The sequence below is a fragment of the Medicago truncatula genome, chromosome 8 (assembly GCF_003473485.1).
Source record: "Medicago truncatula cultivar Jemalong A17 chromosome 8, MtrunA17r5.0-ANR, whole genome shotgun sequence".
In the NCBI taxonomy this organism is placed as follows: Eukaryota; Viridiplantae; Streptophyta; class Magnoliopsida; order Fabales; family Fabaceae; genus Medicago; species Medicago truncatula.
The window spans coordinates 19,735,108-19,807,196 of record NC_053049.1 but is presented as its reverse complement, the minus strand read 5'-3'; the positions used below and the strand labels follow the sequence as shown (position 1 = coordinate 19,807,196).

The window sequence follows — 72,089 nt, the reverse complement described above, 5'->3', positions numbered from 1 at the left end:
CACGATGGCATAAACGTGGCACGATCTGAGGAAACCCTAATTCAGAGATTTGCGATTCAAGGAGAATCGTGCCACGACTTACTTAAATCGTGCCACGATTTTAGGCGGAATTCTGTGCCTATTTAAGCTGAAGTCTATTCCAAAGACAAGGATTACGATTTGGAGAGAGCAAAGTGTGATTTTGAGACTACAAGACGGCGAGAAGGGCGATTTCTTCACTCTTTTACAAGTTCATGTATGTATTGATTCCTCTAATGATTAAGTTATTTGTAAACACCATTATGAGTAGCTAAATCCATTAGAGGTTAGGTCTGAGATGATTCTTTGTATCCCTAATTGAACCATGTTGCTGTGAAACTCTATTATTTGTGAATGATAATCTAGTTTTTATTTAATTCAATTGTTCTTAATGCTTTTTATATCCTGATCAAATATAAATATGATTTAGTGAGAACGAATGACTACTGACCATAGCTTTCGACTTAGACCTAATTGAATTGTTCTAATAAACATGGTTAGTCTAGGAATGGATAATCGTTTGTTAGTTATATTAGGTTAACGTGCTTAAACCTTCAAAGGTTATTAGTCCACCTAAGGAATTAGGGGCTGTAACCCTAGAAGAGGGTCCTAACTCAAGGGATTGATTATGACTATTTTGTTAACTATCGTAAGACTAGTGTGTTGGAACAAAATGTGTTTCACAATGAACCTTATTAAGTTTTGATGATAACAAGGTATTAAAAATTATCAATTGGTTATTACTAATAATTGTTCAAGTGTACAGGACCAAAGGCTACTCAAGTTATTTCAATAGGTCTTGGAAGAACAATGGAATGTAAAAGAAATTCTGAGCATCTGAAGAAAACTGCTCCTGAAGCTGAAGTGCTTCTGAAGTAATGACGTCATCAGAAGCAGAAGGTCTTCAGAAGCAAAACTTTTCATCAGAAGCAATATCTTCACCAGAAGCTACGTTTGATCCTTTAATCAAACTGAAGATTCAAAGTAGCTGATTCTCAATTCAGTCTTATCCAAGAAGAACGAAGAATTGAAAGGGAGGTATCAACGGATATATGGATAGCACTGAGCACTTGTCTCTCGTTAATAGAGTTGACAAAGTACAAGTGTACAACCACTACCTCCACTACTCTGTTTTCTGTCTACGCTACAAGACAAAACAACAGCCATGCCTGCAGAATTTGTACACTCAAGATGGGAATGAATTTGAAGCTTATTCTTCAAAGGACTACACCCAAATCAGGCAAAGGATCACTGGTGGATAATCAAAGGATTTCAAACGACTCTTAGACGTGCTGATTATCTCAACGTCTCTTTCACGCCTCTATATAAAGGAGTGAAGACTTGAAGATTAAATAGAGAGATACATAAGTTCAAAAGCGCCAAAACTCTGTCAATTTGATTCTACAAAGCACACTGAATTTCTGCACTGATTTGATACATCTTAGAAATTCAAAGTCTAGAGTCTTTTCTGTATTGTATTGTGAACACCACTGATTGTATATCAAGTGTTCAATTCAAACTCAATTCTCTGTATTTTTGTTTGATTAGAAGTCTCTTGCCTGCGTGCTTGAGCATTAGAAGTCTCTTGCTTAGTGCTTGAGCATTGGAAGACTCTTGCGTGTGTGCTTGAGCATTTTTGTGAAGTCTCATACTTAGAAAGTATTGAGCAGTTGTAATCTTTGTGATTATAGTGAAATCTCCTTGGAAGTGCAAGGGGGACTGGACTACTTCCGTGTTGTGGAAGGAACCAGGATAACTGCTTGTGTCTTTGTCTTTCTTTTCTCTGCTCTGTTCTTTTCCGCTGCAATTTGACTCTGATCATTTCATCAGAAGCAATCAAACTGCTTCTGAAGTTTTATCAGAAGAAGTATTTTTTAAGAGAAAAAGAAAACACAATTCAACCCCCCCCCCTTCTTGTGTTTTTCACCTTCAATTGGTATCAGAGCTTGCTCTGTTATCACAGCACTTAACCGTGTTACAGTTCAAGATCAATTAGAAAAACATGTCTGGAGATGAGGAATCAGTTACTACAAAATACACAAGTGTCAAGCATGACTATGATACTGCTGACAAGAAAACAGACTTTGGAAAAGCTCCAAAGTTTAATGGAGATCCAGAAGAGTTTTCATGGTGGAAAACTAATATGTACAGCTTTATCATGGGATTGGATGAAGAGTTATGGGACATACTGGAAGATGGAGTTGATGATCTGGATTTGGATGAAGAAGGAGCTGCTATAGACAGAAGAATACATACTCCTGCTTAGAAGAAGCTTTATAAGAAACACCACAAGATAAGAGGAATCATTGTGGCTTCTATACCTCGCACCGAATACATGAAGATGAGTGACAAATCTACTGCGAAAGCTATGTTTGCTTCTCTATGTGCAAACTTTGAAGGCAGCAAGAAAGTAAAAGAGGCTAAAGCTTTGATGCTAGTTCATCAGTATGAACTTTTCAGAATGAAGGATGATGAGAGTATAGAAGAAATGTACTCAAGATTTCAAACTTTAGTTTCTGGATTGCAAATACTGAAGAAAAGCTATGTTGCTTCTGATCATGTTAGTAAGATTTTGAGAAGCTTACCTTCAAGATGGAGACCCAAAGTAACTGCTATTGAGGAAGCTAAGGATCTAAATACTTTAAGTGTTGAAGATCTTGTTAGCTCACTCAAAGTGCATGAAATGAGTTTAAATGAGCATGAAACCTCTAAGAAGAGTAAATCCATTGCTTTACCATCTAAAGGAAAGACCTCAAAATCTTCCAAAGCCTACAAAGCCAGTGAATCTGAAGAAGAATCACCTGATGGAGATTCTGATGAAGATCAATCTGTAAAGATGGCTATGCTGTCCAACAAGCTTGAGTATCTGGCAAGGAAGCAGAAGAAATTTTTGAGCAAGAGAGGTAGTTACAAGAACTCCAAGAAAGAAGATCAGAAGGGATGCTTCAATTGTAAGAAGCCTGGTCATTTCATTGCTGATTGCCCTGATCTTCAGAAGGAGAAGTTTAAAGGCAAATCCAAGAAATCAAGCTTCAACTCCAGTAAATTCAGAAAGCAAATCAAAAAGAGCTTGATGGCGACCTGGGAAGATTTGGATAGTGAATCTGGTTCTGTTAAGAAGAAGCTGATGATGATGCTAAGGCAGCCATGGGGTTAGTGGCAACAGTATCATCAGAAGCAGTATCAGAAGCTGAATCAGATTCAGAAGATGAAAATGAGGTATATTCCAAAATCCCTAGACAAGAACTTGTTGATTCTCTAAAAGAACTTTTATCACTGTTTGAACACAGAACCAATGAGTTGACAGATTTAAAAGAAAAATATGTTGATTTGATGAAACAACAAAAGTCAACTCTATTGGAACTGAAAGCTTCTGAAGAAGAACTCAAAGGGTTTAACCTCATATCAACAACATATGAAGATAGACTCAAGAGTCTTTGTCAGAAGCTACAAGAAAAATGTGATAAAGGTTCAGGCAATAAACATGAGATTGCCTTGGATGATTTTATTATGGCTGGAATAGACAGAAGCAAAGTTGCTTCTATGATCTACAGCACATACAAGAACAAAGGCAAAGGGATTGGATATTCTGAGGAGAAATCCAAAGAATACAGTCTCAAGAGCTACTGTGATTGTATCAAGGATGGATTGAAATCCACCTTTGTGCCTGAAGGTACAAATGCTGTAACTGCTGTTCAGTCAAAACCTGAAGCTTCTGGTTCACAGGCTAAGATCACATCAAAGCCAGAAAACCTTAAGATCAAGGTGATGACAAAATCTGATCCTAAAAGTCAAAAGATTAAAATTCTGAAAAGATCAGAACCTGTTCATCAGAATCTGATTAAACCAGAATCTAAAATCCCAAAACAAAAGGATCAGAAGAACAAAGCAGCTACTGCTTCTGAGAAAACAATACCAAAAGGTGTCAAACCTAAAGTATTGAATGATCAGAAGCCACTCAGCATTCACCCTAAGGTACAAGGGAGGAAAAGTAAAACCTCCAAAACTAACCCAAAAGGACCCATGAAGATATGGGTACCTAAATCTGAATTGGCCAAAAATGCAGGTGTGCTTAAGGGCAAGAGAGAAACAAAGGTCATGGTACCTAGACAGCGGATGTTCAAGGCACATGACTGGAGAGAAAGCTTTGTTCCTTACCCTTACAATGAAAGATGGAGGAGAAGTGAAGTTTGGTGGCAACCAAACTGGAAAGATCATTGGTACAGGTACTATTGGTAATTCCTCCATCTCAATTAATAATGTGTGGCTAGTAGATGGTCTGAAGCATAACCTATTGAGCATTAGTCAATTTTGTGACAATGGGTATGATGTAACGTTCAGTAAGACCAACTGCACACTAGTCAACAAGGATGACAAATCCATTACATTCAAGGGAAAGAGAGTTGAGAATGTCTATAAAATAAATTTCTCTGATCTGGCTGATCAGAAGGTAGTTTGCCTTCTGTCAATGAATGATAAAAAATGGGTATGGCATAAAAGGTTGGGACATGCTAATTAATTGGAGATTAATTTCTAAAATTAGCAAGTTACAACTGGTCAAAGGATTGCCTAACATTGATTATCATTCAGATGCACTTTGTGGTGCATGTCAGAAAGGGAAAATTGTGAAAAGTTCTTTCAAATCTAAAGACATTGTATCAACCTCCAGACCCTTAGAATTACTCCATATTGATCTTTTTGGTCCAGTTAACACTGCATCTTTATATGGAAGTAAATATGGATTAGTCATTGTTGATGATTACAGCAGATGGACTTGGGTAAAATTCATTAAAAGTAAAGACTATGCATGTGAAGTGTTTAGCAGCTTCTGCACTCAAATACAATCTGAAAAAGAATTGAAAATTTTGAAAGTCAGAAGTGATCATGGTGGAGAATTTGAAAATGAGCCATTTGAACTTTTTTGTGAAAAACATGGGATTCTCCATGAGTTTTCTTCTCCTAGAACTCCACAACAAAATGGGGTTGTAGAGAGAAAGAACAGAACCTTACAAGAAATGGCCAGAACCATGATCCATGAAAACAACTTAGCTAAACATTTTTGGGCAGAAGCAGTCAATACTTCATGTTATATTCAAAATAGGATCTATATCAGACCTATGTTGGAAAAAACAGCATATGAACTCTTTAAAGGAAGAAGACCCAATATCTCTTACTTTCATCAGTTTGGATGTACTTGTTACATCTTAAACACTAAAGACTATCTGAAGAAATTTGATGCCAAGGCTCAAAGAGGAATCTTTTTAGGTTACTCTGAAAGGTCAAAGGCATACAGAGTGTATAATTCAGAAACACAATGTGTTGAAGAATCTATGCATGTAAAATTTGATGATAGAGAGCCTGGAAGTAAAACTTCAGAGCAAAGTGAAAGTAATGCAGGTACAACTGATTCTGAAGATGCATCAGAATCTGATCAACCTTCTGATTTTGAAAAGTATACAAAAGTTGAATCTAGTCCAGAAGCTGAAATCACTCCAGAAGCTGAGTCTAATTCAGAAGCAGAATCTAGCCCAATAGTACAGAATGAAAGTGCTTCTGAGGACTTTCAAGATAACACTCAGCAGGTTATTCAACCTAAATTCAAGCACAAATCTTCACATCCTGAGGAGCTAATCATTGGAAGCAAAGATAGTCCTAGAAGAACAAGATCACATTTTAGACAAGAAGAGTCATTAATAGGACTGCTTTCAATAATTGAGCCTAAAACTGTTGAAGAAGCTCTCTCAGATGATGGATGGATATTAGCTATGCAAGAAGAGCTAAATCAATTCCAAAGGAATGATGTGTGGGATCTGGTACCCAAACCCTTTCAGAAGAACATTATTGGAACAAAATGGGTATTCAGAAACAAGCTGAATGAACAAGGAGAAGTAACCAGAAACAAAGCCAGACTTGTTGCTCAAGGCTACAGTCAACAAGAAGGCATTGATTACACTGAAACATTTGCTCCAGTTGCAAGATTGGAAGCAATCAGGTTACTTCTATCCTACGCAATTAATTATGGCATAATATTATATCAAATGGATGTCAAAAGTGCCTTTCTTAATGGTGTCATTGAAGAAGAAGTGTACGTTAAACAACCTCCTGGGTTTGAGGATCTTAAGCATCCTGACCATGTTTATAAACTTAAGAAATCACTATATGGCTTGAAACAAGCTCCCAGAGCTTGGTATGATAGACTAAGTAATTTCTTAATTAAAAATGATTTTGAAAGAGGACAAGTTGACACAACACTCTTCAGAAGGACTCTTAAGAAAGATATTTTGATTGTGCAAATATATGTTGATGATATAATATTTGGTTCTACTAATGCATCTCTTTGCAAAGAATTTTCTAAGTTAATGCAGGATGAATTTGAAATGAGTATGATGGGAGAATTGAAATTCTTTCTTGGAATTCAAATCAACCAAAGTAAAGAAGGAGTATATGTTCATCAAACAAAATATACAAAGGAGCTTCTGAAGAAGTTCAAGCTAGAAGATTGTAAAGTGATGAACACTCCAATGCATCCAACCTGCACCTTAAGCAAAGAAGATACTGGAACAGTAGTAGACCAGAAGCTATACAGAGGTATGATTGGTTCTCTGTTATACCTCACTGCATCTAGACCTGATATTTTATTCAGTGTATGCTTGTGTGCAAGATTTCAATCAGATCCTAGAGAATCTCATTTAACTGCAGTTAAGAGAATCTTCAGGTATCTGAAAGGAACAACTAATCTTGGACTCCTGTATAGGAAATCCCTAGATTATAAGTTGATTGGATTCTGTGATGCTGATTATGCTGGTGATAGGATTGAAAGAAAATCAACCAGTGGAAATTGTCAATTCCTGGGAGAGAATCTGATATCCTGGGCAAGCAAAAGACAAGCAACTATTGCTATGTCTACAGCAGAAGCAGAATACATTTCAGCTGCAAGTTGTTGCACACAACTACTTTGGATGAAACATCAGTTGGAAGACTATCAGATTAATGCTAACAGTATTCCCATTTATTGTGATAATACTGCTGCTATTTGTTTGTCAAAGAATCCAATTCTACATTCAAGAGCCAAGCATATTGAAATCAAACACCATTTTATCAGAGACTATGTTCAAAAAGGGATTTTAGATATACAATTCATTGATACTGAACATCAATGGGCTGATATATTTACAAAACCTTTATCTGTTGAAAGATTTGATTTTATTAAGAAAAATTTGAACATGCATTTTGTGTCTGATTGAAAAATTGCTTGCCTCTGAATAAGAAGTTTGGTTATGAAGTTTATTCAGAAGCATTTGGTTCATCAGAAGCTCTTAACTGAGGTTCTGAGGAAAATGTGCTTCTGAAGATGACGTCAGCACTAAAACTTCAGAAGTGGTATTCTTTGCTTCTGAATAGCATGGTTAGTGGGAACGTTGGTAGTTACTTTATGTAACAGCTGTCACATTACCCAAAAGGTAGTTTTCTGAAGAGTCTCTGACGTGGTCTATTTGTATTGGAGTATAACAAAAAGGGCAATGATGTTTTATTTGCTTTTTAACATACTTACACGCGCCTCCAATTTGTCATTAATGATGTGTTTGTTTGTCCCTTCTGAATTGCAAACGTTTTAATAAAAACACTAAGTCAATTCACACACTTCTCACTTCACAACAAACACTTTCTATTTTCTTCTCAACCCTCTGCGAAAGTAAGCGCATTCACTCAACCTCTCAAAACACCTTAGAACCTTAAAACTACTTCAAATCAATGGCATCTTCAAGTTCTGCTGGTGGTTCGTCATCAAATATGGATATAGATACTCCAGCATATGAGATCAAAGGAAGAACTATGTCTATTGAGGAATGGGAGTTAATCATTCAAGCGGAAAATCCAGTGGATTTCGCTTCTCTAACTCACCATGGGTGCGACTTGGTAAAGTTCTACAAGAAGCAGAAGCTGATGAGTTACTTCAGTCTTCTCAATGGTCCTACTTACGAAGTGCTGGTCAGACAATTCTGGGTAAGAGCTTCAATTTTTGACAAAGTTGTTGCTAAACAAGAAGAAGCTCAGTTGATTCTGGTTGATCCTACTTTGGAAGGAAAAACCTGAGAAGAAATGGGTCTACTCGCCTTCACTGGGACTGAGATTAGATTAAACATCATGGGGATTCCTGTAACAATCAATGAGCAAGTGATTGCTCAAGCCATGAGAAGGGATGCTGCTGGGACATACGATGGAGAAGAGATTCCTAACCCCAGAACAAGCCCTTGGAAGGAAATTGTAAACAACACTGTTTACGGATCAAAGGATGCTAAGCCTTACAGCACCTTAAGCATGGAAAAGAAAATGCTGCTGAAGATCCAGAATGAGAACATCTTTCCCAAAGGTGGAGGAAATGATCAACCTTCACTTGGTCACAAAGTCTTTCTGCATCACACCATCTCTCAGGAAACAACAATGAACGTTCCCAAATATATGTTTAAATATATGATCAAGGAACTTAAGAAGAGTCAGATGGAGAACAGGAAGTACGTTCCCTATGGAAGGCTGCTCTCCATAATCTTTCAAGAAGGAGGACTCCTAAGTGCCCTGAAAGATGTGGGCATTTATGATAATCAGAAGCTGGGAGCAGTCACAGGAAAAATAATCAATGGGGCAACTCTGGTCAAGATGAGGCTGATTTCAACTTGCAAGAAACTAGATACAGATATGCATGAATCTGATGTCATATCTGATCTAGTCACTCATCACATCCCCATCTGCAAGAGAGATCCCCTGGATGTGCAAAGGGCCTACATCTTGGACTTCTACAAAAGCTACAACAAGAAGATCAGCTTGAAAGATATCCCAGAAGAGATGTATGGTGGTGATCTGCCTGTGGCCAAAGGCAGAAAATCTAAGAAGAAGCAGATCACCAAGGAAGAATACCTTGCTGAAGATGCTACTGAGAAGGGTGCTCAGAAGCATCAGAAAGCCAAGAAGGAAAAATCTGCTATGTCCACCATTCTTGAAGAAGTGGAGGATTTGGATGATGTCCCTCTTATCACAAAAAGGACAAGGAATGCTCAAGAAACAGCAGAACAGCCTGCTTCTGAACAAACGGGTTCTGAGCAAGCTGCTTCTAAAGAGCCTCTAAGTCCCAAGAAGAAAAGAGAAGCTGCTCTTCAGACCATCAAAAGGAAGAGGTCTAATTTAACAAGAAATCTGAAGACAGCTGAAGGACGAAGGGCAGAAATGTTGGAAGAATTGGAAGAAAACTGGGATGAAGACTCAAGCCCCAAGAAGGCAAAAAGGACTATAACTTCTGAGACTATAGTCATGCCCAGTTTTGAAATGTCTGAAGAATTAAAGCAGTATGCTAGGGAGTATTCTGCATCCAAGATAGCAGAAAGGAAAAGGATGAAGGAATTGTATGAGAAAGAAAGGGATGAGCGTCTCAAAGCTGCAGGGTATGTGCCTACTCCTGTCGTTGCTGCTTTAGCTTCTGAGTTAGAGCAAGAAACTATTCAGCATGGAGTAACTCTGCTTTCTCAAGCCCTGAAGAATAAGCAAGCTTCAGGAGCCACATCATCAGATCCTTCTACAAAAGCTCCAGAAGCACCTCAGTCAGAACCTCTTTCTTCAGGTAATCCATCCAAAGCTCCAACTTATACTCAGTTTCCTACTCTACCCTCTTCACCCTCTTCATCATCCACAGAATCAGATGACCAACCCCTTAACCAACACATAGACAAACTTCTAAAAACCAAACCTACCAAACTAACAGAATTTGGAACACTTGACTATGAGAGAACTCAAATAGAATTTTCCAAAAATAGGATTAAACTGTGTGAGAAATTCAATTTGCCTACTACTCATCCACTATATCCAGATATTCCAGAACCTGTTAGTATACAACAACCTGAACCTAACCAAAAACCTACCCAAACAAACTCACCAAATAACCAAACTCCACAAAAAGCCTCTGAAGTAGTTTCAGAAGCAACTACTTCAGAAACCCCCCAACAACAAGAAAACTCAACCCTTCACAACTTAGAAAAACATCTAGGTGGTGAAATGCAACCAACACCCACAAAGGCCTCTAAGACAGTCCCTGGAAAGACTGTGTTAGAAAACCAACAAACAGAAACCATCCCTGAGCAAACTGTTCCTGAGCAAACCATCCCTGAGCAAACTGTTCCTGAGCAAACTGTTCCTGAACAAGATGCTTCTGAACAAGTTGCTTCTGAACAAGTTGCTCCTGACCAGCAAACAACTTCTGACCAACATATAGCCTCTGACCAAACAACAGAACCAGAACAACAACCAGAGCCACCAATAATAGACTTAACCTCTGACCAACCTTCCACATCAAATACAACTCAATCTGAACCTTCAACCATCCCTGACAGTATCCATGAGACTGAGTATATAGAGGAACAGCTGATCAGACTTAGTGATGAGATTCAGGCACTGATTCTTCGCAGAACAGTTCCTGTACCTCCTATTCACTATTATGATCAGTGGATGGATCTGGAGAAGAGCTTTGTTGATCTGATGAGTCAGCTCAGAACAAAATGTGTGTCATCTCACTCTGCTATGCTGAAGAAGCTATTGGATGATATGCATGAAGCAGCTAAGGAGAAAGAGCTGAATTTTGTGCCTCTGCTGGACATCTCTCCTTACTATCCAGAAGAAGAGTACATCACAAGGGCTGCAAGAATTCATGCTGGGCATAAAAGGAAATTAAGGGAAAAGGATGAGCTACTTCAGAAGAAAGATGATCAGATCAAGTATCTCTTAGAACAGTTGTATAAGCAAGCCCAACCTTAGTTGCACACCCAACACTAGCTTGTTTTTTACTTTTGTTCTTAGTAGCTTTGTCTTTGTATCTTAACCTTTCTTTATATATATTATCATTGTTTCTGGATCTTGTGCTTTTTCACCTTCAATATGTTTTGCTCTGAAATACTTTTTTTTTAAAGGTTTATATGTTTATATGCTCTGCTACTCTTTCTTTTGTTTTTATTCTTTTTGTTGATGACAAAAGGGGGAGTAAATGTATAGTATTTTTAAGGCACTGAGCCCCTCTATAACCACTTCTTTTTTTTTTTTAAATACTTCAGATCTGATTTTTATGAGTATTTTATTGAAATTTAATTAATAAGAATAGAACTCAGGGGGAGCTTACAAAACTCACCTTAAAGATCTATTAGACTCAGGGGGAGCTTACAAACCTCTATCCCAGTGGTCAACTTATTAATTAGATCAACAACAATTGAACATTTTAAATACTATTGTTTGTCATCATCAAAAAGGGGGAGATTGTTGGAACAAAATGTGTTTCACAATGAACCTTATTAAGTTTTTATGATAACAAGGTATTAAAAATTGTCAATTGGTTATTACTAATAATTGTTCAAGTGTACAGGACCAAAGGCTACTCAAGTTATTTCAATAGCTCTTGGAAGAACAATGGAATGTAAAAGAAATTCTGAGCATCTGAAGAAAACTGCTCCTGAAACTGAAGTGCTTCTGAAGTAATGACGTCATCAGAAGCAGAAGGTCTTCAGAAGCAAAAGTTTTCATCAGAAGCAATATCTTCACCAGAAGCTACGTTTGATCCTTTAATCAAACTGAAGATTCAAAGTAGCTGATTCTCAATTCAGTCTTATCCAAGAAGAACGAAGAATTGAAAGGGAGGTATCAACGGATATATGGATAGCACTGAGCACTTGTCTCTCGTTAATAGAGTTGACAAAGTACAAGTGTACAACCACTACTTCCACTACTCTGTTTTCTGTCTATGCTACAAGACAAAACAACAGCCATGCCTGCAGAATTTGTACACTCAAGATGGGAATGAATTTGAAGCTTATTCTTCAAAGGACTACACCCAAATCAGGCAAAGGATCACTGGTGGATAATCAAAGGATTTCAAACGACTCTTTAGACGTGCTGATTATCTCAACGTCTCTTTCACGCCTCTATATAAAGGAGTGAAGACTTGAAGATTAAATAGAGAGATACATAAGTTCAAAAGCGCCAAAACTCTGTCAATTTGATTCTACAAAGCACACTGAATTTCTGCACTGATTTGATACATCTTAGAAATTCAAAGTCTAGAGTCTTTTCTGTATTGTATTGTGAACACCACTGATTGTATATCAAGTGTTCAATTCAAACTCAATTCTCTGTATTTTTGTTTGATTAGAAGTCTCTTGCCTGCGTGCTTGAGCATTAGAAGTCTCTTGCTTAGTGCTTGAGCATTGGAAGACTCTTGCGTGTGTGCTTGAGCATTTTTGTGAAGTCTCATACTTAGAAAGTATTGAGCAGTTGTAATCTTTGTGATTATAGTGAAATCTCCTTGGAAGTGCAAGGGGGACTGGACTACTTCCGTGTTGTGGAAGGAACCAGGATAACTGCTTGTGTCTTTGTCTTTCTTTCTCTGCTCTGTTCTTTTCCGCTGCAATCTGACTCTGATCATTTCATCAGAAGCAATCAAACTGCTTCTGAAGTTTTATCAGAAGAAGTATTTTTTAAGAGAAAAAGAAAACACAATTCAACCCCCTCCTTCTTGTGTTTTTCACCTTCATAGTGACTCTTTCACAATAATAGGTGCAGTATACCAATTAGGGGAACATAGATGATCCGAAAGACCTAAACTCATCTCTCTCTTGTTCTTTAAACCAATCTTTATTTTCTGTTATTACTTATGCAAACAAATCAATCAACTGCCTAGCGGCAAATTAAAAGAACTTTTATACATCTTAAGTTACAACGTAATTGAATTATTGAGATTAAAACCAGTCCTTGTGGAACGATATTTTTACTACTTCGATAGTATTTGGTACACTTGCCAAAATTCTATCAAGTTTTTGGCGCCGCTGCCGGGGACTGTTGATTTATTTCAACAAGGCAATTGCGTTTTAATTTAGGATTTCTGCAATTTATTTTCTGTTTTAAAAATTATTTCTTGTTTCAGTATTCATTAATTATTTTGTATTGTGCAGTGCTACTAAGGTATTTTGCTGTTTATGCGAGGTAGACGTAATTCCGAAGACCTCGAGTACGATCCTGATATCGAAAGGACTGCAAGAGCTAACCGGAAAGCTGTCCGGTTGTCAAAGTCAGTTCCACCGGGTACACGCACACATATACCAGATCCGACACTTATTGAAACTGAAACAACCACCTCTCCTAAGTTAATCACAATGGAAGAGGTTAACCCACTAGCAGCAAGGCCCAAGTTGAGAGAGTATGGGCTGGCAAATCACCGTGGCCGCCTAACTCACGTGTTCCGACCTGCTAATCCTGTTGCTTTCGACATCAAGGCATCAGTTCAGAATGGATTGAAGGAAAGACAGTTTAATGGTATTGAGACCATCAGCCCTCATGAACATCTAAGCCACTTTGCTGAAACTTGTGAGTTTTGTGTTCCTCCAGCAAATGTCACTGAGGACCAAAAGAAACTTAGGCTATTTCCGTTCACTTTAACCGGTAAAGCTAAAGACTGGTTATTGACTTTGCCTAATGGGACTATTCAAACATGGGAAGAATTAGAGCTTAAGTTTCTAGAGAAGTATTTCCCTATGTCCAAGTACTTGGATAAGAAGCAAGAAATAGCAAGCTTTCGGCAAGGTGAAGGTGAATCACTTTATGATGCTTGGGAAAGGTTCAATTTGCTACTGAAGAGATGTCCAGGCCATGAGTTTTCTGAAAAACAGTATCCCCAATTCTTCACTGAAGGGTTAACTCATAGCAACAGAATGTTTCTAGATGCCTCAGCTGGAGGTAGCCTAAGGGTAAAAACTGATGTGATTTGTGTGGAGAGGGCCATCCTAATGGTGAATGTGTACCAGAGGGAGCTAGTGAAGAAGCCAACTATGTGAACTACCAAAGGCAAAACCCTTACTCCATGAACAAACACCCTTACTTGAGTTACTCCAACAACAACACCTTAAACCCTTTGCTGCCCAATCCTCAACAACAACAACAACCAAGGAAGTCTCCAGGTCTTGAGGAAACAATGATGAATTTCATGAAAATGACTCAAAGTAACTTTGAAGAAATGGAAAAAAGTCAAGACCTTGAAAGAAAGAACAATGAAGCCTCAAGAAAAATGCTTGAAACACAACTTGGGCAATTAGCTAAGCAGTTGGCTGAACAGAACAAAGGGGGATTCTCAGGTAATACTCAAGAGAATCCTAAGAATGAAACTAATTGCAATGTTATTGAGTTAAGGAGCAAGAAGGTTTTGACACCTTTAGTTCCAAAAGTTCCCAAGAAAGTTGATGAAAATGTTGTGGAGGTAGATTAAGATGTTGAAGATGAGGAAGTAGTTGAAAAAGAGAGTGATCAAGGTGTAGTTGAAAATGAAAAGAAGAAAAAAACAGAGGGAGAAAAAAGTGAGAAGTTAATTGATGAAGACTCGATCTTGAGAAAGTCTAAAAGCCAAATTTTGAAGGATGGGGATAAACCACAAATTATCCCATCTTATGTGAAGCTTCCATACCCTCATCTAGCCAAAAAGAAGAAGAAGGAGGAAGGACAGTTTAAGAAATTCATGCAACTCTTTTCACAACTTCAGGTGAATATTCCTTTTGGTGAAGCTCTCGATCAAATGCCGGTTTATGCAAAATTCATGAAAGAAATGTTAACGGGGAGAAGAAAGCCAAAAGATGATGAGAACATCTCTCTTTCCGAGAATTGTAGTGCTATTCTCCAAACGAAACTTCCTCCTAAGCTTAAGGATCCTGGTGCTTTTACTATCCCTTGTTCCATTGGGCCGGTTGACATTGGACGTGCTTTATGTGATTTAGGGGCAAGCATCAATTTGATGCCCCTTTCAATGATGAAGAAGATTGGAGGTGGAGAGCCAAAACCTACAAGAATGACCCTCACTTTAGCTGTACAAGAAGAGCTATACAAGAAGAGCTAAATCAGTTTCAAAGAAATGATGTGTGGGATCTGATACCCAAACCTAATCAGAAGAACATTATTGGAACAAAATGGGTATTCAAAAACAAGTTGAATGAACAAGGTGAAGTAACCAGAAACAAAGCCAGAATTGTTGCACAAGGTTACTGATGACAGTCCGTCATTCGCTATTTCTAGAGTTTTTTTATATGTATTTTGATCACAAAGTGGAGTTCACAAGGCAACTTATGCAGCAAAAGAGTAGAAAACTGAAGAAAATACAAAGAAGAGAATCGTGTCACGATTTGGTAAAAAACGTGACACGATTTTAGAAGACCAAAATCAAGCTTTGACATTGAAGAAATCGTGTCACGATTGCATAATCGTGGCACGATTTGAGGAAACCCTAATTCAGAGATTTGCGATTCAAGGAGAATCGTGCCACGATTTACTTAAATCGTGCCACGATTTTAGGCGGAATTCTGTGCCTATTTAAGCTGAAGTCTATTCCAAAGACAAGGGTTATGATTTGGAGCAAAGTGCTTGAGCATAGGAAGTCTCTTGCTTTAGTGCTTGAGCAACGGAAGTCTCTTGCCTGCGTGCTTGAGCATTGTTGAAGTCTCATACTAGGTAGTATTGAGCAGTTGTTGTAACACCCCGTTTTCCCAATATACAAATTTCTTAAACAATTATCAGAGTAAAAACCATAAACGGGATATCACATAGAAACGTAATCCAAAACAGTTAAATAATGATTTAACCTTCACAAATTATCTTTAACATAGCAGCGGAAAATCATAATCATAATTCGTAAAACGATTTTGGCACGCAGGCCCAATAAGTATCTCAAAAGAGTTTATCAAAACATAAGCAGTTCACGTAAAAGAATGAAGCATGTTATAGCATATAACCCCATCCCGTTACGTATCAGAGCGACCTAGACGACACAGTGAAGGCAAGGCCAACTCACGAAGCAACTGCACACTAAGCACGATCACCTGCAAGTTACCCATACGAAGGGCAACATTTTCAAGCAGAAGGGGTGAGATTTCATAATAAAATAACATTAATCAATGTAATTGCGAATCATAATTAACATCATAAACATTCCATTATTAACTTTGCATAAATGCTAAACAGTTATCACGTAATCATATATCCAATTCATTATGAACAACGAAACATAATCAAATAACACTTATCACATAATCACATATTCATTCATTATCAACAAGGCATCTTAATCATGACAATGTGACAATGCTCCTAGACTCCTTATATGCATGTGGTACCAATCGTCATCATAAGTATTAATATACTTTAATCGTGCGGAGGACAAAGCTCCTATAAATCGTGCGGAGGACAAAGCTCCTAATTTTCGTGGTGAGGACTAAGCTCAATGATATGCTATGCATGGACTCTTAACAACAAAACACGTAATCAACGTAATCAACATGCATCCAATAATTTGGAGCTAAACTTTATCATATACTTATGCACTTAGTTAAACAACGGAAGCAGCATAAACAAGTCACATATCAAGATGATATTATTATATCAATAGCATATAAATTGCATTATTATCAAACCTTCATATCTTGCATGAATATACAATACATTAATTCATATTCAATTAATATCAATATAACCTAAACAACTCTACAGGCTGCATTAAACGTCATCACTAGGTCTCATTACCAGTTAGGGGTTCACTCTTGATCAACAAGTGCGACACAGATCGCACAGACACTCAGGAACTACAATCTGGTTGTACTCGCGAGGCGAGAGTCCTTACTCGCCATGGCGAGCACCACTCAACTCCCAAACTAAGCTTGTTCTGGGTTCCCTCTGATCCTACATTCAATCCTAATCAATACTAGGTATGTTCAGGTACTCAAGGGTATACAAGGTTCAACTAAAAAGGTCGAAACACGAAACATGACATGCTCTCTGCCTGAGCTCGCGAGGCGAGGAAGGTTGCTCGCCATGGCGAGTTGCACCAAACAACTCGCGAGGCGAAGGAAAGGGGCTCGCGTGGCGAGCGATGAAGTTCATCACTCGCGAGGCGAGGATCATCACTCGCCGTGGCGAGCGATGAACAGAAGCACGGGCAGACTAGGGTTTTTCTCAAAAATCCATCACACAACATGGTTCAAAGCCTAATTTTGATTCCAGAATTCATCCTAAACATATTCTAAGGTTAAAGGACGGTTTCTACATCAATCTAAACAAGTTTTACCGTTTGATCATCAATTTTTAGGGTTTTAACCTAATTCCAAAACTTTTCTAAATCAATCCTAACTTTGTCAATTAATCATCAGAATTACAACAATCAATGCTATTGAATTACTAGTCTCACCCTTACCTGGTTATGAAGAAAATCGCAGCACTCTACCTTGGTTCCTCTAGACTTGGCTTTTTCTCCCTTTTCCAAAAGTTTTCACGTACAATGAGTTTCTAAAATATTAGGTCTTCTCCTATTTATACCTCTTTCTAATAACTTATCTTATCTCACTTTCTCCCCCAAAACTATCTAAAATATCAAAACAGCCCTCAACTAAATATTTTATATTATTTTCAAATCTTTATTTTATTTAACAATAAAATAAATCTCATATCATAATCAAATCCTTCAATACTCATAACTTAACACGTCATCAATCAAATCATCAAAATTCATCAAAACATATCAAAATCATGCATATATTATATAATTATAATATAATTGCCTAAACTCGATTTAATAAACGATTAAACGAAAGTGGGCGTTACAACTCTCCCCCACTTAAAATATTTTCGTCCTCGAAAATTTACCTCAAGCAAACAATTCTGGATAAGACTCCAGCATCTTACTCTCAAGCTCCCACGTCAAGCTTTCACCAGTCGCTCCCGACCAAACGACTCTCACGAGAGGTATCTCCTTGCCTCTCAACGTCTTCACCTTACGATCATCAATCCTCAACGGCAAAGTCTCTACCGTAAGGTTGTCTCTAATTTGTACATCGTCGCTTTGGATTACATGAGATGGATCCGGAACATACTTTCGAAGTTGCGACACATGGAAAACGTTGTGCAAATTCGAAAGATGCGGCGGTAAACCCACTCGGTAAGCCACCGTTCCAACTCTTTCCAATATCTGATACGGACCAATGAACTTCGGGGTCAACTTCTTTGACTTCAAAGCACGTCCTACACCAGTCATAGGAGTGACTCTCAAAAACACGTGGTCTCCTTCTTGGAACTCAAGATCTTTTCTACGCTTATCATGATAACTCTTTTGTCGACTCTGCGACGCCTTCATTTTCTCTTGGATCATCTGAACTTTCTCAGTAGTTTGCTGAACAATCTCTGGTCCTAAGACCACTCTTTCTCCTGATTCAAACCAACACAACGGAGTTCTGCATCTCCGACCATACAAAGCCTCGAACGGTGCCATTCCAATACTAGAATGATAACTATTATTATAAGTGAACTCGATCAACGGAAGATGACTATCCCAAGTTCCTCCTTGCTCAAGAACACAAATTCTCAACAAATCCTCTAGCGACTGAATTGTCCTCTCCGACTGACCATCTGTCTGTGGATGATACGCCGAACTCAATCTCAACTTCGAACCCAAGGCCTCTTGCAAACTTTTCCAAAATCTAGAAGTAAATCTTGGATCTCTATCTGATACAATGCTCGAAGGAACACCATGCAACTTCACAATCTCCTTGATATAAATCTCTGCCAACTGGGCAACAGGGAAACTAATATTAATAGGTAGGAAATGAGCTGACTTCGTCAACCTATCAACAATAACCCAAATTGCATCGCTCCCTCTCGGAGTATTCGGCAAACTCGTCACAAAATCCATCGATATACTATCCCATTTCCATTCTGGCACGTCTAAAGGTACCATCATCCCAGCAGGTTTCTGATGCTCAACTTTCGACTTCTGACAAACTAAACAGGAATACACAAACTGTGCCACATCTCGTTTCAAACCAGACCACCAGAAAATCTTCTTTAGATCATGATACATCTTCGTAGCTCCCGGATGAATACTCAAGCTACTTCTATGACTCTCTTCAAGAATCATCTTCTTAATCTCTTCATTGTCTGGGATACAAATTCTTCCTCGGAATCTCAACACACCTTGATCATCGATTTTAAAATCACTGTCTTCAGTCTGATCTCTAGCAACCAACAAGTCCACAAACTTTACATCAACTTTCTGTGCTTCCTTTATACTTTTCAGAAATTCACTATCAATCTTCAACATACCCAGTTTCACGCTCTGAGGTGACCATTCACAAACCAAACTCATATCTCGGAACTGTTCAAGCAATTCGAACTCTCTGACCATCATGGCGGACATATGCAATGTCTTCCTACTCAAGGCATCTGCAACAACATTAGCTTTACCTGGATGATAATTCAAACCAAAGTCATAATCCTTCAACAATTCGAGCCATCTTCGCTGTCTCATATTCAATTCCTTCTGATCGAACAAATACTTCAAACTCTTGTGATCACTAAACACTTCAAATCTCGAACCATACAAGTAATGTCTCCATATCTTCAATACAAAGACTACAGCCGCCAACTCGAGATCATGCGTAGGATAATTCTTCTCATGAACTCTCAACTGTCTTGAAGCATAAGCTACCACTTTACCTTCTTGCATAAGTACACCTCCTAAACCCAACTTGGACGCATCACAATAAACCACAAAAGGTTCATCTGACTTCGGCAAAATTAACACTGGAGCAGTCGTCAAAAGCTTCTTCAATTCACCGAAACTTTTCTCACAATGGACGTCCCACACAAAAGTTTTACCTTTACAAGTCAACTGCGTTAGCGGAAGAGCTAACTTAGAAAACCCTTCAATAAACCTTCTATAGTAACCAGCTAAACCCAAGAAACTTCTAATCTCAGTAACGGACTTTGGAGTCTCCCACTGTGATACCGCTTCAACTTTAGACGGATCCACTGCAATACCATCTCCGGAAATAACATGGCCAAGGAAACTCACCTCTTTCAACCAGAATTCACACTTAGACAATTTAGCATAAAGCTTCTTCTCTTTCAACACTTGTAAGACAATCTTCAGATGCTCAGCATGTTCTTCTTCAGTCTTGGAGTAGATCAAAATATCGTCGATAAACACAACCACAAACCGATCCAAAAATGCATGGAAGATGCGATTCATATACTCCATAAACACTCCAGGTGCATTGGTCACACCGAAAGGCATAACTTTATATTCATAGTGACCATAACGCGTTCTGAAAGCCGTCTTCTGCATATCTTCGTCTTTTACTTTAATCTGGTGATAGCCTGATCTCAAATCAATCTTGCTGAAAACTCGTGCACCCACTAGCTGATCCATCAAATCATCAATTCTCGGAAGTGGATACCTATTCTTGATAGTTACCTTGTTCAACTGTCGATAATCAATACACAACCGCATACTACCATCTTTCTTCTTTACTAGCAAAACCGGCGCTCCCCAAGGTGAAACACTTGGTCTAACAAACTTCTTCTCAAGCAAGTCTTCTAACTGTTTCTTCAACTCAGATAACTCAGAAGCAGACATACGATAAGGTGCCATCGAGACCGGCTTCGTTCCAGGAACAAGATCAATAGAAAACTCAACTTCTCTCTCTGGAGGCACATCAGGAATCTCATCTGGAAAAACTTCAGGAAATTCACACACCACCGGTAACCTGTCAATCACTGCTTGATTCTCAATAGATAAAGTAGCCATCAACGAAAACATCAAGATACCGTCGCGTTCCAGTTGCTTCAGCTGCTTAGTAGATAAAAACTCTGCACCACTTTCCTCTTCGACGGAAGAGAAATGTACTGACTTGCTAAAACAATTAATAAGAACGTGGTTGTACTCTAACCAGTTCATACCCAAAATCACATCCATACCACTCAAAGGTAGACAAACTAAATCCATTTCAAAATCACGACCAAACATAGACAAAGGACATTTCAAACATACGAGAGAAGTAGTCACCAAACCCTTAGACGGAGTTTCGACAACCATCTCTCCATTCATATCAGACAAAACAAGACCCAAAGAAGAAACACAATCGAAAGCAATAAAACAATGCGTAGCACCAGTATCAATAATAGCAACTAAAGGAGTATTATTAATATAGCAAGTACCTCTGATCAAACGATCCTCATTCTCTGTCTGAGTCCCAGTCAAAGCAAAGACCCTACCAGTAGTCGGCGCCCTCTTTGGCTGATACACTGTGAACTAATGTGACCCTCTCCATTGCAATTAAAGCACACAATGTCTGTACGATTGCAATCAGCCACCACATGACCCTTCTTACCACACCGGACGCACTTCTTGATTTCCTCCGGGCAGACGTTGCTTTTGTGGCCTCTCTCTCCACAATTGAAACACACAATCTCTGCAGCATCCTTCTTCTTAGGCCGCCTGACATCGACCATCTTCTGTTTCCCTTTGTCAGCGGGGGCACTGTACGGCTTAGGACGACTCTGCTGTCCCTTGCCCTTCCTCTCATTCACTACCTTGTAGTGAGCCTTGGTATCCTCCTCATAGATCCTGCAGCTATTAACCAAGTCCTGAAAAACTCTCAGCTGTTGGTATCCAATCGCCCTCTTGATGTCGGGCCTCAAACCGTTCTCGAACTTGATGCATCTCGAGAACTCAGCATTCTCTGCAGTATAGTGCGGATAGAACTTAGACAGCTCCACGAACTTGGCAGCATACTCTGTCACGGACATATTTCCTTGCTTCAGCTCAAGGAATTCGATCTCTTTCTTCCCGCGAACATCTTCCGGAAAGTATCTTCTCAGGAACTCTCTCCTGAAAACAGCCCAAGTCACAACAGCTCCTTCCTGCTCGAGGGTAGGCAGAATAGCAACCCACCAGTCATCAGCTTCATCGGCCAGCTGATGAGTACCAAACCGCACCTTCTGATCTTCAGTGCACTGCATAACTCGGAAAATCCTCTCAATCTCCTTAAGCCACGTCTGGGCTCCATCAGGGTCATAACGTCCTTTGAAAGTCGGAGGGTTCTTCTTCATGAACGTCTCCAACATCCTAGCTTCAGCATTTGCACCAGCATTCACGTTAGGTTGTTGTCCCACAGCTTGGGCAACAGCTTGTAGAGCAGCAGCTAACGCAGCATCATTCCTTCCAGCCATTTCTGATATTCTACAAAAGTAGCAACAACAACATAAGATAGTAATATAAATATTACTAAGACTCGACACGACTCTCTAATTGACCGGACGGATCAACCTGCTCTGATACCAATTGTAACACCCCGTTTTCCCAATATACAAATTTCTTAAACAATTATCAGAGTAAAAACCATAAACGGGATATCACATAGAAACGTAATCCAAAACAGTTAAATAATGATTTAACCTTCACAAATTATCTTTAACATAGCAGCGGAAAATCATAATCATAATTCGTAAAACGATTTTGGCACGCAGGCCCAATAAGTATCTCAAAAGAGTTTATCAAAACATAAGCAGTTCACGTAAAAGAATGAAGCATGTTATAGCATATAACCCCATCCCGTTACGTATCAGAGCGACCTAGACGACACAGTGAAGGCAAGGCCAACTCACGAAGCAACTGCACACTAAGCACGATCACCTGCAAGTTACCCATACGAAGGGCAACATTTTCAAGCAGAAGGGGTGAGATTTCATAATAAAATAACATTAATCAATGTAATTGCGAATCATAATTAACATCATAAACATTCCATTATTAACTTTGCATAAATGCTAAACAGTTATCACGTAATCATATATCCAATTCATTATGAACAACGAAACATAATCAAATAACACTTATCACATAATCACATATTCATTCATTATCAACAAGGCATCTTAATCATGACAATGTGACAATGCTCCTAGACTCCTTATATGCATGTGGTACCAATCGTCATCATAAGTATTAATATACTTTAATCGTGCGGAGGACAAAGCTCCTATAAATCGTGCGGAGGACAAAGCTCCTAATTTTCGTGGTGAGGACTAAGCTCAATGATATGCTATGCATGGACTCTTAACAACAAAACACGTAATCAACGTAATCAACATGCATCCAATAATTTGGAGCTAAACTTTATCATATACTTATGCACTTAGTTAAACAACGGAAGCAGCATAAACAAGTCACATATCAAGATGATATTATTATATCAATAGCACATAAATTGCATTATTATCAAACCTTCATATCTTGCATGAATATACAATACATTAATTCATATTCAATTAATATCAATATAACCTAAACAACTCTACAGGCTGCATTAAACGTCATCACTAGGTCTCATTACCAGTTAGGGGTTCACTCTTGATCAACAAGTGCGACACAGATCGCACAGACACTCAGGAACTACAATCTGGTTGTACTCGCGAGGCGAGAGTCCTTACTCGCCATGGCGAGCACCACTCAACTCCCAAACTAAGCTTGTTCTGGGTTCCCTCTGATCCTACATTCAATCCTAATCAATACTAGGTATGTTCAGGTACTCAAGGGTATACAAGGTTCAACTAAAAAGGTCGAAACACGAAACATGACATGCTCTCTGCCTGAGCTCGCGAGGCGAGGAAGGTTGCTCGCCATGGCGAGTTGCACCAAACAACTCGCGAGGCGAAGGAAAGGGGCTCGCGTGGCGAGCGATGAAGTTCATCACTCGCGAGGCGAGGATCATCACTCGCCGTGGCGAGCGATGAACAGAAGCACGGGCAGACTAGGGTTTTTCTCAAAAATCCATCACACAACATGGTTCAAAGCCTAATTTTGATTCCAGAATTCATCCTAAACATATTCTAAGGTTAAAGGACGGTTTCTACATCAATCTAAACAAGTTTTACCGTTTGATCATCAATTTTTAGGGTTTTAACCTAATTCCAAAACTTTTCTAAATCAATCCTAACTTTGTCAATTAATCATCAGAATTACAACAATCAATGCTATTGAATTACTAGTCTCACCCTTACCTGGTTATGAAGAAAATCGCAGCACTCTACCTTGGTTCCTCTAGACTTGGCTTTTTCTCCCTTTTCCAAAAGTTTTCACGTACAATGAGTTTCTAAAATATTAGGTCTTCTCCTATTTATACCTCTTTCTAATAACTTATCTTATCTCACTTTCTCCCCCAAAACTATCTAAAATATCAAAACAGCCCTCAACTAAATATTTTATATTATTTTCAAATCTTTATTTTATTTAACAATAAAATAAATCTCATATCATAATCAAATCCTTCAATACTCATAACTTAACACGTCATCAATCAAATCATCAAAATTCATCAAAACATATCAAAATCATGCATATATTATATAATTATAATATAATTGCCTAAACTCGATTTAATAAACGATTAAACGAAAGTGGGCGTTACAACTCTCCCCCACTTAAAATATTTTCGTCCTCGAAAATTTACCTCAAGCAAACAATTCTGGATAAGACTCCAGCATCTTACTCTCAAGCTCCCACGTCAAGCTTTCACCAGTCGCTCCCGACCAAACGACTCTCACGAGAGGTATCTCCTTGCCTCTCAACGTCTTCACCTTACGATCATCAATCCTCAACGGCAAAGTCTCTACCGTAAGGTTGTCTCTAATTTGTACATCGTCGCTTTGGATTACATGAGATGGATCCGGAACATACTTTCGAAGTTGCGACACATGGAAAACGTTGTGCAAATTCGAAAGATGCGGCGGTAAACCCACTCGGTAAGCCACCGTTCCAACTCTTTCCAATATCTGATACGGACCAATGAACTTCGGGGTCAACTTCTTTGACTTCAAAGCACGTCCTACACCAGTCATAGGAGTGACTCTCAAAAACACGTGGTCTCCTTCTTGGAACTCAAGATCTTTTCTACGCTTATCATGATAACTCTTTTGTCGACTCTGCGACGCCTTCATTTTCTCTTGGATCATCTGAACTTTCTCAGTAGTTTGCTGAACAATCTCTGGTCCTAAGACCACTCTTTCTCCTGATTCAAACCAACACAACGGAGTTCTGCATCTCCGACCATACAAAGCCTCGAACGGTGCCATTCCAATACTAGAATGATAACTATTATTATAAGTGAACTCGATCAACGGAAGATGACTATCCCAAGTTCCTCCTTGCTCAAGAACACAAATTCTCAACAAATCCTCTAGCGACTGAATTGTTCTCTCCGACTGACCATCTGTCTGTGGATGATACGCCGAACTCAATCTCAACTTCGAACCCAAGGCCTCTTGCAAACTTTTCCAAAATCTAGAAGTAAATCTTGGATCTCTATCTGATACAATGCTCGAAGGAACACCATGCAACTTCACAATCTCCTTGATATAAATCTCTGCCAACTGGGCAACAGGGAAACTAATATTAATAGGTAGGAAATGAGCTGACTTCGTCAACCTATCAACAATAACCCAAATTGCGTCGCTCCCTCTCGGAGTATTCGGCAAACTCGTCACAAAATCCATCGATATACTATCCCATTTCCATTCTGGCACGTCTAAAGGTACCATCATCCCAGCAGGTTTCTGATGCTCAACTTTCGACTTCTGACAAACTAAACAGGAATACACAAACTGTGCCACATCTCGTTTCAAACCAGACCACCAGAAAATCTTCTTTAGATCATGATACATCTTCGTAGCTCCCGGATGAATACTCAAGCTACTTCTATGACTCTCTTCAAGAATCATCTTCTTAATCTCTTCATTGTCTGGGATACAAATTCTTCCTCGGAATCTCAACACACCTTGATCATCGATTTTAAAATCACTGTCTTCCGTCTGATCTCTAGCAACCAACAAGTCCACAAACTTTACATCAACTTTCTGTGCTTCCTTTATACTTTTCAGAAATTCACTATCAATCTTCAACATACCCAGTTTCACGCTCTGAGGTGACCATTCACAAACCAAACTCATATCTCGGAACTGTTCAAGCAATTCGAACTCTCTGACCATCATGGCGGACATATGCAATGTCTTCCTACTCAAGGCATCTGCAACAACATTAGCTTTACCTGGATGATAATTCAAACCAAAGTCATAATCCTTCAACAATTCGAGCCATCTTCGCTGTCTCATATTCAATTCCTTCTGATCGAACAAATACTTCAAACTCTTGTGATCACTAAACACTTCAAATCTCGAACCATACAAGTAATGTCTCCATATCTTCAATACAAAGACTACAGCCGCCAACTCGAGATCATGCGTAGGATAATTCTTCTCATGAACTCTCAACTGTCTTGAAGCATAAGCTACCACTTTACCTTCTTGCATAAGTACACCTCCTAAATCCAACTTGGACGCATCACAATAAACCACAAAAGGTTCATCTGACTTCGGCAAAATTAACACTGGAGCAGTCGTCAAAAGCTTCTTCAATTCACCGAAACTTTTCTCACAATGGACGTCCCACACAAAAGTTTTACCTTTACAAGTCAACTGCGTTAGCGGAAGAGCTAACTTAGAAAACCCTTCAATAAACCTTCTATAGTAACCAGCTAAACCCAAGAAACTTCTAATCTCAGTAACGGACTTTGGAGTCTCCCACTGTGATACCGCTTCAACTTTAGACGGATCCACTGCAATACCATCTCCGGAAATAACATGGCCAAGGAAACTCACCTCTTTCAACCAGAATTCACACTTAGACAATTTAGCATAAAGCTTCTTCTCTTTCAACACTTGTAAGACAATCTTCAGATGCTCAGCATGTTCTTCTTCAGTCTTGGAGTAGATCAAAATATCGTCGATAAACACAACCACAAACCGATCCAAAAATGCATGGAAGATGCGATTCATATACTCCATAAACACTCCAGGTGCATTGGTCACACCGAAAGGCATAACTTTATATTCATAGTGACCATAACGCGTTCTGAAAGCCGTCTTCTGCATATCTTCGTCTTTTACTTTAATCTGGTGATAGCCTGATCTCAAATCAATCTTGCTGAAAACTCGTGCACCCACTAGCTGATCCATCAAATCATCAATTCTTGGAAGTGGATACCTATTCTTGATAGTTACCTTGTTCAACTGTCGATAATCAATACACAACCGCATACTACCATCTTTCTTCTTTACTAGCAAAACCGGCGCTCCCCAAGGTGAAACACTTGGTCTAACAAACTTCTTCTCAAGCAAGTCTTCTAACTGTTTCTTCAACTCAGATAACTCAGAAGCAGACATACGATAAGGTGCCATCGAGACCGGCTTCGTTCCAGGAACAAGATCAATAGAAAACTCAACTTCTCTCTCTGGAGGCACATCAGGAATCTCATCTGGAAAAACTTCAGGAAATTCACACACCACCGGTAACCTGTCAATCACTGCTTGATTCTCAATAGATAAAGTAGCCATCAACGAAAACATCAAGATACCGTCGCGTTCCAGTTGCTTCAGCTGCTTAGTAGATAAAAACTCTGCACCACTTTCCTCTTCGACGGAAGAGAAATGTACTGACTTGCTAAAACAATTAATAAGAACGTGGTTGTACTCTAACCAGTTCATACCCAAAATCACATCCATACCACTCAAAGGTAGACAAACTAAATCCATTTCAAAATCACGACCAAACATAGACAAAGGACATTTCAAACATACGAGAGAAGTAGTCACCAAACCCTTAGACGGAGTTTCGACAACCATCTCTCCATTCATATCAGACAAAACAAGACCCAAAGAAGAAACACAATCGAAAGCAATAAAACAATGCGTAGCACCAGTATCAATAATAGCAACTAAAGGAGTATTATTAATATAGCAAGTACCTCTGATCAAACGATCCTCATTCTCTGTCTGAGTCCCAGTCAAAGCAAAGACCCTACCAGTAGTCGGCGCCCTCTTTGGCTGATACACTGTGAACTAATGTGACCCTCTCCATTGCAATTAAAGCACACAATGTCTGTACGATTGCAATCAGCCACCACATGACCCTTCTTACCACACCGGACGCACTTCTTGATTTCCTCCGGGCAGACGTTGCTTTTGTGGCCTCTCTCTCCACAATTGAAACACACAATCTCTGCAGCATCCTTCTTCTTAGGCCGCCTGACATCGACCATCTTCTGTTTCCCTTTGTCAGCGGGGGCACTGTACGGCTTAGGACGACTCTGCTGTCCCTTGCCCTTCCTCTCATTCACTACCTTGTAGTGAGCCTTGGTATCCTCCTCATAGATCCTGCAGCTATTAACCAAGTCCTGAAAAACTCTCAGCTGTTGGTATCCAATCGCCCTCTTGATGTCGGGCCTCAAACCGTTCTCGAACTTGATGCATCTCGAGAACTCAGCATTCTCTGCAGTATAGTGCGGATAGAACTTAGACAGCTCCACGAACTTGGCAGCATACTCTGTCACGGACATATTTCCTTGCTTCAGCTCAAGGAATTCGATCTCTTTCTTCCCGCGAACATCTTCCGGAAAGTATCTTCTCAGGAACTCTCTCCTGAAAACAGCCCAAGTCACAACAGCTCCTTCCTGCTCGAGGGTAGGCAGAATAGCAACCCACCAGTCATCAGCTTCATCGGCCAGCTGATGAGTACCAAACCGCACCTTCTGATCTTCAGTGCACTGCATAACTCGGAAAATCCTCTCAATCTCCTTAAGCCACGTCTGGGCTCCATCAGGGTCATAACGTCCTTTGAAAGTCGGAGGGTTCTTCTTCATGAACGTCTCCAACATCCTAGCTTCAGCATTTGCACCAGCATTCACGTTAGGTTGTTGTCCCACAGCTTGGGCAACAGCTTGTAGAGCAGCAGCTAACGCAGCATCATTCCTTCCAGCCATTTCTGATATTCTACAAAAGTAGCAACAACAACATAAGATAGTAATATAAATATTACTAAGACTCGACACGACTCTCTAATTGACCGGACGGATCAACCTGCTCTGATACCAATTGTAACACCCCGTTTTCCCAATATACAAATTTCTTAAACAATTATCAGAGTAAAAACCATAAACGGGATATCACATAGAAACGTAATCCAAAACAGTTAAATAATGATTTAACCTTCACAAATTATCTTTAACATAGCAGCGGAAAATCATAATCATAATTCGTAAAACGATTTTGGCACGCAGGCCCAATAAGTATCTCAAAAGAGTTTATCAAAACATAAGCAGTTCACGTAAAAGAATGAAGCATGTTATAGCATATAACCCCATCCCGTTACGTATCAGAGCGACCTAGACGACACAGTGAAGGCAAGGCCAACTCACGAAGCAACTGCACACTAAGCACGATCACCTGCAAGTTACCCATACGAAGGGCAACATTTTCAAGCAGAAGGGGTGAGATTTCATAATAAAATAACATTAATCAATGTAATTGCGAATCATAATTAACATCATAAACATTCCATTATTAACTTTGCATAAATGCTAAACAGTTATCACGTAATCATATATCCAATTCATTATGAACAACGAAACATAATCAAATAACACTTATCACATAATCACATATTCATTCATTATCAACAAGGCATCTTAATCATGACAATGTGACAATGCTCCTAGACTCCTTATATGCATGTGGTACCAATCGTCATCATAAGTATTAATATACTTTAATCGTGCGGAGGACAAAGCTCCTATAAATCGTGCGGAGGACAAAGCTCCTAATTTTCGTGGTGAGGACTAAGCTCAATGATATGCTATGCATGGACTCTTAACAACAAAACACGTAATCAACGTAATCAACATGCATCCAATAATTTGGAGCTAAACTTTATCATATACTTATGCACTTAGTTAAACAACGGAAGCAGCATAAACAAGTCACATATCAAGATGATATTATTATATCAATAGCACATAAATTGCATTATTATCAAACCTTCATATCTTGCATGAATATACAATACATTAATTCATATTCAATTAATATCAATATAACCTAAACAACTCTACAGGCTGCATTAAACGTCATCACTAGGTCTCATTACCAGTTAGGGGTTCACTCTTGATCAACAAGTGCGACACAGATCGCACAGACACTCAGGAACTACAATCTGGTTGTACTCGCGAGGCGAGAGTCCTTACTCGCCATGGCGAGCACCACTCAACTCCCAAACTAAGCTTGTTCTGGGTTCCCTCTGATCCTACATTCAATCCTAATCAATACTAGGTATGTTCAGGTACTCAAGGGTATACAAGGTTCAACTAAAAAGGTCGAAACACGAAACATGACATGCTCTCTGCCTGAGCTCGCGAGGCGAGGAAGGTTGCTCGCCATGGCGAGTTGCACCAAACAACTCGCGAGGCGAAGGAAAGGGGCTCGCGTGGCGAGCGATGAAGTTCATCACTCGCGAGGCGAGGATCATCCCTCGCCGTGGCGAGCGATGAACAGAAGCACGGGCAGACTAGGGTTTTTCTCAAAAATCCATCACACAACATGGTTCAAAGCCTAATTTTGATTCCAGAATTCATCCTAAACATATTCTAAGGTTAAAGGACGGTTTCTACATCAATCTAAACAAGTTTTACCGTTTGATCATCAATTTTTAGGGTTTTAACCTAATTCCAAAACTTTTCTAAATCAATCCTAACTTTGTCAATTAATCATCAGAATTACAACAATCAATGCTATTGAATTACTAGTCTCACCCTTACCTGGTTATGAAGAAAATCGCAGCACTCTACCTTGGTTCCTCTAGACTTGGCTTTTTCTCCCTTTTCCAAAAGTTTTCACGTACAATGAGTTTCTAAAATATTAGGTCTTCTCCTATTTATACCTCTTTCTAATAACTTATCTTATCTCACTTTCTCCCCCAAAACTATCTAAAATATCAAAACAGCCCTCAACTAAATATTTTATATTATTTTCAAATCTTTATTTTATTTAACAATAAAATAAATCTCATATCATAATCAAATCCTTCAATACTCATAACTTAACACGTCATCAATCAAATCATCAAAATTCATCAAAACATATCAAAATCATGCATATATTATATAATTATAATATAATTGCCTAAACTCGATTTAATAAACGATTAAACGAAAGTGGGCGTTACAGTTGTAATCTGTGTGATTATTTCTTAGTGGAAATCTCCTTGGAAGTGCAAGGGGGACCGGACTACTTCCGGTTTGTGGAAGGAACCAGTATAATTGCTTGTGTCTCTCTTTCTTTTCTCTACTCTGTTTTTTACTCCGTTGCGTATCAGATTCTGAACAATACATCAGAGGCAATTTAATTGCATCTGAAGTATTATTACATCAGAAGCACTCTCACAGCTTCTGAAGTGATATCAGAAGAAGTTTTTTTTGAGAAAAAGAAAACACAATTCAACCCCCCCTTCTTGTGTTTTTCTCACCTTCATCACCAACAACAACTCATTTCTCCTCTACAATCATGAATTATGCACACCCAAGCCATGAATTATCAATAGCAACATCACTTAACAACAACTACACCAATTGAACATGAATCTCAGCATAATTCAACCTCATCATATCACAAATTGACATTTAGAGCATAATAATATGACATATATCATTTTCATATACTTTGATCATTCAATTTCACCAACAACAAATCAATTATCACCAATTTCTTTCGTACAAACATAACATCATAATTGGAGCACGAATTTTAACAATTATGAACAATTAATCATTTACTCAATTAAGCATTTATTCATACAATAATTGAAAAATTGCACTAAATGATTATGATGAATTCCAACCCCCTTACCTTAGTTATATCAATTCCCTATCTCAAATCAATCTTACTAAACACCTCAACCGATCATTTTATTTCTATCTCTCACTCCCTATCACATTTGCAAACTATAGCATCACTCTCGTTTTATCTTTATTTTTTTAATTTAATGGTGTATATACTCCAACAGGAGGTGAAAACAAAACATTTTCTATGTTCAAATCCAACTACTACTGTAGACTTTTTTTTTTAGTAGAAAATGTAGCCAATATTTAACAACACTTCATATTTAAAAAAATATATTAAAATGAGAATTTTTTTTGCTCCTGCCATCCTAATCCTTATGGAACGTATTTTCAATTAACAAAAGAGATGATAATATTTTACACTATTTAATTAGTAGACTTACAATTACTAGCCAATTAGAAAAGCAAAACAAAAGCAGCGGTATAATTTGAATTCGTAAAATGAAAAAACCGAATCAGAAGCCATGTAAAAGATAATTTGAAACATGAACAATATCAATAAATTTCAAAATCATGAACGTCCTCACTATAAGAAGAAATTAAATTTTTTTGTTCCGTTTTTATGGAGCCATCCTTTTGAACTTCTGACCTAACATCCCACCTAGTAGACTTTCTTCTCCCTCAGGTGGACGACATCTTCATCCTTTTGATCATTCTAAACATCTGGAAATAGAAAGAAACATAAGATTGACATACCAAGATGTTGCTGATAGCTTAGCACAAAACCATAATATAAACAGTAGAAAGTAACTTTCAGGAAGGCAACACGTTGGAAACATATCTTTACAAAGGGAATTTAAAAATCTATACGACAATCAACTACAAGAGTTGAAAACAAAAAAATGAGTATCTAATACGACAGATAAATACAACACAGTCAAGAATTCAAAGAAAAAAATTATACATGAATACTAATATTCATATGCTTGTCAGAGATATAAACAGAACTGTTGCTGGCAATTTTTTTTTTGAATACTAATATTCATAGGCTTGCCAGAGATATAAAATAGAATTGTTGATTCTACAAGAGCATAATTTTTTTTATTTTGATAAATAATTACAAATACTATTTGAAAGAACGATAAGAAATCACACAAAAAGGAAAATTAAAAAGAAAACATTAGCAAGCCATGTGGATCAAAATTCAACAAAGTTATTTTGTTTCTCAAAATCTGAATACATGAAGTTTAACCGATAGTAGAACATCAAAGATAAACAATTAACACAACCATATCCCACAAACAATGTCAAAACAAAAAAACATCATACCAAAAAGTGTTTCTATTTAATATAATTAGTTAATTATAGACAAAGAAAACACATTGAAAACAAAAATATCATGTTTATGCCAGCACAAAATTAAGTAAGTTTGCATTAATTTTTGGATCACTGGATATAGTTTCAAAAATATTGTTACTCATTTGTGAATAAGGAAGACGCGAGATCTGGAAAATTTAATGTGACTGTATCAATATCAGTGATATAGATTAGGCATTTAAAATTAAAAAAAATCCACACTATTCAAAAAAAGGTGATCATAATTTTCAGCATTTAATTAGTCTGCTTGACATTTACTAGCCAGCCGAAAAAATAAACACGTATTTGCCAATCAGAAAATGCAAACGAAATCAGCAACAAAATGCGAACTCGTAAATGAATTAAACTGAAACAGAAACCTTGTAAATGATCATTTTATGCATGATCAATATCAATAAAGATCAACACCTTGAATGTTAGTACTAAATTTCAATGATTTAACCTTTAACATAAACAAAAAATCTAAAGAAAATTTTTTCGCACTGTTTTTATGGGACTAACAAACTCCAAGATTAGGTTTAGACTTTTGTAGCCAAAAAGACAGAAATGACGGCTGAATAGCTTCTTGAACACTTCAAATGTCCAATTTCACTTGAAATCATGTCCGATCTTGTTATCCTCTCCTCTGTGCTGGGCTTCAAATGTTGTAGGTGCTGGAAGATAAAGTAACCCGTGTGTCCTTACTCTGATTTGGTGCGCAAGGAGCAAGTTATAGAGCAGTCAGGCTCACGGGATTCTAGTTCTGAAACATTGGCTGACATTAGAGCATGTGAGCCTGCTAGTCCGGTTTCCCTCAGAGGCTGTTTCTAAACAAGAGAACAACCCTTTTCCGTTTTCTCTTTCAAATGTTGAACTGATTACAGAACCCAAGTTAGAGTTTGATGCAGAGCAGTCACATTCACAGGCTTCGAAGAAAAACCATTCTGGAGAAGATTTTGGTTCTGGAACACTGGCTGACACAAGAGCAATCATGAGTACGATCTCTAATTGAAACCATTAAATGTATAACACTAAATGAAGAAAAAATATTGATTCCTAAAATATTATAAAAGCAAAAAGTATTTTTGATTCACGTCAGAAAATATTAATTTTTTCAATGTCTACACTAAAAAATGTAGAGTTGTATACTATATACTAGAATCTCAGCCCAAACTCACAACCAGCACCTGTATCAAAGCAACAGAATATAGATATTAGAGTAAAACAAGTAACATGCTAATTTCAAATAGATTAATATTACAAGGATTACTTTCATTTTAACTTGACATCTTTCATGATTTCTTTTCAGTCTCTCTCCAAATCCTTGCCCAGAGATTTTTTTAAATACATAACACCCAGGCTTAGATTTTATTGGCTAACATTAAATTCAGAACAATTTCTTGATAAAATCTAAGGGTGATTATTCTGTCATGTCATTCTTCAATCTTTCTTGATATATAGCATTGCTCATATGGAAAATTTGAATGTCATTTAACGCTAAACATAAATATAATATCTAAAGAAAATTTTTGAGTACCGTTTTTATGAGGCCATAGTTTTGAGAATTCACTTTTTTAATCAAAGTAATCACACTTGATGTTGAGAAAGAACAAAAGAACAATTTCATGAGTACTACACCAATGAAATCTATTTGTAGATGACCACAAGAAATCGAAATCATTATCAAGGAATAGCATCCAATTTCTACAATGAAGCTGCAACAATATTAGCAGAAATTAGAAGAAAATAGATTACCAATAAAAATGAATACAAGCAACAAAAAAAAACTGAGGAAAGTGGAATCAGATCAGATCTAAGGCAACATACCAGGGATCACTCATGGCAGCTTTTTGTCTACATTTGGTGGAATGCAATGAACAACAAAATGTGAAAGTAATAATTTGTGAGAGGGGTGATAGCAGCCGCAGATAATAGTGTGAGAATGAGTAGCAGCAGCAAGTGAAAAGGGTTACATTGAAAACCCTAATTATCTATTATATATAAGAGTCATTGTTGCACAATCTATAGTGTCCAAATGGGCTACCTGTTTGTTATGGATCCAGATTTTGTTGGGTTGGGCCAAAAAGTATTATTTAAACAGGGAACATTATACCATGTACCACTACACTTATACTTTGACCTCTACAAAGGACAAACCATTAAACATCCCCTATACCCCACAAAACATTTTCTATGGCAATTTTTTTTTCATGAATTGAATAAATGACAATCAAATTTATAAATTGGAAATAGAGAATATGTATTCCAAAATAAGGGTGTTAATGAGTCAAGGTTTATATGAAATAAAATTTATATTAAATGAGTTCCAATATGTTAAAATGGGTCTACATGTTTTCAGACGGCATAAAAACTTTGTTTTTTCAGAAAGTATACTCATTTTGCTGGGGAAATAAAATTCACAAGATAATTAGAGTCAATCCCAACCATATGGAAGAAATTTTCCCAACCTGCTTCATTGAATTTAGAGCAAAGAACTACAACAAAAAAAGTTATGACGGACATAGACCCTCTATTGCTCCCTCTACCAAAACAACAAACTTGAATTGGACAGCATGTGAAAATTGCAACGTTGACAGTTAGTTAGAATAAGAGTGACTTGGATAGATAAACTAGACGAACACAAAGGAAAGATGCCAACATGCACAACCTGGAAGAGAAAGATGCAGTAAACCAAATACTTTTAGTGATTAGAAAGAAATGAGCAATAGACGGACATAGGACGAGAAAGGTGCACACATACCAAATATGTGCACATACTAAGACATTCACCAGATGTAACTCTAAAACTCACAACGATGATTTGATTAATGACGTAAACTAACAAGGACCGTAGTGACTATAGTGGTAGCCGACTGTGGCAAATGTTAACTTATGCAGTGGCCGACAACAATAACAGAGACATGCTAAACATTGAAAATATAACTATCAAGTACAGTCCCAAACTTTCGAAAACACGTCAGCAATAAAGTGTTGCCACGGCCAAGGAGGATTATACCACTCTGATTCTAGGTAGAGGTTATATGTTTTAGATAAAAGAAGAAGAAATGGGATTATGGTGTAATATGGCACAATAATCTTTATAGTATCTTGACAATTAACTTCTTTGAAAGAAAAAAAAAAAGTTGATAATTAACTATATAGTAGCTTGATAAAAAGACTAAACACTAATCCATATTTATAAGATACAAGATTTCTAATCAAATCACTAAGAAAACTAAATAACAGGAAACTAAAATTAGGGGATAATAAGATATTCTAAGATTAAAAATTGATCCTATGAAATTTAAACTAAGATACCCCAAGATATTTTCCTTTACTCGAACACAAATAAAGGCCGTAGGTTTCACACAATTTTCATAGTTCCAAACTTAAGACAACAAATAGACTAATGTGCTTGCTTACAAGTTATAATATAGGATACATCGGCCCATTTAAGGTTGGCCTAGTGGTTACTTGGGATCTTGGAGTATGCTCCTCTCAAGGTCTCAAGTTCGATTCCCCTAGTGCAAATTTCGGTGGGCAAGTTCGATACTGCACCGATACGCCGAATAAAACTACACTCAAGCCACATTTTAAGAAAAGAACTCAAATAAAAATATTCATGAGATGCATGCTCTTAATCACTAGATGATCCGGATATAAACAAGCCACACAGGCTAAAAACGAGCCACATAGGCTAAAAAAAGCCACACAGGCTATGCAAATGTCGTGATGATTAAACAAGCCACACAGGGTATGCAAATGTCATGTCATGATAATTATTTCCAGAAATATATTCTAGCCACTTAGGAAAAAACAAATTAGAACCCAGCCACTAAGGCAACCACACAACTGAATCATAAAAAAATTACATCTTTTTATTCTCTCCTGTCATATGCCTTGAGCAACCGCTGTCTAGGTACCATGATTTTTGCTTTACTTTTACTCTAAGACATATCTGCAATATTGACATTTTCAAATTTAGGTACCCATTGTCTTATGGGTCCTTTGAGGTTAGTACTAGAAGTTTTACTCTTCACTTCTTGTACCTTGTGCTGAGAGTTTCATTGCTTATGGTTACTCATTGCCTTAGGTTTAATACCTCTTGGTTATGATTCCCAAGTAGCAACAATTGTTTTCTTCCTCTAAAACTTAGACTTTAAGATACCAGCTTCTGGCCTCAACAGACTCTGAGGAACAGGTTCTGATCTCTTCATAATCTTAATCTTTGAGGTCTTAGAATCAGATTTTATCATTGCCTTTGGCTTAGAGTTCTTTGGCTTTGAAGTAATCTTAGCCTCAGAGCTAGTAGCTTCAGGCTCTGACTGAACAACAGTTTCACTCTTAGCACCTTCAAGTATAGAGAAGGTTTTCAACACTTCCTTGGTGCATTCACAACAGGCTTTGAGACTGATTTCATTTGGTTTCCCTTCTAAAAATCCAATCCCTTTATCATTGTTTCTATTAATGCTATAAATCATAGAAGCAACTTTGCTTCTGTCAATACTAGACATAATATACTCCTCAAGAGAAATTTCTTCTTTACTTAAAGACTTTCCGTTACATTTTTCTTGTAGCCTCTAACAAAGATGCTTGAGTTCATCTTCATAAGTTATACAAATGAAGTCAAACCCTCTAAGTCCTTTTTCATAAGCTTTTAGATTCAATAGAGTTGATTCTTGTTATTTCATCAAAACAACATATCTTTCTTTTAAATCTTTCAACTCATTGGTTCTGTATTCAAAGTGTGTAAGGAGTTTTTTAAGAGACTCAATAAGTTCTTCTTTGGGAATCTTAGAATATACCTCATTTTCATCTTTAGAATCTGAATCTGAATCTGCTTCTGAAGTCACAGTAGCCACTAACCCAACAACCACTTTATCATCTTCTTCAGCCTCTTCCTTTTCAGAGTTTGAATCACTGTCTAAATCTTCCCAGGTTTCCATTAAACTCTTCTTGCTCTGCTTTCTGAATTTCCTTGTGTTGAAGTTTGACTTCTTTGACTTGTCCTTTGATTTCTCCTTCTGAAGATCAGGGCAATCAACAATGAAATGTCCAGGCTTCTTACAGTTGAAGCATCCCTTCTGATCTTCTTTCTTCAAGTTCTTGTAGCCACATTTCTTACTCAGAAACTTCCTGTTTTTCTTTGCAAGATACTCAAGCTTGTTGGAGAGCATAGCCATCGTCTTAGTAGGATCTTCATCAGAATCTCCATCAGGTGATTCTTCTTCAAATTCAACAACTTTAAGAGCTTTTGATGACTTCCCTTTAGATGGTAGAGTAATGTATTTACTCTTCCTAGAAGGTTTATGTTCATTAAGACTTATCTCATGAACTTTGAGAGAGCTGACAAGATCTTCAACACTTAAAGTGTTTAAATCTTTAGCTTCCTCAATAGCAGTCACCTTTGGTCTCCATCTTGCAGGTAAGCTTCTTAGTATCTTGCTCACATGATCAGAGGCTACATAGCTTTTCTTCAGTATTTGAAGTCCATAAACTAGAGTATGAAATCTTGAGTACATTTGCTCAATACTTTCATCATCTTTCATTTTGAACAACTCATACTGATGAACAACCATAAGAGCTTTTGCTTCTCTTACTTTCTTACTACCTTCACAGTTTGCACAGGGAGAAGCAATCATTGACTTAGTAGTAGATTTGTCACTCATCTTCATATACTCTGCTTTTGGTATAGGTATGACATTAAGTTGTTCCTTGTCCAGAAGTTCTTGAAAGTTTCTTCACAGCTACTTCTTGCTCAGAAGGTAGAATTTCCAGAATCTTCTCCATTTGGAGTTGTGTATGTGAAGTACTCTTCTTTCTTGTCAGACACAACTTTGACCTTGAAATCTTCTCCAGGTATATGCTCAAATCTATTGTTTTCCACTTGTCCAGTAAACTTTTTCTCTATGCTTGATGTCCAATTCTTTTCTTGTGGCTTCCCACTCAAGTCTGAATGGACCTGCGGCTAGAATTGAATCGCTAATGCTTGAAACTAGTGACCAGTTTTACGATTCACGCGTAATTTCATCCCAGGGAGCAAACTATCGGTTGAATGATTAAAACTTTGCCACAACACAATGTTCTTCAGAATATCTTTCACAACAAAGTTACCAGTATCCAACAAGGTGGAGGTAAAGCATACAAGATTATTGGTTCACCAATTTTGGATTCTATTTTTAGCATACCAGAGTTGTTTAGTGATAGAACTGCTGAATTGATGTGAACAGGTTGGTCTCTGTTAGCGATCCACACTAACCAATAATCTTTCCCTTGGCCAAATAATTTGAGATAAGCAAGGTTTTCAGATTGCGTAGTTTTGTCAAAACTCATGCAATATCTACCTTGTTTAGAACACAAATTAAATGCGGCACTGGCATTCAGTTTAGCTCCTGGCATCATAGTATCGTATGCTTTGACATATATAGAAATAGTATATATGTGTGTAGACATATATAGAAATATTTTATCTCCTGGCATCATGTGTGTAGACATTCAACACATCTGCTCTATAAGAGAAAACCAAGAAACACATTGGGTTCAAGCCCAATCAACTCAAGCAGGCGAATCACGTACACAATCTTAGTACAATTTAATTTTGTTTTCCAATGGGATGATTCAATGTATTGTAACATAAATGGCTTGATTTATTCTTGAGAGATTGCAATCTCTTTCTTTGTGTTAAATGGACGTTTAAAGAATGAGATGTCTAGAAATTGATGCATTTGTCAATCATGCAACAAGATAAAAGCTTTATTAAGTCTGTCTATAAATCTGTCTAATAAAAAAATCATTTACAAATATGGAAATCATATAAACAAGAGAACAAATTTGAAACAAGAGAAACAAATTTGAGAATTATAAATATGTTTCATTGAAGTATTAAATGGTTTTGTTGAATGCTTTATTAAGTTTCTTGCATTCAGGATGTGTAATATTTTAAATATATTGCATGGAAGTATCGAATGATTTTGTTGAATGCTTCCTGAAAATGTTACAGTATTTAATGGGAAATATTCCAGTATTGGAGGCTACTCTCTTGATGGTTGTCGTGAGTTTTTACCTGCTGGAGCCGAAGGTGCCACCAATTTTTTTAAATGTACTGCTTGTAAATGTCACAAAAACTTCCATTGTATTGTACCTGCAACTAATCTTGTCGTTCCTTCAAAGAATGGGATCCACATTTCATGGGAGGAGCTTGAAGAAAATGTTCATGTTAGAAATGTTGAGCCCATCAATGATGATGGTCGTGATGGTGCTAGACAAGGGACGTCTAACTCGAATAAGTGGTTTAGGACAAAGTTCACCCATGAGCAAAGGAAGAAGATGTTGGATTTTGCAATGACATTAGGTTGGAAGACTAAAAAGAATGATGAGAATGTTGTTGAGGAATTTTGAAACGAGATAGCGGTGAAGCGTCGTGTTTATAAGGTTTGGATGTATAACAATAAGCATACCCATGGAAAAAAGTATATGATGATGATGAGATGTATGTTTATGAGTTGTTGTAACAATTTGTAATTTAACCATTTTTTCTACGTTTAAAATCATTATTTATGTTATGAAAAAACTATGCTTAATTCTATTCCACAAAAAACAAGCATGCTTAATTCTGAAATGTTTTGTTGGAAGAAGGATAGTTTCTTCATAGCATAATTTTTTCTTGCTCTTGCATTTTTTAAATTTGAATTTCATTTTATTATATGTCTATGTTTGCCTTTGGCTCTTTTATTTCTTGTTGCCAGAAATATTAATTGAAACTTGAAAACATTGATCAACTCAAATTTCTCCACATACTAAAATGGCTAGTAAGAATATATAACTTCAGCTCAAAATTTCCGTAGCTAAGAAATATTAAAGCTAAAAGAAGACAGTCAGACAAGCTTTATCACAGTTCTTTCTCAATAAAATGTTTTTACCTACCTGAGGTACAAAATGGAAATTTTTAAAATGAACATCCGGTAATTTTAAGACACAACCAGTTCCGTTATCATACAAGTTTTTGAATCCGAAGCAGCTGAGTAGGCTTTTCCTCGTACTTTTTTGACACCCTCCATTAGTGTTATACCCATAACACAAATCAGCCCTTGCTATGTCACTTCCTTTCCTGTTTATCAATTGTCATCTGGAGTTGTGTATGTTAAATACACTTCATGCTTATCAGACACAATTTTCTACTGAAAATTTTCATTAGATATGTATTGTTTATCAGTTGATATCTATTGTTTTTCATTAGCTTGATTGAACCACTAATGCTTGATCAAAACATTGCCAAAACGAAGTCTTTATCTGAATATCTTGCAACAAAAAACTACCTGTATCCAACAAGGTGGCAGCAATGGTACTATTGTTAAAAGGTGTAGGTGAAGCATACAAGATTATTGGTTTTCCAAATTCAGATTCAATTTTGAGTAAACAAGAGTGGTCTAGTAATAAAACTACAGAATATGGGAAGATTAATCTGCAATTAAGTTTTTGATTATTAACGACTGTAATTGAAAGTGGGAATAGGATGACAATCTGTCATTAAAACAATACTGCATTGCAAATTAATCTTCCCACATTTGAAGCATTGATTCTGTGACTTAAAATATGCGTTGTAGTTCAAAGTGGAAACCTTGTGTTGGTGGACTAGTAATTCTATCTACTGTCTTTGATATTCAAGCATCAACAACAAATTATTTTGAATTATGAGTTTTGTTTATGCTTTTTTGAAGCAATTGTATCAACCTTAGAATTAAAAAGCATATGGATATTATACCATTTGTATCTTACTTCCTCAGATCTCAATTATAAGCAACATTGCACTTTTTAGGTTCATTGTTTAACTGTTGTATTTGGTCTCACATCACGTATTCATTGAATCTAAAAAGTGAATTTTTTGCTTATAACTGAGACTGAAGGAATTATTCCTCTTATGTTGTGAACTTGAAACCTAACTTGTAGAAGTTAAAAAAAAATATAGATTACCGTGGTCAGATCTCATTTCCTTTTGAATAGAGGTCAATATAGTTTCCATCTTTTCTCTATCTGTCAATAAAAATCCATTTCAAATTAATATAATTTTGTTTGGTTGTATGTTAGTTTGTTATGTTCGTTTTGACTAGTTAATTTTTACACATTTTGTTTCTTGTTTATACTTGTCGCAGTTTGGTGGTTAACACAACATTTAATTAAGTGTGCGTCAAAGCCTTTGTCAGTTCACACAATGCTATAGTTGTCTTCTCTGATACCGTTTCTATGTACTTGTGGTATTGGGAAATATAAGGAGATCAAATTTCATAACGACCAACTTCATCTTTTAATGATAGCATGAAAGTATGTAGTGTTAAGGATGCCCTGTGCATTATGGAACCTTTTAAAAGATTAAAATCTATTGATACCAAATGTTGCAATAATTTGTCGAAATGTGGCATCCTCCAAAGGGCACACCTTTTTCTATATTTTTCTAGTATTTGCGAAAAGTTACGAAAATCAAAGGCAACATAATTCAAATTCCATCTGGTGTTGTCGACGCTTTTACTTCAACTGTTATCGAATCTCAACTATAAGTGGTTGAAAATGTAGGTGTTAAATGATCCAAGGGAAAACACACGCCAGAATCAATTCAAATGATCAGCAATTCAAGAAAATTCTGAAGAACTGCACGGTCGATTTTCTCACCAGAATGTCGTCACGACGGAAGAGGATGGTGATGGAAATGAAACACAAGAAAATTCTCGAAGAACTACAAGGTCGATATTCTCTCTCCTATATCATTTTGGAAATTACTTGCATGTATATGATAATCTTAATCAAAATCCTATAATATTACTATATCCTTTAAACATAACAAAACCAGCCATATGTCAAATACAATGAATGTCTTCCCAACGGCTCAATGCTGGAGAAGAAAAACCGAAGAAAACATATCAGTGCTATCACATCATGCATTGGCACACAAACAACATAAAAGTTTATTCAGTAAATTTAATAATTTCATCCCTGCATTTTAATAATGATTGTACATGTGAATCAGAGTTTTCATGTGTGGAATCCACACCAACTTCTTCGCCATACGTTTCTTCATCAAAAACCCTTGTTCTACCATAGTATGCTGGTTTCTTAGGCAAAACATCGACTTTAATTTTGTTAGTTAACATTGCTATAACATTGGATATGGTGGGGCGATCATCTGCATTTTCTTCTACGCATAATAAACCAGCATGAACACATCTTAGCACCTCATCTTCAGAAAATGTATCATTTAGTAATGGATCCACCAACTGAAGAACTACACCTTCTTTCCATAGCTCCCATGCCTACGACATCAATGATTATTTTTCATGTCAAAACTTAAACAACATGCATAAAATTCATAAAGGGAGTAGAGAGCGAAAGGATCATGTACATGTCCAACTAGATTAAGTGGTCTGTCTTCACAGTACATGCTATTGCATTTTTCACCACTAATAATCTCGAGGAGCAGGACTCCAAAGCTGTACACATCGGACTTTGTCGAAAAAACTCCTTCCATTGCATACTCTGGAGACATGTAACCACTGTATGAAAAATTAAACAATCATGATATTAGAAAACAGATTCAGTTTACACAATTCTCAATAAAATTCCGAGCAAAAAAATAACAGGAGAAACTCACTATGTCCCAACTATCCTGTTGGTATTTGCTTCGGTTTCTTGTTTTGTGAACATTCTTGCCACACCAAAATCAGAAATTTTTGGGTTCATATTATCATCTAGGAGAATATTACTAGCCTTCAAATCTCTGTGAATAATTTTGTGTCTTGAGTATTTGTGAAGATATAATAACCCTTGAGCAATTCCATCCATTATGTTAAAGCGTTTATTCCAGTTTAGCAACTTTCTTCTAGTGGAGTCTTCTCAAGAAAAAAAGAAAGAAAATGTCGTTAGAAAAAGTATTATAATGAATATTAAACAACCATTATTTATGATAGATATTCAACGTAGTTAAAATCATTATAATTATCATTTCACCCTCTACATAATGAAACTTATATTACTCTTCTTAATTTTTATTCTCCGTTTATGAAACCATTTGTATCCTCAGCTAGCTGAAACATATGAGTGGAGATTGTAACTAAAAGAGAATGTAACTATTAATATATCTCACCAAATAAAAAGAAGTCCAAGCTTTTGTTAGGCATATACTCATAGATCAATATACGCTCTTGTTCATGAATGCAATGACCGATTAGTTGAACAAGATTGGTATGCTGAAGCTTACAAATGAGAGTTAATTCATTTCTAAACTCGGTCATTCCTTGTCCAGAAGTTTTTGAAAGTTTCTTCACAGCTACTTCTTGCCCTGAAGGTAGAATTCCCTGAATTGAATATAAAAACTTCATTAATAAAATGGATAAATGCATAATCTAAACTATTTCAGAAGCCACCATCTCAGCAAAACTAAAAAAGGGTCACCTTGAAAACAGGTCCAAAGCCACCTTGTCCTAACTTGTTTTCAGAAGAAAAGCCACTGGTAGCAACAATTATTGATGAATAGCTAAACACTTTTAAGTCATCGCCGTTGCTCAAATCTCCTTCTAGATCGTCGCCATTACAATATCGTCTAGAAGCTTCAAGATCTTGAATCTCAATCTGCATTCTTATTCTTTCCTCCTCTGATTATATAAAGGTGAAAAATTAAATATTAAGGAATGGTTATAATTAAGTACTAAATATAATATTGGATAAAACTTAAATACCTCGAAGCACTTGTTTTCGTTTCATTAAAGCTCTGAGCAGAATGGAAAGACCAATAATTAGCAGAAGAGTCCCCATTCCAGCGCAAATCCATATCCACTTGTCAAATACTATAACAAGGAACTGATTTGAGTTATATATTTCAACGAATTACTTGTTTTTCTCTTCTTATACAAATATGAAAAATGTTCTTGTGGTCAAATACAATAATTGAAGCTAATTTAAAAAAATTTCACTTGCTCTTGTGCTAGGCTAGCTTCCAGTCAGTCATGGGAATAATAATAATTCCAACATAGTTGTTAGAGTTATACATACCTTTGTGATCGGCGTTCTTAATCAAAATGTAAAAGTAGTCATCACCACTGCTTGCAACGTTAAGACCTTCAGTTGATTCCAAGAAGACACAGCCAGTTCCATTCTCATACAAGTATTTGAATCCAAAACAGCTGCAGTTACTCCAACACATTTCTTGGCAATCACTTATGCCATAACTAGCATTTTCTATATTGTTTACGATATTGTCATTACCGTAAACTGGCTTGTTGTCAAACTTATCACCAGGATTCCTACAAGTAGGTATCCCTGCTTCACCCCATTTTTGGCACCCTCCGTTAGTGTTATACCCATAACACATATCTGCCCTTGCTATGTCACCAGACTCACCTCCTTCTCTGTTTATCAGTTGCCCAGTCTGTAATAGAGTCCATTTGGTAAGACCGTTTTTATTTAGAGTTGTGTATGTGAAGTACTCATCAGACACAACTTTGATCACGAAATCTTTTCCAGTTATATGCATAAATCTATTGTTTTTCATCAGTTTTCCACTTGTCCAATAAACTTTTTCTCTACGCTTGATAACCAATTCTTTTCTTGTGGCTTCCCACTCAAGCCTGAATGGACCAGGAGACAGAATTGTATCACTAATACTTGAAACCAGTGACCAGTTTTCACCAGTTTTATGATTCACACCTAATTTCATCCCAGGGAGTAAACTATCGGTTGGATGATCAAAACTTTGCCACAAAACAAGGTTCTTCTGAATATCTTTCAACACAAAGTTACCTGTATCCAACAACGTGGCAACGATATAACTACTATTGTTAAAAGGTGGTGGTGAAGCATACAGGATTATTGGTTTGCCAATTTTGGATTCTATTTTTAGCACACCAGAGTAGTTTAGTGATAGAGTTGCTGAATTAATGTCAACAGGTTGGTTTCTGTTAGAAATCCACACTAACCAATCATCTTTCCCTTTGCCAAATATGCTGAGATAAGTGAGGTTTTCAGGATCCGGTTTTTGGTTAAAATGCATGCAATATCTACCTTGTTTAGAACACAACTTAGATGTGGCACTGGCATTCAGTATATCTCCTAGCTTCATACTATCAGTATTTTCTGCTTTGACATAGGTAGAAATAGTAATACACCATAAGGACAAGTATGTGAAGAAAAGCAAAACTTGAGGTTTCCCTTTTTCAGTGTAAACCATGTTTAATTCACAGAATTAATGCTTCAATCTGTGAAGATTAATCTGTAATTATGTTTTGAATTAGTAAAGATATATCACATGTATGTGGGAATGCAATGACCAATCTGTCATTAAAGGAGCTTTGGCATTTATTTTTCTAATCAAAAGAAGACCGCACTACTTTATGCCATAATAATATTTATGTCTCATACTTTATATAGTTTATTCAAGTTATTATCCATGTGCAAAACAACTCATTGACCCTCTAATGACTCGTTATTTTATTCTACAACAAAGTGATTATATGAACAAAGAAATATTTTTTCTCTTTTCTAAACAAAGAAATAGTATAAATCCATTAGTCAATTAATCTATAAAAGATTATGGGAACTCAAACAACGAAAAATAAGTCAAAGATCCCGTAATATCAATCAATTCAATCCCTTAATATGTACTTAGTCAATCTAATGCGGCAAAAAATTAATATATATTTTAATGGACCAATTGTCGTAAGGGTCATGGAATGTTCCTATGACCGATATGATTGGATGTTTAAGGGACAATAGGAAGATTAGTGTTTGTTGGGTTAGGAGTTGAAATTTGGTCTTGGTTACACCCATAGCGTAACATTTTTGTCACAAATAATGATTTGATGTTTTTCTCATTGTTATTATAAAAGTTACAAAGCTATACAAGTAATTACAGTAAATAATTACAATCAACTTGTTATTCACTTCCCCCCCCCCCCTCAAATTGTTGTGGCTGGTCAATAATCATCAATTCGCCAACAAGAAATTGATGACATGGACTTGGAACAACCTTGGTAAGAATATCTCCAATTTGCAACTGAATTTGACACGAGGAAGAGATATTAGTCGTTCATCATAGGCGTCACATATTGAATGACAATCAACTTTGTTATGCTTGGTGTGTTCATAAAAAATGGGATTTGCAACAATTTGGATAGCACTTGTATTGTCATCATAAAGTGAGGAAGACTCTGTTTGAAGATTTTATTCACGTAACTTGTGGTTCAAGAGGCGTGAGGAAGCCTCCCATGTCAGTTTCGCTATGTCAAATTTTTCAAGATAATGTGCTAAACATTTTAGGAAAGAATATATTTTCTCCTAGAAGATTGTGGAGACTAAATATACCTTTTTGGTGTACTGATTTGTTTGGTTAGATTAAAGAAAATCCCATGCTTACTCTGGTTATATAAAGGAAGACTCATACCTTGTGAAGATTGATCGAAGCCGTCATATATTGAGAAAAAGACTTAGGGTTTTGTGTCTTGTCTTTGTTATTTGTATAACTCTCTTTGTATCACCTTTATGCATTGAGCTAGTTTGTTTAGTTGAGTTGTATTTTGTTATTTGTTAACCTCTCTATTGTATCTTGCAAGAGTTAGTTTTGTTAATTGGAGTGGTTCCTATTTTGATTGTTATCGTGATTAAGACAATCACAGGGGCAGTGATTGAGTGAATAAAGTGAGATGAGATCTCATATCTAGGGGGAGTCTTAGGTAGAACAGGGGTTGTGATTAAGACAATTCACTGGTAGTGATTAGGTATCAAGGCAGTGAACAGGGGCTGTTTGCATAAGACTACGAATAAGAGTGAATTTCCTTTCTTGGCATGGATGCCTCCATATGTAAGTGATTTTGCATCGAACTAGGTTACTAAATCTTCTATGTTATTTCCTTCTTGGAATTTACTTTAGTTGTTGTTTATTGTGTTATATTGTCGTACATGTTCTCCAGGAGATCAGTATTGTCGAACATGTTGTCCAGGACATCAGGTAGGACATCTGTCCAGTGAGTGCCAAAATTTCAAATATAAAGGGTGTGAATGTTCTCTAAGTCTTCTTGAACGTGATTGAAGGTTCCGTACATTATAGGACAAGTTCTATCCCTTTTACTTATCGGGGCTTCCTGTTGGAGCTAACCCGAGGAGAGAGAATGTATGGGAGTCTCTTATAGTAGATTGTCAATAGACTTGGGTCGTAGCGCAGCAAAATTGTAGATATGGTGTTGATCAATTCATATATATGGTTTGGATAGAGAGTGGTGTTGATGAATTTGATTTTGAACTCGACCCCCATTTTCTTTTTTACTTTTATGACATTACTCATTAAGGTTTTTTTGGGATGATGTGTAGGATGGGTCTATTTCGTTGAGGGCGAGATTCCCGAGGGTTTTCCATATTTCAACTAAACAATCCAGATCAGTGGGATCTCTAGGCTTATGGTAAGGTGATAGGTGGTTGGGATTTTAGTTGGAGAAGGAGGATCTTTGTTTCAGAGGAAAACTATGTATAAATTGTGAATAGTTTTCTTACAATGAAATCTAACCCTAATTCGCTTTACAGTTTAAAATCATTAACTTCATGTAAATTATTTTTACTTCGAGAATTTATTTTTACATTAACATTGGTGTTATACCAACTAAGTTTTTGTGGACCATAGTTCTGTATCATAATCGATATAACACCAACCTTCAGAGACATGCGGTGAATCAATTTTGAACATTGTTATTGTACGATATAATACTTTCCGGTGCTAATTTGATTGGGCTAAATAACCTTCTTTAAGAAAAAATTGTTATTCCTTAAAAAAATAAAAAAATAAACAATGCTATTGAAGAATAAAGACCCATAGAATAGTTGGCAATCACCCAACTTCATTCTAAGATCTGTGATCACAATCACAAAACAACAACATTAAAAGATACTTAAGAAATTTAATACCCTTTTGACTAGGTTGCACACAATTTTCATCGTTGATAAATTGCATATTGCGAAAAAATAAGGCTCGTTTAAACGAAAAAGATATTTAAACACCTCAACTTTTCATTTTTTTTTTTTATAAGGCAAGGGCATATTGACATAGAAAAGGGATCGAAGACACTCCAATGAAGTTAAGAAGTTTTATAGATTCCAATCCTTGTCAGGTGCTCATATATATTATTAAAAAAAGGAAAAAGAAATACAAAAAATATTGGGGCGACATAAACCTAACCCATTAATCCACACACAGCCCAAGCGGGAAATACAAAAAATTAAACAACACAAGTGGATAAGTCTGCCTCTAATTAATCCTAAAACTAATCAAAGGTCATCATTGCGGTGAGTGGACCGTCCGTCAACACGAAAGCAGGTCCATGTACCATAAACTCCCTGCATATCATAGCAAGCTAAAACGCTCTTTCGAGCCCCATAGTCCAAGTCAAATAGCGAATGCCGATTTCCAATGGTGATACAACTCAATCCAACTGCCAACACAATAACAAGTTCGTACACCTACAGTTCACTGTTACCACAACAGTTAATTTTGAGAGTGGGGAGTGAATTCGACCGCCAACACGGTAATTAGAGAATCCACACACACAACCAGCTTACTACAATCATTTAGAGCAAATTAACATCCATTTCTGGCCCAACTGACACGGCATGGCTACCCACCGGAAAGGCAACAACACCGTTTTTTTGAATACGTACAAACAGAACCACCGGTGTGATGGAGGCAACCCAAATGCCTTGAAATCTATAGATTTCAGCAGATCTGGAAGAATAAAATATCAAAGGCAAGAAACAACCACCAACACAGTGTCGCCGACATCAACCTCTTACGAACCAGAACAACGCCAACCCTTTTCGATATCTAAAAAGTACAAAAAGCTTGCCATGATGGAGAAAGGCCAACAGCATCTTCAACAGCCCACAGAGGGGTATTGGTGGTCATAAAAACAACGGAAACAGACCATCGTGGCGGAACCGACGGTGGTTGGAGGACCGAAACGAGTTAACAGCCCCAAAACGGTGTTAAACGGCTGTGCGGCCGTAAAGGGCTAGTACACCAACACCATCGAAGCTACATCCAAACGACACTTTTGGATTGTGGATGGTGGAGGCGGTTTAGTTGTTACATAGAAGAAGGAGAAGGAGCGTTTTAGCTTTCATATACTCATTCAACATGCTATTTTATTTCTATCTCTCACTTCCTACCACGTCAGTAAACTATAACATCACTCTCTTTTTCTCTGATTTTTTGTTTTCTAGAAACTGTAGCCATTATTTAACAACGCTTCACATTTAAATAAATAATCGAAACGAGAATTTTTTCGCATCTGCCATCCTAATCCTTATGGAAGAAGGGATGATCAGATTTTACACTATTTAATTAGTAGACATGACAATTACAAGCCAATTAGAAAAGCTAAACAAGATCAAAGGTATAATTTGACTTCATAAAATGAAGGCTTAATACATGCTTTGGTCCCTTAACTTATTTTTAAATTTCATTTTGGTCCCTTAACTTTAAACCGTCTCAATTTGGTCCCATAACTTTGCCTCCGTTTACCTAAGTGATCCCTTCTTAATTATTATATAAAAAAAAAGACTTAATATATGATTTGGTCCCTTAACTTATTTTTGAATTTCATTTTGGTCCCTTAACTTTAAACCGTCTCAATTTGGTCCCATAACTTTACCTCCGTTTACCTAAATGGTTCCTTCTGTTAAAAAAACTAACAGAAGGGACCACTTAGGTAAACGGAGGTAAAGTTATGGGACCAAATTGAGACGGTTTAAAGTTAAGGGACCAAAACGAAATTCAAAAATAAGTTAAGGGACCAAAACATGTATTAAGCCTAAAATGAAATTAATTGAGTGAGATGCCATGAAAAGATAATTTGAAACATGATCAATATCAGTAAATTACGAAATCATGAACATCCTCACTATAATTCGATTATTTCATCCTAAACAAAAAATCTAAATTAAACTTTTGAGTTCCATTTTTATGGAGCCATCCTTTTGAACTTCTGACTTAACGTCCCACCGAGTGGACTTTCGTCTCCCTCAAGTGGACGACTTTCTTCATCCTTTTGATCACTTTAAACATCTGAAAATCGAAAGAAACATAAGATAGCCATATATGAACAGTAGAAACTAATTTTCAGGTAGGTAACTTGTTGGAAAAATATCTTTACAAAGGGAAATTAAAAATCTATACCACAAACAACTACCAGAGTTGAAAAACAAAATAATGAGTATCTATTACGACGGATAAATAAAACAAAGTCATGTGACAAGCATTCAATGAAAAAAGATACATGAATCTAATATTCATATGCTTGTCAGAGATACAAAATAGAATTGTTGCTGCCAATATTTTGCACTTGTTGATTCTACAAGAGGATAATTTTTTGTTTTGATAAATAATTACAAATACTATTCGAAAGAATGATAAGAAATCACACAAGGAAAAATGATAAGAAACCAGCAGCAAGCCATGGTGGATAAAAATTCAACAAAGTTATTTAGTTTCTTAAAATCTAAATACAGAAAGGTTTAACTACGAGTAGAACATCAAAGATAAACAATTAACATAACCATATCTCACAAACAATGTCAAAGCAAAAAAACATAATAACAAGTGTTTACGTCCAATTCCTTAAAAAAAAATAAGTGTTTCCGTCCAATGTAATTTTATAGACAAAGGAAACACATTGAATCCAAAAATATCATGTTTATCCCAAAACAAAATGAAGTAAGTTTGCATTAATTTTTGGATCATTGGATACAGTTTCAAAAATATTGTTACTCACTTTTGAATAAGGAAGATACAAGATCTTTTTTGTTTTTTTTTTGAAGGAAAACATGCTTATAGCATTTCATTTATAATAAGAGTTTCAATACAATTGGGTATATTAAAATAAACGGCGGGACTAGCTAAAGACGTGGCCTCCCTTGCAAGAGCATGAGCAACCACGTAGGCTTGTCGCCTAACAAACTCCACCCTAGAGTTAGAAAAGAAAGTACTGAACAAAGAACGACAGGAGGAAATAATGCATCCAAATTCGGACAAGTCGTTTCTAGTAGAACGGAAGGCTTCAGCTGTCAACTTAGAGTCTGTTTCGAAATCCAGATTGTCAAACTGCATATCACTCAACCATTGCAAAGCAAAGTGCAGCCCTAAAGCTTCACCCACTTCCACCGGAACAGTACAAGGGTATGTCATAGTCTTAGCCAGAACAAACGTACCTTCTGCATCGCGAACACAAATACCAATACATGTACGGTTGACGTGAGAAGAGAAGGCCGCATCGATGTTACATTTGTATCTTCCGGACACGGGAGGCTGCCACGTGATTCGGTGTTGTTGAGAGGTGGAGGCCGTTGTTGGTTGATGATTCGATCTAGATACAAGAACATCTGGAGCATTGGCCAGTTGCCAGTCTGTAAGCATGTTTCTAGCACGCTCAACAACCGTTGCACTTGTTTCTGTTACATCATCCCACACTCTGAGATTGCGGTGCTTCCATATACTCCATAATACAGATGGCATACGTTGTTTTAATTCAACCGACAAAGTCTCTAACAGATAAAATATAGCTTCCGAAGCTGAGGCAGTGGTAGAAGGGCGTGTTGCACCGAACCCCAAAGACCTGTTCTATTCCAAACCTGTATAGAAAAAGGACAAGCAAAGAAAACATGCATAAGATCTTCATGATTGGAGGCGCAGCTAGCGCAATTAGTTGGGCAAGTAACACCTTTATCCAACAAACGGACAGGAGTCAGTAAACAACCTCGACACATGCGCCAAATTAAATTCTTGACTTTCGGTGGGACTTTTAGATTCCAAATACCAAACCAATACCCCGGTCGCTAGTTATAAGATGAATCAATCAGTTCTGATACACATAACCTGTAAGCACTACGAACAGAGTAACGTCCGTGCCTTTCCGCTTTCCATATAATTCTATCCTCGTCAACTTGAGAAATCAATGGCGTATGTAGTATTTTGTTTGCTATATCATCACTAAAAACTTTTCTAACCACCTGTTCATTCCAGGTTTTTTCATATAAATTCATCAAGCTGTTAACGGTAAAATTACGAACAAAGTGAGCACCTGGAATATCACTACTAATAAACTCCCCATTTGGCAGCCATGGTTCATTAAGAATAGGAATAGTCGCGCCTGAGCCTACACTCCATCTAGCGCCCCCACGCACAATAAATCTAGCACGCATGATGCTGTGCCAAACATAGCTGGGGTTGTGCCCAACAGTGGCCGTGAGATAGGAGCTAGAGGGGAAGTAACGAGCTTTAAAAATTCAAGACACCAGAGAATCTGGTTATGTAATAAATTTCCATCCCTGTTTACCTAACATAGCCAAATTAAAAGCAGATAGGTCCTTGAAACCCATACCTCCGTGAATCTTTGGTGCTGAAAGCTTCTCCCAATTCATCCAATGAATTCCTCTTTGTGTTGTTTTACCGTTGCCCCACCAGAAGGAGTTCATCATCTTTTCAATGGAGTCTAGTAAGGTAGTGGGAAGTTGAAAGATACTCATCGCATAAGAAGGAATAGCCTGCAAAACAGATTTTATCATGACCTCTCGACCTACTTTAGAGAGACACTTACAACTCCAGGAATTGATTTTCTGCCAAACACGATCCTTGATGTAAGCAAAAGTAGCATTTCGATCTCGACCTATCATAGAAGGTAAGCCCAAATATTTACCTATGCCCAGCACAAGTTGGACGCCGAGAATATCTGTAATGTTAGCTTTGAGGTCATCAGGAACATTACGACTGCAATATATTTCAGACTTTGGTAAACTGATCGCTTGACCAGAAGCTAATTCATAAGTGGATAGAATATGCTTCATAACATGTGCTTGATCCTCGTTAGCTTTGAAAAAGAGATAACAATCATCAGCGAATAAAAGATGAGAAACTGACGGTGCTTGACGACATACCTTTGTACCGGTGAGGACACCTCTTGTCTCGGCATCTCTGATAAGCGAAGATAAACCTTCTGCACAAATAATAATCAAGTACGGAGAGAGAGGATCCCCTTGACGGAGACCCCGCCCTGGAATAATAGGACCGACCTGTGTACCATTTACAAGCACAGAATAATCCACTTATTCGACGCACATACACATCCAATGAATCCAACGGTTATGAAAACCCATCTTATTCAAAACAGCCCTCAAATAATTCCAGTCCATACGATCATAGGCTTTGCTAATATCAAGTTTTAGAGAAACGTAACATACCTATCTTCCCCTCGCGTCTTGGCTTTCATAAAATGTAAAACCTCAATTGCTACCATAGCATTATCTAAAATCGAGCGTTCTGGGACGAAGGCGGATTGATTGTCGGAAATGCATTTAGGCAGCACTTTCTTCAACCGATTTGCTAACACTTTCGAAATGATTTTGTATAACACATTACAAAGTGCTATAGGGCGCCAGTCCTTCATGCTAACCTGCGTAGAACCTTTTGGGATAAGGGCAATGTTAGTAATATTCAAATCTGGGGAAAATTGTCCCGTATCTAACCAACCACAGCATTCTTTAAAAATATCATCACTACATAAATTCCAAAAGTGCTGGTAAAAACCAAGATTGAAGCCATCTGGGCCTGAACACTTACCTGGATGCATAGAGAAGATAGCATCCTTAAACTCTACCTTAGAGATAGGGGCCGTGAGCATTTCATTGTCATTATCAGAAACAGATGGATTAATAACATCAATAACGGAAGAAGAATCACTATTCTGTTGTTGAAAAATATTTACAAAATATTGCCTTGCCACTTCTTGCATATCCTGCTCATTAGTAATTTTATTACCCGCATCATCATCAAGAGAAGTTATACGATTTACCTTCTTTCGAGCCGTAGCCGAAGCGTGAGAAAACTTGGTATTACGGTCGCCATCCTTATACCAATGGGTTTTTGCGCGTTGACGCCAATAAGCATCATCTTGGGACAGCAGCCGTTGCATTCTTTTCCTTAGCTCGAACATGCGAACTTGGTCCTCACCAGCAGATCCTAACCGAGTTTTCTGCAATTGTTTGCGACAATCTTCAATATCAGTTTTTAATTTATGACAATGTGATTTTTTCCAAACAGACATGACTTCCGCGCAAGAGGAAAGCTTCGAAATAATAGTATGGGTAGAATATTCCTGCCAAGAGTTAGTAACAAGATCCTTAAAACCCGGTTCAAGATGCCATGCATTTTCGTAACGAAAATGGCGTTTAAAGACATGAGGCCGAGGAGTAGGAGCAACATTTACATATATGGGATAATGATCAGAAGCAGGTGCTACCAAAGTTTCAACAGTAGCATTAAGAAAGATATTAAACCACAAATTGTTAGCAAGCGCACGATCTAATCTTTCTTCCACGGCACGCGGAGTGCCTAGACTTTTGAACCAAGTAAATGGATAACCTTCAATTGGAACATCAGACAAACCTGAATCAATAACAGCTTGACGAAACCCGTTTATAAGCCACAGAGGTCTAGTGGTGCGCCCCCTTTTCTCACTTGCATCAAGGATATCATTAAAATCGCCAAAGATACACCAAGGACCTGTAAATTGATGAGAAAGTTGTCGAAGAAAATTCCAAGCGGCAGTTCTACGACCTCCGTTAGGATAGCCATAATAACCGGTAAGTCTCCAAGTACCAAGAACAACATCATTTATCTCAACAATAATATGATTACTCGAAAAATCAACAAGTTGACAATGTAAGGAATTACGCCAAAATAGTGCAAGACCCCCGCCTCTACCGGTGCGGTCTACAGGAAAACAACAATCCTAACCAAGCAGAAAACGAAGTTCTTCAATTTTATTTCGGTGAGCTAAAGTCTCACTTAAAAATAAAAGGTCCGGATTGAAATGCCGAACTAGGTATTTAAGGTCTGGAATTGCACTCGGGCTACCTACACCCCGATAATTCCACGCCACTAGACTCATATTCTTTGGCAGGCCTTATAGAAGAAAACAAATTGATGATGAAGAACTCATATAAGGAACAGTATCACAGGAATGGCATAAAGCAGAGCAAATGTTCAGGTAAGGCATGACCTACCGAACCACAACAACACACTCACGAGGGATGAACAGCGGCGACGCTACTAACCCTGGGAGAGAAGGCAATCATAAAAATACACGTTCTACCAAAAAGATTAAATTCTTGAATTCAAAGGATGTATCCTACTTTTTGATATAAAAGTACTAAATTCCTAATTCAATTGGAATTACTATGGCAAGATGGAGAAGATGCACAAAGAATACTATATGTGAAGGGGAAAACAATCGATGGAGAGATCTAACCCATATTAACATATGAAGCAACGCCACATGAATAATGAGTAGGTTGAATGATAAATACAAATTGATCTTGGAGTCCAAATTGCCGAACAGAACAAGGGATACGGTGGGAGCACGGCGGCAGCTTTAGACTTTCATCGATCCCGTAAGCTTTTGTTGAACAGATATAGTAGCAAAGAAAAGGAAGGCAGGTTTAGACTTTCATCCCGTAAACTGAATGAAACATAAGGAAGATACAAGATCTTGAAAATTTATTGTGACTGTATCAATATCTTGTGTTATAGAGATTAGGCATTTTCAATTAGCTATTTTCAATTAAAACAAGGTGATCTTATTTTTCAGCATTTAATTAGTCTACTTGACATTTACTAGCCAGCGTAAAAAAAAAAAAGAGAGACTTTTACTTGCTACTCAGAAAAGCAAAACAAAGTCAGCAGCAAAATTTGAACCAAAACAACAACCATATAAATGATAATTTTATAGTTGATCAATATCAATAAAGATCAACACCTTGAATTTTAGTACTAGATTTCGATGATTTACCTTAAACATAAACAAAAAATCTAAAGAAGATTTTTTGGTACCGTTTTTACGGAACCAACAAACTACATTGACGGCGACATTCAAACTCCTAGATTAGGTTTAGATTTTTTTTAGCCAAAAAGACAGCAATGGCGGATGAACAGCTTCTTAAACACTTCAAATGTCTGATTTCACTTGAAATCATGTCCGATCCCATTATCCTCTCATCTGATCAGACCTTTGACCATTCCGTTTATTCTTAGCATGCATCACATAGTGTATGATGATGGTATATGTACAGTAATGTTGCTCAGTATATGGACAATAATAAGACTGTAACAAAAATAAAACACAGTCAAGTGATAGACATTCAAAGAAAATGATACATTGGTGGAGAGTATTCAAAAAATTATTTCCTTGAATGAAACTAATTAATTTGCTCTCTATGTCAGATATATAAGTAGAATTGTTGCTGCAAATATTTTCACTACGGTACTGCTGCAAGAGGATAATTTTTTATTTTATTTTTATTAGAATTAAAAATACTATTTGAAAGAAGGATAAAAATGATACGAAAAGAAAACACTAGAAAACAGTAGTGGACGAAAATTCAACAATATTACTTAGTTTCTAAACATCACAATATATGCAGACTCATGGAAAAGCTTTAAAATAGGGGAAAATTCACACAAACTTTTGTCATAGCATAGCTCAGTTTCACATTAATAATTACATTCCCTCAACAAAGTAATAGTGGCGTGATTTTCCTATTCACTTCCAACCACTTACATTATTGCATGTCGCGTTATATCAGTCTATGATATACATAAATCATTACATAATCGTATTTTAACTGCGAAGTATGTGTATGGATGACCTTTTGAGATTCTACGTGTCCTATAAATGTATTTAGCTATAGTATTGCAATGGAACGAAAAGCCAAGATTTGCCATCTTTTCCCTGCAGCTTCTACAAAAGCCTATGTTTGCATCTGCATCTGCTTCTGCAGCCTCAGCCTCCTCTATTGCCTCTTCTCTTGACTTGATGTGGTATTGTTGTCGAATGTATGCCTAACTTTAGGCGTTGATCATTATTTATTAGATAGATGGTTGATTCTACGCTACATTGGAAATATTAATTATAGTATTGAACCCTTTGTGTTGTTGATATGAGTTGAATCAAGTTGTGGGACACTATTGAGTTGGGAATGTCGAATGTAATGTTACTAAGTTGTTGCCAACGTTGCCAAATCATATTCATCCATTTCTCTGCTCTCTCACTCGTGTCTCTAGTTACTTTCCTTCGTTTATTCTGACGTTGATACTGATTTAAATCTGATGCAGATCTCAAGTATCTATTGCAACAGCAATAATCTTTTGTCATAGATTCTTTCTTCGGCAATCCCATGCAAAGAATGACAGAAGGGTAATTGTTATCTCATGCCTCTTGTGCACACAAGGAGATTCTCGGACTGTGTAGTGCTACATGTCTCCCTTCCAACATGGGTGATGGTCTTCCTCATGCTGAGGTAGGTGCAATCCTGTTTCACCTGAAATATATAACTCAACCCATGAGTATGATCTCAAATTGAAACCATTAAATGTATAACACTAAATGAAGAAAAAATGTTGATTCCTAAAATATTATAAAGAACATAAGATATTTTTGATTCAGGTCAGAAAATACAAATTTTGTCCAAGTCTACACTATAAAAGGATTATTTTCATTTTAACTCAACATCTTTAATTTTTCTTTGCAGTCTCTCTCCAAATCTTTTCCCTGAGATTTTTTTAATTTAGCTATTGCCTAATAAATTTGAAGAGTTTAAATGTCAATTAACCCTAAACATAAATATAATATCTAAAGAAGATTTTAAAATACTATTTTTTAAAAGCCATTATTTTGAGAGTTCACCTTGTTTAATCAAAGAAATCATACTTGATCTTGAAAGTGGTTTGTAGATGACAACAGGAAATCGAAATCATTATCAAGTAATAGCATCCGATCTCTATAATGAAGCTGCAACAATTTTAGCAGAAATTGGAAGAAAATCGATTACAAATAAAAATAAATACGTGCAAGAAAAATAATTGAGGAAAGTGGAATTAGATCTGATTTAAGGCATACCTGTGGGTAGTTAAACATACCAAGGGGTCGCTCATGGCAGCTATTTGTCTACATTTGATGGAATGGAAGGAATAACAAAAAGTGAAAGTAATAATAATTTTTGAGAGGGTTAGGGATAGCAGCCGAAGATAATAATGAGAGAGTGAGTAGCAGCTGCAAGTGAAAAGGGTTACTTTGAAAACCCTAATTATCTATTATATATAAGAGTCATGATTGCACAGTATCCAATTGGGCTACTTGTTTGTTATGGATTCTGATTTTGTTGGGTTGGGCCAGAAAGCCTTATTTAAATATGGAACATTATAACATGCACCGCTACACTTATACTTCCACCTCTATAAAGAACAAAGCATAAAATATCCACTTTATTCCTCTTGTCATTAGACTTCACCCCACAAAACATTTTCTATGCCGTTTTTTTTTTCTTCATGAATTGAATAAATGACAATCAAATTTATAAATTGGAAAATAGAGAACAAGTGTTCCAAAAAGCCTCATCAAATGCACCGTTTTACTTACCAATAAAAAATAAAATAAAAAATAAAAATAACAAAATTAAAATAATGATAAAATACAAGCACGGTCTAGAAGCTACCACATATTTCCTTCATTCATTTTCCCTTCCCCTTTCTACTTTGCTCTCATTCCTTCTCTCTGTTCCTCACATTTTCCAAATTTATATTCTTCAAATCATCACAATTTAACCAAATCAAACACCCACATGAAAACTATACATCTAATCAAAGCTATTTCATATTGCAAGCTCTCATGGTAGAATTTTGGGGGTTAGGGTGTGTGCTTTGAGGAAGAAGAATATTCATATTGTAAAAGGTTCTCATTGAGACTTCTTGAAGGTATATTTATCAATTTACAACTCAATTAGTGTATATTTACGCATGATTACTGTTAGAAATTAATTATTGAGATTAGAGTAGATGAAATGGGGATTTTATCGTTAACATTGTTAGAGAAGTAGTAGAATGAGTTTCTAATTCATGAGAAAATATTATTGATGATCAGATATGACGCAAGACGTTTCAGATGCTTCTTTTGGAGTGGTTAGAGAGCAAACTTAGCTGATTCGTCATAACACTGAGTTGATAACGATCATTATCGCATATTTTCCCTATTAATATTATTGATATTTTGATAATTTTCTATGTAAAAGTGTTTATAAAAATGGGGAACACACCCTTTGAACTTTTTCTTCTCAATGATGCTCATGTTTAAAGTCATCGATATTATTATGGTCTCTGTTTGAATTTATCTATGATTTGTTGGGGCCAATGGTTGAAATTGAGATTTGGTTGCATATATTATGACATGTGTTTTGGAGATATGGGAAATACGGTTTGAAAAATATGTTTTTGGAAACTTTCGATATTAATATGCACTCGATTTGGATTTGGATTTTTACTTGCGATTTATAAAGTAAAGGGATTGAAATGGAGAATTTGATTGAATGTATTTTCATAGTAATTTTGATATTGTTATACCCTGTTTTTGGACCTAAAAATACTGGGCCCAATTTCATTTCAAACTTTGTCAATTATCAAATTTCAACTGCACAGTTCAAATTGTCTCTGCCTCGCAGTATTTTCAATCACAATTTTACCTATGTTTTTCTTGCATAAAACCTTTCGGAATGTCTTTACTTGTCTTGTAAGTCATTCAAAAGTGTCTCTGAATCATTACATTGCTTTTTCCACAGTTTATTTCAAAATTTGCAAAAAGTCATGCAGAAGGGTATTTTGGTCATTTCCTGCAGTGGGACCCATTTTCATCCTTGTGACTGTCTCTGAGTCTTTTCAAATTGTTTTTTTTACATTTCATCAGTAAACTTTGTTAATTTCGTTTCAAACTTGCGTCTGAGTCAGTGTCGAGTCAATTTGAATCTGTTTAGGTCAATTTTAGCCCTAGGGGCATTTTGGTCATTTCACACGAAATTTTGGCATAGAGAGGTTACTTTGAAGTACCTCATTTAGGTCATTGGTTCGTTTTAGTCCGTTTTGTCAATTTTATTTTTGTTTCGCTTTACGTTTGGTCAAATTACGTTTTTTATTCAATTTCATTTTTAATTGCATTTTGGTCCCTCAATTGAGGTCCCAAAATTGCATTTTAGTCCAGAATTTTCTTTTTTTTACATTTCAGTCCTTTTTGGATTATTTGCAGTTTAGTCCTTGAAGTTTTATTTTTTGCAGAAAGGTCCAAATTTCATTTTTTTGTCCAAGCCGTGCCACTCTCATACAATTCCAGGTGTCACCTTTTTATTGGATCTCAAGTACACATGTCAACTATATAAACAGTGAGTCAGATTCAGAGCCATTAATCACACGCCACTTCACCAAAAACAGAATCAATCTTTCTCTTTCTTGGCAGTTACAGATCAAAACCAAATCAAAACTGAAAAAGCTTGAAGCCTTCATCAATGGCGCAAAAAAACCCTAAACCACTTCCAGAACGCCAAATCCAGACAAGATTAAACTAATTTGTTACTGCAATTCTCAGTGATTCAATTGAATCATCATCACTGAATTGCAGACTCTGCAATTCGAAGCACGAGCTCTTCACCTATGGCGAAAAGCTACGAGTGCTGATCACAGAGATTTGAAGGAAGAAGAAGGAAAGAAGTTAGGGTTTACACCGAAGAAGATGAAGATTCAAGGCTAACAAGAACCACACTGATTTATTTTCAGTCTCCAGAAGCGAAATCAGATCAAAACAGAAGCAAGATTTGAAGATTTTCCGAAGAAATCAACAATCTCCATACAAACTCAGGTAAACACGTGAATCTTCATCATTCTCATCATCAAAGCCAATAACAAACTCAGAGAAGATGTAGATCTGTGAAGTTGAAAACATTTAAGCCAAAAAACCTAAAAAATTTCCAAAAAAACGTAACACCAAAAGCACAGATCTACATCATCCAGGCCGTTAATCTCTTCATCTTTTCGTAAAAAAGGATCATCAGTACGTGAATCAACAGAATCTTAAAAAGATTCAAAGAATTTTATCAAAAAAAGCAAACCCTAATTTTACGAAAAACGTAAGTGAGAAGACCAGATTCGCGTTGATTCACGTAGTGTTTGTAAAAGCCAAGGCCAGAATCGTAATCGCAATGAAAAGACGAAGAGAATGATATGATTTTCATCAAATTCTGGGTTGAAAGCTCGCCGGAACCCTAGGGAGCTCACCGGAGAAGATGAAGGTTCCGGCGAGCCTACGGTGGCTCCAGCCAGACCTTCATCTCTCACGGCGGCTCAACCCAGAATCTGGTGAGCTCGTGCTGGAGAGAAGACAGAGCAATTGTGGTATAGAGAGAGAAAGACAAGGGGAAAGTGAAACCCTAGGTCTGTCTCACCTCTTTTATAGAGGTTTTATCCTCTAAGCCCAATGGGCTTACGCTGTTGGGCCTAGGGTTTCAGCTTTCCCTTGGCTTCTCTTGCTATACGCGCGCCCCCCTTTGCTTCCTGCACCCCTGCTTGCTCCAAATTTTTATCAATAAATTCCAAGAAATTTACTATGTCATTTTACTATTCTTCTTGATAATTTTCAGTGGTATTTTACTTGGAAAAGTTGGTAAAAATTTTAGTGTTGTTTTGTCAAGGGTTTTTACCATTTTAAGTCATTTTTCTCGCATTTCTACCCGTTACTTCATGTGCATAACATTCGTGTTCGTCATGTTTGATTTGCATACTATTCCATGTGAATTTTGCTACTGTTTGCTATGCATATGTCACTGTTTTGATGTGTTGAGTTTTATTCTTGCATCATGCGCATTATTCATCACATGTTTCCGGCTTATTTTCATCGTCACTTTACCGTCTTATGCCATACTTTCTTCTATCGCTTCATGCCATATTCTTTGTTTTACCATTTTCTACTAACATTTCCTTTCATGTTGATCACTTCATAGCACCTCATTATCTTCACTATTGTCTCCGTCAGTTTAGTTTTCTTTTTTTACAAATTGTAATTCATTCGGTGATGTAATATTTTACCATTGGTTTGTAGCTTGGCAAAGAGGCCATAGAATGTATTTAGGCAATGTTGTAATATGGACTATGGACACTATGACGCACCGGCACGCACACACTCACCTTAGATGTATGCATAGGATTGTATGGTTAGATAAGCGCTTAGGTTTAAACACTTAGAGAAAATCCATCCTTTTTTTTAAAAAAAAACAATTGAACTTCACTTCAAAAATTTTCATAATAAATATGAAGTCAACACTTCATTTTTCCTTTCTTTTTTTTCTTAAGAAAAATTCAATTCATCTTAATCATTTAGACTTTCCTTTTAATCACTAATCAAACCTCACTTTTTGCTAAATCTAATGCTCATGAAGCCTCCCAATCTCCTTCTTCAAAACCATTTTCAAAACTTAAAATCAAACAATTAAAACAAAAAAAACAACAAGTCTTTTAGCAAGAACTACGCCGGTTTTGATCCCGTAAAACGGTACGTAGGCAATGAGTCAAAACTCATCCAAGCCGAAATAAAATTAAATTCTACTTCTTCTCACCCCATTCTTCACTCAAATAAAACTTCTTTTCTTTCAATAAGTAGGCAATAAAAATAAAGCGTAGAAATCAACTTAGGAGAGCGGCTCTTATGGAGTACCATAATCGCTCCGGGTGCCTAACACCTTCCCGTAGCGAAAACGACCCCCGAACTTAGAATCTAAGGGTTTTTTCTCAATTTTGCCCTTCCCAAGAAAAAATAGAGAATATCAACGGTCAAAAGGTTCAAGTCCAATTAATGGCTTGGCACCCAAAAACCATGATAACAGGAATGGCGACTTCACTGGGGACTCTTTTAGCGGATCGCGCCTAGTTTTCCTTAGTTTATATTTACGCTTTGTTTTATTGCTTACATATGTGAATACTTGTTTACTTTCATTCAACGTGTGGGGTGAGAATATCAAAAGTCCTATACCCGGGCTGAGTGAACTTATGTTTAGGTAGAGATATAATCGACAATTCAATCCGGGGGTTGCCTCGTGTATTGGATTATGCGATCAATCTCACATAGCTGAGGCATTTTGAAGGTGATATTGTCGGCGTGTGTTGTCATGCTTAGGCACTTCACTTTCAATTGTTCGACGAAGCTATGAACCATAGTTACCAAACCCATCCTAGCCTTTTTAGGACGTAGTGCGGTGGCTAAATTGAGTGTTGTCTCAAACTTTAGTCGTCACGCGATACTACACTCAAACTAGACCTTCTCACAAATAATCATGGAACGGGTGTCGTCCTGTACTACCATGATATATGTGAGAGAGGTTGCAGTTTGGGAACTGTGTTAGAACCTTGGTTACTACTATCCAAAACCTTAGTTCACCGGACGCCGTGTCCATCCGTGGCCCCGTTACTTTGAAACCCAATCCACTTTTAACAACACAATCATGCATACATGCATTCATGCATAAACATTTTTCATGCATTCATCGAAGGGCTTAAACAAATGGAAATTTTTTGTAAATAATCACAGGTATGAAGAAGACTAAGTGCTACAAGTTCAAGGAAGTGGATTTGGTTAGTTTGAGAGAGTTGGCACTCAAGGTCAAGAATCAAACAGGGTTCCGACTCCGATATGGGGGATTGCTTACTTTGCTCCGAACCGATGTGGAAGAGAAGCTAGTGCACACTCTAGTGCAGTTTTATGATCCGAGCTTCCGTTGCTTCACTTTCCCGGACTTCCAGTTGGTTCCTACTCTCGAGGCTTACTCCAATCTAGTGGGTTTACCCATAGCCGAGAAGGCACCTTTCACCGGTCCCGGAACTTCTCTTACTCCTCTGGTTATTGCTAAGGATCTCTACCTCAAGACTTCCGACGTCTCCAACCATCTTATTACCAAGTCTCACATCCGGGGGTTCACTTCGAAGTACCTTCTTGAGCAGGCTAATCTCAGTACTACTCGTCAGGATACACTCGAGGCTATTCTTGCTTTGCTTATCTACGGGCTCATTCTCTTTCCGAACCTCGACAACTTCGTGGACATGAATGCTATCGAGATCTTTCATTCCAAGAACCCGGTTCCTACTTTGCTAGCGGATACCTACCACGCCATTCATGACAGAACTCTCAAGGGCCGTGGGTATATTCTTTGCTGCACATCTCTTTTGTATAGGTGGTTTATTTCGCACCTTCCGAGTTCCTTCCATGACAACTCGGAGAACTGGTCCTACTCTCAGCGGATTATGGCTCTCACTCCTAATGAGGTCGTCTGGCTCACTCCGGCCGCTCGGGTGAAGGAAATCATTATGGGTTGTGGAGACTTTCTCAATGTACCTCTTCTTGGTACTCGTGGAGGAATCAACTACAATCCCGAGCTTGCTATGAGACAGTTTGGTTTCCCTATGAAGTCGAAGCCCATCAATCTTGCTACATCTCCAGAGTTCTTCTTCTACACGAATGCTCCTACCGGACAAAGGAAGGCTTTCACGGATGCTTGGTCCAAGGTTCGAAGGAAAAGTGTGAAGCATCTAGGTGTGAGATCCGGTGTCGCTCATGAAGCCTATACTCAGTGGGTGATAGATCGAGCTGAGGAGATTGGTATGCCTTATCCAGCTATGAGATACGTGTCTTCATCTGCTCCATCTATGCCTCTACCTCTACTCCCCACGACTCAGGATATGTATCAGGAGCATCTAGCTATGGAGAGTCGTGAGAAGCAAGTGTGGAAAGCTCGGTACAATCAAGCCGAGAATCTAATCATGACTTTGGACGGTAGAGATGAGCAGAAGACTCATGAGAATCTAATGTTGAAGAAAGAACTAGCTAAAGCCCGGAAGGAATTGGAAGAGAAAGACGAGCTGCTTATGAGGGATTCCAAGAGAGCTCGAGGACGACGAGACTTCTTTGACAGATACTGTGATTCAGATTCCGAGTCCGATGATCTTCCGACTACTTCCTATGCTTAAGGGCTTCATCTGTTTATCTTGTTGAAATTTCAAAGTCTTCCTTTTGAAAATGCTATGCAGTTTTGATTATTTGCAAGATTTCTAATTTGTTTAAAAATCCTTCGATGAAAAAATAAGTCTTTCGCATTTGCATTTGCATATCATGCATCATATGCATCATGCATCGGTCCCAAAGGCTTCCAAGTGCTCACTATCTCCTGGTTCCTCTGCCACAGTGTGAAAAGTGGCTCGTGCTCAGAGAGTTTACGAACCTGATAGAACTGATCGAACCAGAGAATACAGAAGAAAGAAAAGGGCTATGGAAGAAGAGAACACACAGCTTCGTACCGAATTGGCATCTTTAAGGGAGGAATTGGCCAAAGCTCATGATGCTATGACTGCTCTGTTGGCTGCTCAGGAACAACCGGTTCCTGTAGTTTCTACAGCTGCAAATGTGACTCCTACCGTAACAACTGATCCCCGCTCTATCATGCCATCCGGGTATCCTTACGGGCTTCCGCTGTACTATACTGCTAATACAGGGGCAGGGACCTCTGGTACTACCAACAATGGCCCGATCCCAGGGGCAAACTTAACTCCTGTTAGTACCGCCTTGACTCAAGCCGCAACAACTGTTACCGAGCCCATTGTGAATGCGGTGCCTCTATTTGTTCATGCTAATGCGCACCACGGGAGTATTGCCACAACCGGAACTATGGAAGAGAGAATGGCAGAACTTGCCAAAGAGCTCCGACGGGAAATTAAGGCCAACAGGGGAAACGGGGACTCCAGAGAGGACACTGCACGACTAGACAGGGTAAGCCCCCACCTGATCCGTTGCCTCCAAGGTTCAGGTCTGATCTCAAATTTGATTTTCATCAAGGTGCCTTAGGTCATGATGTCGAGGGGTGTTATGCTTTGAAGTATATCGTGAAGAAGCTCATTGATCAGGGAAAGCTGACTTTTGAGAATAATGTCCCACACGTCCTCGATAATCCTCTTCCAAATCATGCCGCTGTGAATATGATCGAAGTGTGTGAGGAAGCTCCTAGACTTGATGTCCACAATATTGCCACTCCTCTGGTGCCTCTTCACATCAAGCTGTGCAAAGCTTCTCTGTTCAGCCATGATCATGCCAAGTGTCTAGGATGCCTCCGTGATCCTTTGGGTTGCCATGCTGTTCAAGACGACATCCAAAGCTTGATGAATGATAATCTTCTGACTGTCAGTGATGTTTGCGTGATTGTGCCAGTTTTTCACGATCCGCCTGTCAAGAGTGTACCTTTGAAGAAGAATGTTGAGCCTCTAGTGATAAGGCTGCCCGAACCAGTACCTTATACTTCTACAAAGGCTATTCCTTACAAGTACAATGCCACATGAATCTACTACAGTGCTGAGTTATCAATGCAATTACTGAAGAGGCGACTGGATGTAGTCCTAGGCCTATGTTTGTTATACCAGGAGGCATTGCGAGAAATTGTGATGCCATCAACATTCATTCAATCATGCATGTTTCCGAATAATGTGTCTTGTTGCTTAAGTGTTTTGTTTTTCAAAATAACCATCCTCTCGCTCTGCCCGAAGCGAAAGTGATATTTCTGGAAGGGCGTGTTTGTTTCGGCATCGCCGTTATCAACAAAAATCGTCGTTTCTTTCACGACTTTTATTTTTTAGTGATTTTTTTTTCTTGGAAATAATGGTAATACCAGAAAAAACCAAAACATCTTTATTTTTCTTATCAATTTCAAAGAACTGCATAAAAGAAAAAAAAACCATTTTCTAAAATCATTCAACCATTCTATGCAGTTTGAACCATAATAAACCCGTTGAACACAGTAATCCTACGGTTCTTCCAAATTTTGAATTCCCTGTGTATGAAGCCGAAGATGAAGAGGATGATGATATACCATATGAGATCACTCGATTGCTTGAGCAAGAATCAGCCTATTGTATGGAACGATGAATGCCAGGAAGCTTTTGATAGCATCAAGAATTACCTGCTGGAACCACCTATCCTTGTCCCTCCCGTGGAAGGAAGGCCTTTGATTTTGTATTTGTCAGTGTTTGATGAATCTGTGGGATGCGTGCTTGGTCAACGAGATGAGACTGGAAAGAAAGAGCATGCCATCTACTATCTGAGCAAGAAGTTCACCGACTGTGAAACTCGGTATACAATGCTTGAGAAGACTTGTTGTGCTCTAGCTTGGGCTGCCAAACGCCTGCGTCATTATTTGGTGAATCATACGACTTGGCTGATATCCAGAATGGATCCGATAAAGTATATCTTTGAGAAAGCTGCTGTTACTGGGAAGATTGCACGCTGGCAGATGCTTTTGTCTGAATATGATATTGTGTTCAAAACTCAAAAGGCAATCAAAGGCAGCATTCTTGCCGATCACCTTGCTTATCAACCTCTTGATGATTACCAACCAATTGAATTCGATTTCCCTGATGAAGAGATCATGTATTTGAAATCCAAAGACTGCGACGAACCGTTGATTAATGAAGGTCCAGATCCCAATAGCAAGTGGGGTTTAGTCTTTGATGGTGCTGTCAATGCTTATGGCAAGGGAATTGGGGCAGTCATTGTATCCCCGCAAGGGCATCACATTCCCTTTACCGCCCGAATTCTGTTCGAATGTACCAACAACATGGCTGAGTATGAAGCATGTATCTTCGGGATCGAGGAAGCAATTGACATGAGAATCAAACACCTCGACATCTATGGAGATTCTGCGCTCGTCATCAATCAGATAAAGGGTGAATGGGAGACACACCATGCTAAGTTGATTCCTTATCGTGATTATGCGAGACGTCTTCTGACATATTTTACAAAGGTTGAGCTGCATCATATTCCTCGTGATGAGAACCAAATGGCTGATGCTCTTGCTACTCTATCCTCCATGTTTCGAGTAAACCATTGGAATGATGTGCCAATAATTAAAGTGCAACGCCTTGAAAGACCTTCGCATGTGTTTGCTATTGGGGATGTGATCGATCAGGCTGGTGAAAATGTGGTTGACTATAGACCTTGGTACTACGACATCAAACAGTTCTTGCTGAGCCGTGAGTATCCGCCGGGTGCTTCCAAACAAGACAAGAAGACCTTGAGAAGATTGGCCGGTAGATTCCTGTTAGATGGAGATATTTTGTACAAGAGGAACTATGACATGGTATTGTTAAGGTGTGTCGATGAACATGAAGCAGAGCAGTTAATGCATGATGTACATGACGGTACCTTCGGGACCCATGCTACAGGGCATACTATGTCAAGAAAGTTGCTACGGGCAGGTTACTACTGGATGACTATGGAGCATGATTGCTACCAGTACGCCAGAAAATGTCACAAATGTCAAATCTATGCTGATAAGATTCATGTGCCTCCGCACGCCCTCAATGTTATGTCATCCCCATGGCCGTTCTCAATGTGGGGCATCGACATGATTGGAAGAATTGAACCGAAAGCTTCAAATGGTCATCGTTTCATCTTAGTGGCAATTGACTACTTTACCAAATGGGTTGAAGCAGCATCTTATACCAATGTGACCAAGCAAGTGGTAGCTAAGTTCATCAAGAACAACATCATCTGTCGATATGGTGTTCCCAGCAAGATTATTACCGACAATGGTACCAACCTGAACAACAATGTGGTGCAAGCTCTTTGTGAAGAATTCAAAATTGAGCATCATAACTCTTCTCCTTATAGACCTCAGATGAATGGTGCAGTTGAGGCCGCCAACAAGAATATCAAGAGAATTGTCCAGAAGATGGTAACCACTTACAAGGACTGGCATGAGATGTTACCCTATGCTCTGCATGGCTACCGTACTACTGTGCGCAGTTCAACCGGGGCAACCCCTTTCTCTCTTGTATATGGTATGGAAGCAGTTCTTCCTTTGGAAGTGGAGATCCCATCTCTCCGTGTGATTATGGAAGCAAAGTTATCTGAGGCTGAATGGTGCCAAAGTCGGTATGATCAGTTGAATTTAATTGAGGAAAAACGTATGGATGCCATGGCTCGTGGACAGTCATATCAAGCAAGAATGAAGACTGCCTTTGACAAGAAAGTCCATCCTCGAGAATTCAAGGTAGGGGAACTTGTATTGAAAAGGAGGATAAGCCAGCAACCCGACCCAAGGGGCAAGTGGACGCCTAACTATGAAGGTCCTTATGTTGTCAAGAAGGCCTTCTCCGGTGGTGCTTTAATCCTTACACACATGGATGGTGTAGAGCTTCCAAATCCAGTGAATGCCGATATAGTCAAGAAATACTTTGCCTAGAAATATGAAAAGAACAGCGTGGTAGGTCGAAAACCCGAAAGGGCGGCCTAGGCAAAAATGCGCTTCCCGGTGGATCGAAAACCCGAAAGGGCGGTCCAGGCAAAAATAAGGGACAAAAAATATATGAAAAGCTCGCTGAGATTGTACACAACTCAGGCAAGAATGAGCGTCTCGATGAGCCGAAAACCCGGAAGGGCGGTTCATGCAAAAATGAGATTGAAACAAAAGGCAAGTAACTATATCTGGCCAACCACCGTCCCCCTTGGGGCATCTGCAGCTGTTAATGACCGTCTTCATCAAAAGCTTCTGTACTTGTGGATTCAAAGTTTCTAAGAAATGTAGTGATTACTGTGTTCAATGTACCACCAACCAATAAAAATTACCATTTTCCAAGCTTTGTGAATCCGTGGAGTCACGCCTTCGGCTGACCACCACTCTTATACATCAATTTGAGCCTGTGCTTTTGATTAAAACTCTATTTTCTTCTACTTTCAAAGCTATGTACAAAAACATTTTCTTTCTATTTTGATAATGACAATGCTTGAAACAAACATTTTTGAAAATTGAAAACTTTTTGTCTATTTTGAAAAGCAAACCTGAGCAACAGGGCACATTCAAATGAAACATGCATGAGCGAGAGTATGTTGATGTCTATTTCAATATATGTTACAAGCAGGTTCTCCTCCAGGATAGTCTGTGGTCAATGGCAAGAATGAAAAAACAGAATAAAATGCATGAAAATGAATGAGCTCGCTAAGTTGAAAACCCGAAAGGGCGATCCAGGCAAAAATGGGATGCATAAAATGAAAATGAGAAAATAACATGCAAAAAGCATTGACCACAGATGCAATGTCTACAACGTACTCAGCACTGAAATGCCCAGCACAACGGCGTTTTCCCCGGTGGAGTCTTCCGAGATTCTATCCCCAGCAATTTGCATAGCTACCGACCCTCAGCCTAGGTCCCGAAACGTCTCCCAACGACGTCATCTCCAAAGAGGATTTCCAAGAATGTGGAATATAGCACGAGCCACTACGTGCCCAATACTCTAATGTCTTGTCTTCCCCGTGAAGTCGTGCCTACAAACTGCCAACAGTCATGCATTACGAGCATTCATACATGCATAATCATGCATATTACGTGCCCATGCATTTAATGAAACTGTTATATCATCCATGCATATTGCATTTCCAATGTCAACATCAGTCTCAATTCAATACTCATGTCAGGTTCTCTGTCAAAACCTTGTGAGCCAATAATATCAGTCAATTTCTACCTTTCAATTCAAATCGACGTCAAGTCAATCTCAATCTATATTTTGTCAGAACAAACCAATCCCCAGTGAACATGTTTCTGTTTGGTCAGGTGGCTAGTTCAAGTCCAAGAACAGCTTGTACCTATCAATTTGCTTATGTTATCGGTCAAGTGGCTAGCTCAATCCAAGAGCAGCTTGTACCTGTCTATCTGTTTCTGTCCGGTGGAGTAACCAGTTCGCATCCAAGAACAAGCTCACACCTGTTTATTTGCCTTTGCTTTCGGTCGAGTAACCAGTTCGCATCCAAGAACAAGCTCGCACCTGTCTATTTGCCTTGCTTTCAGTCGAGTAACCAGTTCGAATCCTTAAGAACAACTCGTACCTGCCAATTTTACATGTTTTCAGTCGAGTCACCAGTTCGAATCCGTAAGAACAGCTCGTACTTGCCAATTTTCCCTTTTTTCCAGTCGAGTCACCAGTTCGAATCCATAAGAACAACTCGCACTTTCCAATATCCCCAAGTGAGTTACCAGTTCGAATCCATAAGAACAACTCATGTTTGTCCAGTAACCTCTATCCCCTGTGAAGTTACCAGTTCGAATCCATAAGAACAACTCGCAGTTGTCTGTTTGTTTCATTCCCGGTCAAGTGGCTAGTTTGAATCCAAGAACAGCTTGTACCTGTCCAACTTGTTTCTAGTTTCCCGTTACTCTGCTATTCACTATCTTTGTCAATGTCTACCAATCCCGCAA

General features: G+C 37.7%; 5 protein-coding genes and 1 long non-coding RNA gene across 6 annotated transcripts; 2 read left to right on the top strand and 4 right to left on the bottom strand.

The window, feature by feature from the left end:
• Positions 1 to 13,900: 13,900 nt before the first annotated feature.
• LOC120577485 (uncharacterized) lies at positions 13,901 to 14,923 on the top strand. The gene is made up of 2 exons (XM_039829037.1): positions 13,901 to 14,293; positions 14,429 to 14,923. Exons 1-2 carry the CDS (start codon positions 13,901 to 13,903, stop codon positions 14,921 to 14,923), a joined length of 888 nt encoding a protein of 295 aa, XP_039684971.1.
• A 22,146-nt stretch (positions 14,924 to 37,069) lies between these two features.
• On the bottom strand, positions 37,070 to 38,593 carry LOC112417337 (uncharacterized). Its single transcript, XM_024772911.1, has 4 exons — positions 38,501 to 38,593; positions 38,330 to 38,398; positions 37,730 to 37,948; positions 37,070 to 37,504 (listed from the first exon to the last, which is right to left on the bottom strand). Exons 1-4 carry the CDS (start codon positions 38,591 to 38,593, stop codon positions 37,070 to 37,072), a joined length of 816 nt encoding a protein of 271 aa, XP_024628679.1.
• A 1,309-nt stretch (positions 38,594 to 39,902) lies between these two features.
• LOC25502335 (zinc-finger homeodomain protein 1) lies at positions 39,903 to 40,322 on the top strand. The gene has a single exon (XM_013589674.1). It carries the CDS (start codon positions 39,903 to 39,905, stop codon positions 40,320 to 40,322), a length of 420 nt encoding a protein of 139 aa, XP_013445128.1.
• Positions 40,323 to 42,709: 2,387 nt separating this feature from the next.
• On the bottom strand, positions 42,710 to 46,183 carry LOC25502336 (G-type lectin S-receptor-like serine/threonine-protein kinase At1g67520). Its single transcript, XM_039828627.1, has 7 exons — positions 44,961 to 46,183; positions 44,648 to 44,755; positions 44,364 to 44,563; positions 44,056 to 44,266; positions 43,564 to 43,801; positions 43,315 to 43,465; positions 42,710 to 43,225 (listed from the first exon to the last, which is right to left on the bottom strand). The coding sequence occupies exons 1-7, from the start codon at positions 46,132 to 46,134 to the stop codon at positions 42,881 to 42,883; spliced, it is 2,427 nt and encodes an 808-aa protein (XP_039684561.1). The 5' UTR covers positions 46,135 to 46,183; the 3' UTR covers positions 42,710 to 42,880.
• Positions 46,184 to 49,217: 3,034 nt separating this feature from the next.
• LOC120577483 (uncharacterized) lies at positions 49,218 to 56,252 on the bottom strand. The gene is made up of 8 exons (XM_039829036.1): positions 56,249 to 56,252; positions 54,559 to 55,710; positions 54,221 to 54,459; positions 53,324 to 54,011; positions 52,819 to 53,218; positions 51,851 to 52,558; positions 49,533 to 49,671; positions 49,218 to 49,409 (listed from the first exon to the last, which is right to left on the bottom strand). Exons 1-8 carry the CDS (start codon positions 56,250 to 56,252, stop codon positions 49,218 to 49,220), a joined length of 3,522 nt encoding a protein of 1,173 aa, XP_039684970.1.
• A 1,198-nt stretch (positions 56,253 to 57,450) lies between these two features.
• Positions 57,451 to 59,048, bottom strand: LOC112417516 (uncharacterized). The gene is made up of 3 exons (XR_003008078.2): positions 58,895 to 59,048; positions 58,682 to 58,786; positions 57,451 to 58,316 (listed from the first exon to the last, which is right to left on the bottom strand). It is a non-coding gene; the product is annotated as an uncharacterized lncRNA (long non-coding RNA).
• Positions 59,049 to 72,089: the final 13,041 nt, after the last annotated feature.

Bases quoted from the DNA above. Each gene is read 5' to 3' on its own strand.
- LOC112417337 (XM_024772911.1), bottom strand. From the start codon at position 38,593: ATGAGTGACAAATCTACTACTAAGTCAATGATTGCTTCTCCCTGTGCA. The intron at 38,399-38,500 runs GTTGTTCATCAG...CAAATACTGAAG, and splicing joins GAGAAGCAAAAGCTCTTATG to AAAAGCTATGTAGCCTCTGA. The intron at 37,505-37,729 runs GTATATTCTAAG...CATCTTTGTTAG, and splicing joins ATTCTAAAGATGAAAATGAG to AGGCTACAAGAAAAATGTAA.
- LOC120577483 (XM_039829036.1), bottom strand. The intron at 54,012-54,220 runs GTTTTACATTTT...AATGGTACACAG, and splicing joins ATGCTATGGTAGCAATTGAG to GTCGGTCCTATTATTCCAGG. The intron at 53,219-53,323 runs GTATGGGTTTCA...GAATTTTTAAAG, and splicing joins AGCACCAAAGATTCACGGAG to CTCGTTACTTCCCCTCTAGC.
- LOC25502336 (XM_039828627.1), bottom strand. From the start codon at position 46,134: ATGGTTTACACTGAAAAAGGGAAACCTCAAGTTTTGCTTTTCTTCACA. The intron at 44,267-44,363 runs GTGACCCTTTTT...TATTCAATTCAG, and splicing joins GCTTTGGACCTGTTTTCAAG to GGAATTCTACCTTCAGGGCA. The intron at 43,226-43,314 runs GTACATGATCCT...TTGATGTCGTAG, and splicing joins CACTTAATCTAGTTGGACAT to GCATGGGAGCTATGGAAAGA.
- LOC25502335 (XM_013589674.1), top strand. From the start codon at position 39,903: ATGCTTCCTGAAAATGTTACAGTATTTAATGGGAAATATTCCAGTATT.
- LOC120577485 (XM_039829037.1), top strand. From the start codon at position 13,901: ATGAACAAACACCCTTACTTGAGTTACTCCAACAACAACACCTTAAAC. The intron at 14,294-14,428 runs GTAGATTAAGAT...ATCTTGAGAAAG, and splicing joins TTGATGAAAATGTTGTGGAG to TCTAAAAGCCAAATTTTGAA.